General features: G+C 37.2%; 2 protein-coding genes across 2 annotated transcripts in view; both read right to left on the reverse strand.

The window, feature by feature from the left end:
• LOC137655570 (synaptotagmin-7-like) overlaps nt 1–3,593 on the reverse strand; it is a 72,212-nt gene extending 68,619 nt beyond the window's left edge. The window contains exon 1 of the mRNA XM_068389470.1: nt 3,420–3,593. Within this exon, the coding sequence (XP_068245571.1) occupies nt 3,420–3,593 (174 nt within the window). The remainder of the gene's footprint in view (nt 1–3,419) is intronic.
• A 4,201-nt stretch (nt 3,594–7,794) lies between these two features.
• LOC137655571 (protein pellino-like) lies at nt 7,795–48,729 on the reverse strand. The gene is made up of 8 exons (XM_068389472.1): nt 48,706–48,729; nt 48,335–48,448; nt 47,942–48,130; nt 45,343–45,441; nt 44,020–44,224; nt 43,658–43,668; nt 24,722–24,837; nt 7,795–19,364 (listed from the first exon to the last, which is right to left on the reverse strand). The coding sequence occupies exons 1-8, from the start codon at nt 48,727–48,729 to the stop codon at nt 19,238–19,240; spliced, it is 885 nt and encodes a 294-aa protein (XP_068245573.1). The 3' UTR covers nt 7,795–19,237.
• Nucleotides 48,730–54,580: the final 5,851 nt, after the last annotated feature.

A 54,580-nucleotide genomic window follows, 5' to 3' on the forward strand; every position in this document is an offset into this window, starting at 1 on the left:
GTGTGTGTGTGTGTGTGTGTGTGTGTGTCTGGGAGTAGCCTAATTGGCGAGCGTAGCTGATACTGCTAGTTGTCAAACTAATGTAAAGTGAGGCAATAGTTGTTTAATAAAGCAAAATCACTATAGCTTATATATTTGTCTCAAGGATTGTATGCATTTGTATTCAAATGAATGATATATGGGTATTTATACAGTATGTATATACCGGTTATAAGAAAGAATTAATTTTGTGTATTAGTAAAATTAAGACTGAATGTCGAGTTATCCAATGAAATGTATTTTTCGTCAACTAACCAATAACTTTCTAATACACACATCCCCTGAAACTCTCGGTTCTCAATGAAACTTTGTTTTCAATATAAATAATTTGCCCAAATTACACAGTTTCCACAACATCTAATCAACACCACCACATTTGCAGCTTTAAAAATGTGAAAAGGAATCTCTAAACAAATTTCTAACCAGATTAAATCAAAGTAAGCCTATGTGATTAAAGCAATTCTGCCATCTTTTAATAAAACATTTAGCAGACTTCACGACTATATGACATTTATATCAAACACCGGAAAAAAATCCATAGACAGGAGGTATTATTTCAACATTTAATTTGGATTATAAAATCTAGACCTACGGCTTTAGGCTTTGGTAATATCCCCATTCTATCTTATAGTATAAACTTCAATTATAGGTGATTACAGTGTCCCCAATTGGAACTCAAACCACAACAGCTACAGTTATACACCACCCTATTGTCGATTGAAAACTTAAAAGCCACATCTGGAAACAATTTCATTGATTGTGGGAATTACCACCACACGATAAAAATTCTATTTTTGGGAAATTCCTCTTATAAAATTTCTTCGCCAATGAAAAACCCTTAAAGAAATTCGATGGTTTACTATCACACCTGGAAACCTATAACACATATAACATATTCGAATCTTCAGTATTTTGAGAAATAGAACAACAGCGAGAATATTTAGAAACAAATAAACCTTGTAAAGTTTGTCCCTCCTTACCATTAAAGCCTTCATTGTTCACACAATCACAAGTTAAAAGACAATTCCTTCTTCCTCTTCTGTGTCTGGGACAGCAATGAATCTTCTTCTACTGTCTACACTGTCAGGGACTTCCCTTGACGGTTTCTAAAAGTTCCCTAAGTCAGAATTATTTTCTACAGGTATTCTCCAACAAAAATTGAGCCCGTAGCGAACTAAATACTGTACTATGTACTCCTGTATCTTCTGTGATTATGATATATTCTGTATTTACTTTTAATTATGGTATTTGTGAAACCACAAGCAGTAAATTTAGTTTTTTTTAAATGATGAACTCGTGTTCTGATTTAATTTTGTTCTCTGGAAGATATATTAATCAAATTATAATTGTAATGAATGTCATATCAAAGGAAAATAATAAAATATAATTAAGTCATTCCCATCCATTGTAAATCTTATTGAAGACTGAATTATTTACAAGTATTTCGATAGTGTTTTACAATTAACAGACGTATAGGAATTCCCCCACTTTATATCCCCAAAAACCTCTAAAAATCACAGATTTGGGGACAAATTCCAGAAAAATTGTCCCCCTGGTTAAGGAATTGCTTCAACCAATCAGAGACCTCCACCATTGTCTGAGTTCTATGGCCTTTTCATCAGCTAAAACTATACTATTTTGGTTAGCATAAATATTAAAGAATTCTTCAAATAGATTAATTCAATTATAATGGGAGTTTGGAAGATATTGGAGTGAAGATAATCTAATATTTAATGGATATATACGAGGGAAATGTATAAGCAAGTTACCCCTAGATAGCAGGGCTAAAGAAAACGAAAACGTTACAGCTTTTTTATTTAGAGAAAAAGTTTTTTATGGGAAACTAAAGTATATTTAACTACCACGAAAAACCATTTTTTTTCCTCGTTATAATATCATCTTAGCAAATTTATGAGTTAATACCTTTAGGAATATCATCTTCCATAAATTATACAATTTTAAGATATAAAGTTGGTAAGATTCACGTTAGAATAGTAAAACTATTACCATAAACTGAAAGTAGATAGTATCTTAAAATCTAGGATTTATAGTTCAGCTGTATACTTCCATATATATATATATTACATAACTACTGTATTTGTATTTCAATTATAGTCGGATTAGAATATCATTATTTTGGCACAGGCCTACTTTGCTATCATACTTTGTATCCCATCTACTTGGAAGTATTATGTTTGCTTAACTATGTTCACATATATTTACCTTTTAAATGAAGGGAGATGTTATGTAATTGCCCTTATAATAGTTTTGATGAATTAAAGAAGTAGATGAACAATATAACTATATCTTTTGTGATGTATTTGTTATTAAATTCACACTAGGTGAATGGGGGAGTTTTGAAATGAAGGAATTAAGTTTGGTTGAAGGTGTCTGAGGCATTTTATCTGAACACCAAATGGAACTGGGAATACATAACATTGTACATTAAAAAGGGATACCCTAAAACGCAGGACCAAGAGACGGGACGGACCGGGACCACCGGGACGAGCTAAAAGGCGGGGCTTGCTATATTAAACGGGACATGGCGGGAACCAATGGGACCATTGTCAATTTATTGTAATAGTCCTAATAAGGAATTATAGTAAACATTTTGAGTCTAATAAATTAGTTAAATTGTGTTTAAGCCATATGTATCTAATTAATTAATTTCTAAAATAGTTACTCAATTGTTATAAAGTGAAAGTACCTACTTGCAAGTATCTAGTAACTGATATTAAAAAGATATATTTTGAATCAACGTAATTGTGATTGACTTAAGTGTAAAAACTCAATGGTAATTACATATCATCAAAACGTACATCGGACATGTACAAAGTCATTAAAGGTAATGTATTAATTACAATTCCTTCTGGTAGAAGTGATATATATATCAGGTCCGGTGAAAATGTTGTTAAATTGTTATTGAAGAATTTCCCTGTGAAGAACCCATATGGAATACCTAGGTAAGTTTTTTATTTCATATGATAAACTATGATGAGATTATGTATTGTTGTGCTGTTTTAAGAAGGCAACCTTCTTATTTAATAATATTATATTTTGCCTGTTTAAAGGAAAATACTCAATATCTATATTTTATGTAAATTGAGATCACATTATGTTGTATCATCATATGGTTTGTCGTAATATAAAAAAAAGGCTCTGTGTAAATTGTAAAATGATTATATATTATATGAATGTAATAAAAGAAAGCAATAAAGAAAAATGAATCATTCTTTAGTGTCATTTTACCATCAATACAAGGCCATAGCAATCAGTATGTTGAACGTAATTACCTCACATTATAATAGACAATAGTGTTTGATACAAAATCTGCTATTTGAGCCTTTCATATATCTCGTACCGGTGGTCCCGGTCCATACCGTCCCTTGGTCCCGCTTTTTAGGGTGTCCCCTTTTCGTCTCTTTAGTGTTTTTAATGATAGCTTCGACTCCAAACACACTGAATTCATTCATGGGCACATCAAGGCCTTCCTCAGCTTCAGGTATATCAATCAAATGATTCCCTTCATATCTCCTATTCATGCGCATGTTCATTGTCCCTGTGTGTACATATACATATATACATTTACATATATGTATAAATGTATATAAACACATTCCATATGTAGTTGTATTTAAAACCCTATATATTTTCTTTTAAATAAAGCGGCAAGCTGTGCTTGGGGGCAATTCTTCAAACATGTAAGCTGGCCACAACTTTATCAAGCTGATCATTATAATGATAGGCTCCCTACATAACCTTTACTTATAAATATAAAATGAGTAATAATTGCACATTTAGGGGATGATCTCCAACCATCTACAAAGTTAATCATGATAAGAATGTATATACAATACCTGGGACTGTATACTGTGTAACTTAGGTCCAAGCATGTCTTAATGCAAGACGACTAAAGCTTCAACTATCAGGAAATGTGTAAACCATTCAGGACCTCCCTGTAACCAGGCAGAACTTATAAAATATTGACAATATAACAAAAAGTATTTTGCAAATCATTAAAATAGCTTCATATACTTTCGACCAGGATAAACATTTCCTCCAAGGAGAAAATCGATTGAACAAGTATTAAGGAAGTTTTATGTCTCAGTCAACTATATACACCAAGAGCAATGCACAGCTGGGTATAATTAGCCAAGGGAGCTTACTATTAAATTCTTTGATAGCCAGAAATATTAGACAAAATGTCCAGTCACTGTTCCAAGTTAACCTTTTTCATCGTTGACTATGTGAGGTCATGGGAAAGATAGAAAAATTCTGTATTGGTCGGCACTGCTTGATAATCCCTGCCCCTAGAAGGCTTAGCCAATGAGAATCCAGTTCCCTGTACATGCACTCTCTGGTGTACTGTTTGCAATTTGAATTGTGAAAGCCAGTTGTAAGTTAATTGTCTTAGAGAATAAAAGTATAAAACTAATCCCTCTTGGGTCTATCTAAACCATCCTTCAATGGGTCAAGACTATTACATTTTGTCGACAAGGATTTCAAAGTGATTGAAAAAAAAATATGATTTATTTTCAATAGTGAAATCATGGCATCATTAACACCATTTTTTGTTGGAAAAAGTATGTTTCAAAAATGGAAAATTTGTTTGTTGCACTAATATCAAGGCAAAAAAATGCAAAAAAAGCAGTTTTGTTGCACTATGCAAGCAACGAGCTTTCCGAAATATATGACTGCCTTATGACCATATACAATAGAGTGCAAGTGAATATACAATGTGTCCACTGATGGAAAAGACTATCATTGTTAAAGACTGATCTCCTTGATTTGATGGAGAGACATTAGAGAAAAGTGAAAAACGTGAAGAAAGTGGAATCGATTAAAAGCAGAGTACATGGGAAGAATACAAAACTGCAATGCACCTATATTATTACCTACTAAGAAAGAAAAAAGTGAAGGCTATAAGAGAAAGACCCGCGAAGCAGCAACAGACATAAATAAGTTATACTGTCTCCTAAAATGGTATAATTGGAAATGTAAATGAAAATAAAAGGCTACCAGAGGGGTAGTGACCAGGAATAAGCAAATAATTTTCTAGTATTCTTTAAAATCAAAGTAGAAAATATAGTTAGGTCATTTACAATTATTTAACCTCAAATTAGTGCTACACCAGATACACAGATAAAATTAACGACCTTTGATAATAAAACAACACGATGTCACCAGCATTGTCAAGAGCAAAGAAAACAATCTGTACGATTGATCTGACGCCAATATTTGAACTGGAGAAAAAAATTATTCTATATAGCTGATATGATTACGAGAATAGCATATACAAACATCTATAAGTGTAAGTTTCCTAAATCTGAGAAAATGGCTATAGTTACATCAGTTCTAAAAAGTGCTCCAGATTATCAGGAATTAAGCTATTATAAACCTATTTCGAATCTATCCTTTATTTCAAAAGTTCTAGAATATGTAATTATTGAACAAATAATTAGTCACTTAGAAGGAATAGAAGCTTTGCCAGACAGTCAGCCTGCTTACCAAAAATTATACTCTACGGAGACAGGTTTCTGTTCGGTTGTAAATGATATACTGGAAACGATGGATGAAAATAAATGTGGTATATCAATATTACTTGAGCTTAGTGCTACTTTCGATGCAGTTGAGCAATAACTGTTACTAAATTATCTACGGTCCATCAGCATTGAAGATCAAGCTTTTTAATACCTGAAAGATTACTTGATTGGCAAAAATTACTGTATACAAATTGGAACTCAGAGAGAGGGTTACCGCTCAAGGGAGTGTACTGGGCCCAATCTTATTCTGTATATAATATTGGTCTGTCAAAAATACTACAAAGGCATGGAGTGAAGTTTGAACTATTTGCAGATGATACAAAATTTTACTTCTCCGTGATATAAACACTACTGACACACTAAACCAAATTCTTGCCAGTGTTAGGGAATGGATGATAATCAAACGACTAAAATCAAATTAAAATAAAACCGACTATGGTGGTTGGATTATATAAGCAACATAATCGTAATAAATTAGCGGAACCTTGAGATCAGCAGATGCCTACTGAAAGTAAAACAGAAGTAATCATTGATTATTGAAATGCTTCCAAAATTTGAATATAGAATACAAACATGCTTTGATAAAACTCAATTAAAAACAATAATGTCTAATGAAATATGAAAGCTTAACAATGATCCAAATTTAATTTCTGTAAGAAAGCTTTAAAAATAAACTAACAGTATGCAAACAGGCACAGAAAAAGAGAAAGAACGTATTCGTATGCTAACTAATAATAATGGCTATTAACAAACTGTATGAAAACTATGATACAGTAGCGGAATCTTCAGATCAGCTGATCTCAACCAAAGGTAAACAAAAAAGTTAAAATGATTCCGAAATTGAAAATGCTTCCGAAATAGAAATGTATATTACAAAATGCTTCAATAGATCATATGATATCTTATGAAACAATAAAATGAAATAATGATATGCAGTAGGAAAATATTGATAAAATAGGACTTGGATGATTGCCGAATCATGACGCGGCATAAATCTACGAAAACTTCCCTACCAGTATACAGTATATAAAAACATTACAAATATGTTTAAATATATGTATATATATATAAAAACACATGGAAAAAAAAACAAAAGAAGTCACAGGCCAGTAAAAACAGCCAAAAGAAAAGTGATCAGAATACACGTGTGCGTGAAAGAGGGGTGGCCGGTTATCCTGGTTACCCTTCCTACCGCTATTTAGCGGAAGGATAGTTCCACCTCGCTTAAAAGTCTTATGGGTTGTTTCAGCTTTACCAAAAGGATAATACCTAATAAATAGTATTAGATTTGTTGGTGAAGAAACAAACTTGCTTTCTTTGCGTTGATGTAGATATAAATTGGTTTAATAAACATTATAGTTTTATAGACTTTCATCATTATACTTAACAACATTGTTTTATATTAATCTATGTTATAATCATTTTACTGTGCCAACAAAGTGGCATTACTTGGATAATATACATTAAATGAAAAAGCACATTCAAGAACTTTTTGGGAGGAATTTATAAGATTTGAAACATTACAGTAGTATTTAGTTACCTTGAAATTTTTATCTCCGGGACTAAATCAGTATGTGATATTCAAATCATTACTTCTTAAATACAACATGCTTTGCACATTATACACAGCATCTTTTTCCCTGTATAAAGAATCAGTGGGTAACAATCTCTTCCTTATAGCCCTCACTTTCCTGAAAACCAAAAATTCTTTTGACACCAATTTAGTTTTCTAACACTTCTAAAAACTAGTTAAAGGAGAAAAGTGAAAAGACAGGCAATTACTGAAACCTTTATTTATTACAGATTATTTACAGCTACTAGCTTGACTGGCCAGCCAGCCCCCCCGGGTACCCTCGACACTCGTTATGTAAGGCAATCATGCCAATATGCTAATAAACATATTAACCCCATCAATTTGTATGGGTGGAAACAGTTCAAGAAAGTAAATACCAACACAAAATAAGTCTACATAAAATGTAACAGAGAAAAAACACTGCTAATGCCCAATTTTAAACCTTAATCAAATTCTCCAGACCAGTCTGTATAGTACCTCGGCACCACATTTTTCAATGCCTTTTTGAGGATGTACTCTCGGATATAATACAGTACATAATTCCACTAACGATAATGATATAAAGCTTTCAAAGACAATTGACATAATGAATTAAAAAATTAAATTGATACAGTTTACACAATATGCACACAAGCACTAGTTGAGGAAGTACATTCAATTCAAATGTCACAAGCTTTATAAAATATGTTTCCCCTGCATATTTCTTTTGTTGCCAAGCAAAAAAAATTAAATTATTTGTACTTCCTCAGTCACATTTGAAGAAAGATTATTAAATGGTAAAAATTGTAAAATGTGTCAATACATAAATAATGCCACTATATATAATTTCCATTTTAAAAAAAACAAGGCAGGCTATTTACAATCTATTTTCCACAAATGAAAACATTGATAGAAAATGTCAACTTATCAATAAGCATGCAGTCTCCATATACAGTATAATCAAATAAATAAAACTTTGCAAAACAGAAGGCAAGCTCAATTTGAGCATATTGGATAAAGGGAGTCTTGAGGGAAATCATGGTTTTGAGAACAATAGAATTAAAAACAATCTGTTTAGCAGGCACAATTAAGACATTTCTTCAACAAACTTTATGCATAGATACTATAGTACCACCTTTAAACTTTGCCTTGTCACTTGCTTAGAAAAAAATGAACCCGACGAATAATAGTGAATTATCGAGCTCAAAATATGATGAAATCAAAATAATAAGAGGACGACCTTGTTTAATAACGGTTCTATTTTTTCTATATTTCCATCGTATTTTGAACTTTGCCAAATTATTTCAGTCTTCAAGTGATCTTTAATCATCATAAAAAAAAGTTTTGATTCAAATTTTATATACAAGTGAATTGTGCATCACTTTCATAGTCTTTGAAATTACATTGACTAGTATAGTAGGTTACAAGTCTACTAAAAAGTCCTAGGATTTCGAATACTTTCCAATTCCTTAACAAATGAAGGCAAAACTCAAATCTGTCTCATTCCTTTTCACGAATCAAGGAAACTTAATACTTTAGTTTTTGGTCTAGAAACCTTTTATTGATCTTGAGGCTTGTAGAGGAGCCGAGCCTAATGATAGCTTTTCTTTATTTTCATTATAGAGATGAGAGGTAGTTTTCCTTTCTATTTTTTATAGAGACAAAATTTCTATATTTCTGCTCCTAAGTTGACGGTTAAGTTCCCCAAGTTAGTAAGAGATTCTTTTAGCATTGTTGGAAAATTGGTAATGTTACTCTATTGGCTGAATATGATTGTGTAACTCTAATCCAGCCAATTACAACTAAAAATAATCCCTTGTTCTCGTTTGCAGTTTAGCTTTTGTAAGAGCCCTGGAGCTTGTGATTCCATTCTTACAATTTCTGATGCACAAAAATATCTATTTTTTTTTAATAAAGTTTGGATGCCTGGTCTTGACTTTAGTGCAACTTTTGACTGTTCAGCATGAGACTGTTGTTTTCAAACATAAACAAATGGGAGTCAATGGATAACTTCTAATTACAGTATTATCGATTTTTCAAATCGTACATTGAAAAAGTTTTTGATGGCAATCCTAGTAACTAATGATACATAATCTATGGCTTGTTGCTTATGCAGCTGATACTCATTTGCATCAATACATCGCCTGAACGTAGACTTGAGCTTGATGAATCTCAATGAATATCACACTAAAATTAGTTAATGGTGAACAATTATGTGGGGATAATGTTCATTAGCAATATTCCTTTTATCTAAATGGAGCTCATTTCAAGTTTTGAGGGATTATTGATTAAAAAATAAAACATTTAAGTGCCATATCCAGTCTGTCTCTTCTTCCATTTCATAAACACTGGTATATTGATGAAGACTTTTAAAAATTTCTGCAGGTCTGCCTATAATGTTAAACAAAAACTTACAGTCCAATAAATTCCTCACTCTGTTAACAGTTATTCAACTTGATTAGCTCGTAAGACAGGATATACAGTAAAATTTTTTCATTATGTAGACTGTCCTTTACATTATGATATGAATTCCAACAATACAAGGCTCAACAATATTACTGTACTGTGAAGCTTCACCCTGGCAGTGACCAAGTTGTGGTATCACTTTCCTAGTCAAATAAGTAGTGAAATTGCTGAAATTAACAAGTTAAAATTTGGTATAACTGCTTCTTGTTTGTTGACCAGGTTGACAAGTCTCATTTTCAAGGTATCTACTACTTATCCCTTTAAAACAAATGTCCTCTTCATTTTTTTATTCTATCTAATATAACTTATTTCCATACTGGTCTACTTTCTCTCTTGGCTCCCTGGACTTATGGCATTCCACTATTCAACTACGGTTGCAGTAGCAATAATTTAATATCATTAAGATCTCAGATAAAAGAAAAAAACAGCACTTAAAACAATATTCTGAGATTTTGTCTGAGCAGCAATATTCCTATGCTCTAAAATTTTGTACAAACCAGTTACAGGACACTGCTCCATGATTTTTTCAATAATCAATAAAGCTTCAAATTAATCTTAATGGGGCTGGTAAAAATTATTTAAAAAACAAACAACAGTGACAAGGCAAAGACAGCATGACTCAAAAATTATTTGGTTTGCTTGGTACCTATCATACTAGGGGAAAGCCTCATCACATCCTTGCAGTGCACAAAAAAACTTTTTATGGCATAATAATTTACTACTGTCCATCTGGGACAAAAAAAAAAAAAAAAAAATTAATAATCATTACAGTAAAATACTTCTTAGGTAAAATATTGGAAAAACTTAAGTATATGAATCTGTACATATAATTACAAAAACACACATATATAAACTCATAGTAGTATACGTAGATAAATACTAAAATGACTAACAGCCATATACTGAAAATTCAGTCAAATTTTCAGCTGACCCACAGAGGAATCACATAACCATCAAGTTATATGAGCTTTGCTTTACTGTACCTACTTTAATCTAAGGGCTCAAACAAGTAAAATGAGAGATGAACTTCATAAACAAAGGTTTGAATACATTTGCTCTCCAGGTAATAATGTTTACAGTACACATTTTACTCAGACTGCTGTTTGTTCTTTAGATATAGTTATGTAATCAGACATGAAACTAACATACATGGTACTGTCAAAACAAGCATTGAAGCTACTACTGCTTCACAAATGAATTAAGTGAAGAATCTTCACCTTATGATAAGCAGTGCTCCATTCAGGACATTAAAAAACAAATATAACAGAAGTTAGATCAATTAAAAGCAGAATAACCTTTGATTTGTTCTTGATCTTTATGGCTTTTTTTGTGGAGCTTGTAATGCTTGGGACTTGAAGAAGACAAAAATAAATTATTTAAGATATTAGATATGGAAACCTAGGCAGAAAACCAAAATGCATCAAAACGTCTTCCTTTTAGTCAAACAGATGACATATAGACCAAGGGAATACTCTCAAGTTTTAGAGAACTTTCTACATGATCTGAAGGTCAAGTTTAACACTTCTTTCTCTTCTAATCTTGATAAAACATCTGATAAAGCAATGCCAATGTAAAGTAAAGGTTATGTTTTCACATCCAATTGGGTCTATGTAAAATCTAATCTTGGGCCTATCAAAACAGATAAAATGAACTGTGATTTGGTCTGTATACAATCATACATGATCAAATACAGTATAGCTGGCTATACTGTGTATGTTTATTTGTGTGCATTTATATCAAATGTATGAAAACAAATTTCATAAGCATTTTGAATCATATCCTAGCTTTTAAAAGTAATGCAGTAGTTAAAAACTGACCACTCAAAGCTTAACAACTTAAACTAAATAACATAACCCATGTAGAAGTTGTAGATACCCGGGGGGGTTAAAGTGGGCTGGATATGGTCTGGGGTGAGACCGTGTACAGGCTTATTGAAACTTACGTTGCAAAATAAATAAACAAAATACTCCATTTGATTGCTCAACTATAAAAAAGGCAAAACAAAAGTAGAAAAAAAAAACTGCGTCCAGATATACGATCGAGACTGATAGGTAAGATTGTGTTTCTTTCACCATCAAAAAAGAAGTCATTATGACCATCACTAGAAATAGAAGACTGCTAACCAAAAATCAGGAAAACACTAATAAAAGATATAATGGATCTGAAAAGTTATGAGTTAAAACAAAATTAAACATAGTTATGCAGAAATAAATTGCACAAAATATGTTGTTGTCATTTGTAATGGAACCTGTAACTAATCAAATTGCTGCAAATTCATGCAAATGAAAAGCAACAATAAACATAGCTGTTCTAATAACATAACTCAATTAAAATAAGAGCAAAAAATATAGGGATGTTATGCAAGCCTTCAACAGTATTCGGCATTAATTACAGTACTGCACCCCAGGCCAAGACAAATGGTTACTTCTGGACCTATAAAAAGAATCACAGTCTGTTCAGGGGCTTAAACTATGTACAGAGGTGCTCGCGCGTGAGGGGGGCAAAATGACCACACACTGACTAGACCACTCGTTCGCACTCCACACACGATTGCAATGCTGGTGGTACATAGTTTAGATTTTCCCTACAGTTTTCAACATGTGTGGATTTGACCCAAGAGTAGCAGCAGCAGCAGTAACCTTTGCTATCGATAATGGTGCACCGCGAGCCACCGTAACCACACTCGCTCAGGGTAGGGGTAAACGGAGGAGGGTTTTAGAAGGGCAAGGCCATCTACCTCAGGGTAACATTGCTACCCATATTATAAGAATAAAAATTAAAGATGGCAATAGTAATAATAATAATGACAGTAATGATACCTATGAAATTCATATAAATACATCAACACAAAGAGGGTCTTTTATCTTATTACAAAGTTACATCAAAATGAATTTTTTTTTTACCAATTTTGATGGCTTATACTTGCTATATCTCAATGACCTTGACAATTTTAAAATCTATCTTGATACCCTAACACTGCCACAATAATGAATGCCAAAAACACCCAAAGCCTGTTTAAATTTGTGTTCTACAATCCTTCCCCTGCTATCTTTCAAAATATTAATTTGGAATCATTTATTCTGCTATTTCATTGTTTACTTGCACTAATGGTATTTACCTTGGGATCTTTCATGTTAGCCCACAATATAAAATATAACCTCATAAGAACATAACATGCAACAAAAGTTTTCCCTAATTCTTCAGTGCAGCATGTCTACATATATTTCATTTATACTATTCTATCTCTAAAACACATATATTTTTTTTTTTCAAAATTAAGACCAGTTCTTCCAAGACAAAGAATCTTGAAAAATAAGATCCAACAAATTACTTTAAGCTGTAAATACATTTCACAAGTCTGGCAGAGGCCAAATAAAATTTAGTCTACAGAAAAATAAAGTTGATAAAATATTTTGCTTTTTGAAATCAATGTACTGTATTCCACAATATGTACAAAAGTGCATCAAAACAAATCTTACTGAAGGATATAATGACAATTCCTACTTTATACTTCAGGAAACTAAGATTGCAAACAAGTACTGTACTGAAAAAAAAGTACAGTACAATTTTAAAACTCTAGTAAGGGTAGCTCAGTGTATCTGCTGAATGAAAAGTCAAAACGGCAGAGATCATTGTAACGAATTTGGAGCTGGAGAGGACTTCCACCACTCATGTTAGGTGGTGAATGAAAGCTTATGTTAAAAACAAATAGTATTATTAAAGACAAGCAAATAGTCATGCAAGAAAAATATGCATATCATTCACACAAATTCATACATTTAATAGTCATTTTCAAAAACTTACACCAGTATATTCAAACCATCTATTGAAAATATTCCAAAATTCTTTAAATTTTCAAGATCATAAAAGTTGGACACAATTCAAGAATTTAGGCATATGGAAGTGCTGGAACCTATGCAATTATTCAGTGCAGCGGTTCATCCAGGGAAAAATTTTATTTTCCTTCAGTTGCTGAATCATAGGAATTGCATCAGAATATGATCAGTGATTTTAAAATATTTTACAGTCTATTCCTTATTCATTACTTTCCATATAGTTTGCTTATTTTCTTATTACCTTTCCTCACTAGGCTATTTTTCCATGTTGGAGCCCTTGGGCTTATAGCATCTTGCTTTTCCAACTAGGGTTGTAGCTCCCACTTCTTGGTTTCTACTGGAACTTGCAGAGCAGTGACTAATACTTTTTGTCTTTACATTTCTTATCATTGGCAAGGAAGGGGGCAAAAACATCTCTTGCCATTTTCTTAAAATGTGTAATCTAGATGTTTTTTAACCCTGAATTCCTAAGAAAAGGTATCCAGTACAGATTAATAGTTTAATTCCCCCCAAAAATGCAACACACTGAGCTTTTGGAACTAAAGGCTGGAAACTATTAACATCCTAGTATTTTTAACTGTAGTGGAAACTTGAAATTTTACAAATACACTAAAACTAAAGGAGCACTGAGTAAAAAACAGACCTCCACCTTGACCTTTGACCTTAACATGTATTAATTGGCGTGAATTTTCATACACTCAAATATGAACCAAGTTTGAAGTCTCTGTGACAAGGATGTCCAAACTTATGGATGATTAGTTGATATGAAAGTTTTTCTCATCCATGACGTTGACCTTTAACCTTCCAAAATTTACTCATTTTAAGCTCTTAACGTAAGTTTAAAATCCCTGCAAGTTTCATTACTTTTCGATTAAATTTGTAGCTGTATAGTTGATGACCGGTATTTCACCTTTTGCTTGACCTTGACCTTTGGCCTTAACATGTAGTAATTGGCGTGGATTTTCATACAATCAAACATGAACCAAGTTTGAAGTCTCTATGACAAGGATGTCCAAACTTATGGATGATTACGTGATATGAACCTTTTTTCTCATCCATGACCTAGATCTTTGACCTTCCAAAATTTACTTATTTCAAGCTCTTTACACAAGTTTAAAATCCCTGCAAGTTTCATTAATTTATGATTAAAATTGTAGCTGTATGGTTGATGACTGGACTTTCACCTTTTGCTTGACCTTATCCATGGACTCAACCTTGACCTTTGACCTTAATGTGTAATATTTGGCGTGGATTTTCATACAATCAAATATGAACAAGTTTGAACTCTGTCACAACAATGTCCAAATTTATGGCTGATTATATGAATTGGACATTTTGCTTAACAATGACCTAGCCCTTTGACCTTTAGCTTCTGAAATTTAATTATTTCCAGCTTTTTACATAATTTTTAATCCCTGCAATTCTCATTAACCTACAATTAAAAGTGTGGTCAGGAAGATATTCACTAACAATCCCACACACAAACAGGAGGTAAAACATAACCTCCTTCCAACTTTGTTGGCAGAGGTAATAACAAAACCTTGTCTAATTTCCTTGGAACCATTAGTAAATAAAACAAGTTTATCCATTGAAAAAGCATAAAGTTGCAAGGTTTTTAGAATTAACCTCTCCTACAATAATAGTCTTCTTTGTGAAGGATTTCAGGTACCAAGAAGTTTCTGGTATGAAGACAGGTTGGATTTAAGGATGGTTAATTTTCGGATATTCCTGCCTCTGAAGAGAGCTATTGTCGACTTCATTTTTTCAATCCAATCTGAAAATGATTCTATGATATTGCCATAATAGCTTATTTTAAGGAGAGGTCACTAGGGTCTGTTAATTCTACACATATACTGCACTGCAGTCCTAAGACACATTCTCCCAATTTGGCTTTATGCGTAGATAAATATATTTAACAAGTCACACTTGACCTGGGTCCTACACACCAACATACAACCTCAATAACACCAGAAAAAAAGTGAAAAAATTTTGAGATAATTTTATCAATTTTAGGGCGTAGATGTGACATTACAAACTACAGCACACTGTATCTACCACATTGTATGAAACTTCCAACCCTTTCAAATGCAAGTTCAACATGAAAAGTTATTAAAATGACCATTTAAAATTATCAAAGCAATTACAGTACAACTTAAACAAGAAGCACTTTAAAAGATTCTACTGCATACGAAACAGAGAACAGTATTGTGAGGTAACATTTCAAGATCCAAGGCAATATGTCAATCACATCTTTGATGTATCCAGTAAAATACAATCAAAGAAAAAATTTAAATTCTCAATTTCATAGTTAAAGAAAAATCCCAATTTGCATGTTGTGGAAAACCAAAAGAAATCAAGGGTTTGATTGAATGGAGACATAAATCCATAATATTTTGATTATATGGTAAAAATCTAATTAATATTCCCTTACTGTGTTCATTAGTAGACAAAGTTACAGATACAGTATAGTACATTGAGATATATAACTTTTTATATTTACAAGAATGATTCTGAAAGGTTTTGATCCAAAATGTAGATCACTGCCATCAATAATATGATAGAAACATAGATCACTGCTCTTATAAAAAGTTTATTACAAGGGGGCTAAAATTAATGACTTTCAAATAAGGCTAAAATCATTAGCATTCTTATGCAGCAGTCATTGCAGTTCTTATACTGTTAAAAACATATCAGAAACTTGGTAATTATCCAAATTAATGATAATTTTGAAAATTATAATTTAAATTGCAAACCATGCATGACAATATGAGATGTGGCACATTATAAGCGTTACAACTTTAAACTGGCTGTCAAACATTGACTCCCTTTCATATCTCCATTACGTATATTTTTCCCTACCTCTTAACTGTAAATGAAACTGTTGAAGTGTAAGATGGCATAGTAATTAACCACAAGTACAACATAGTGTGTGAAGACATTCTGATGTAAGTGAAGAAAAAAGCATAACAATGTTTCCAAAGTCTACTTTTAACATCTTTAGGATACTGAAACAAGAGTAAAAAAAAAAAAAGTGAACCCCATTCAATAACAAATGATTCTTCCATGCTACGTTACAAAGGGAATATATATGCCGACAGTATTAAAGTTATCTACCTTATAATCATCAAACATGAATGCTTCTATAAGGATCAGGTACGTCTATCCAAAAGAAAAAAAATAAGTTGTTAGATAAGGCCTAACTTAGAACTAGCTGTCTATGTGAACCATTCCAAAAGTAGTAATTTAAAACAACAAGCATTGCCTAAATGTCATACTTGTGACTTTAGCAACCCCTGTCCATGTGTGTCTATCTCCTCTAGCTGATAAAATGTACCCCTTCAAGGAATAAGACTAAGCCTACAGCCTGCACTGTCACATTGCTTCCATGACAATCTTAAAAGATTCTCAAGAAACCACCAACCAATCTCATCTTACCGTTTTAATGCAAATCTGGTGCACCCTTTACTGTACTAGCTTGTGCGCACACACGCACACACACACACACACACTCAGTCCCCAGAACACGTACTGTACCTATTCATAGTTGCAGACCCTCTCTTAGAATAATGAAGATGTACAGGTGAGATAACATGTAAGTCATATATAGTACATATCATAGCAGTGACTACGTCTAAGTTCCACATCTGAGTACAAAAATAGCTCATCGATACAAAGGGACACCACTTTTAAAATGTACAGCCTAACTGGTCACTTCAACAAATACCCACAAATACTATTTATAATATTAATCATAATATCTTGAACCTCATGTTTCTTTACTATTTTGTGACTTGCTGACCCCTATCATCCCCAAAAATATCTAATCAGAAATAACAAACAGAATCTTTGGCAGACTCTTCGTACTACACATTGAAGGTTAACCTTGCTTATCATCAAGGACACTTCCATTGGAAATTCTCCCTTTTTTTCAGATGAAAACTGTTAAGTTATTTAAACTGCCATGAAGTAACAGTTTTGAATACAAATCTCTGCTGAAACGAATGTGAACACGTCTTACTGTCCATTTACCCATATACTGTATTCAGACTGCCCAATATCACTAGCTCTTACTCTGCACTTTGCGCTTGATAATCATGAAAATTCACCATTTGTATACAGCTTGGAAACTCTTATAGCGGAAAGTATTAAAATACTTTGATACATCTGCTACCATTTTACCAAAAGATATTGCTCATCAATTCAATATAAATACTGAAAAAACTTTCACATTTCCTTTATCACACTTATGAGATCTCTATACCTTGTGCATGTGCATGGGATGTATGAATGCATTGATATTCTGTAGATATACCTGCTTTTTTGCAATGCACACTCACAAACACACAACATTTCTGCTTGGTGAGCTTAATTAAAAAAAAAATATTACTAAGAAAAATTCACTGCCCATGACTTTCATACTATAAATCAACACTAAATACTAGTAGTATAGTTGATATATTTTCCCTTTAACTATATATAGCTGGTTAAAGCTTAACATCAGTCCTCTATATTAGGCACACACAAATTATTTCCAGTAGCAAACCCTTTACATTAAGCAACCATTTTTAGTGCATATCATACTAAACAATGCTTGGCAAACCACACACCCAACCTAGAATTTAGGCTGCAAACCTTTACACAGTAAACTGTTATGGTGCACAGGATGCATATATATGATTAATTCTTTGTTTTGAAAGCCAGGATATCAAACAGTTCATATATCGACATACACACTTTATGAAAGTTGCGAGGCAGTGCATGATAATCATTCAAAGAAAATTTAGCAGATGCAAACAGTAGAGCCTTATTTTTCTCTGTGAATGGCTAATTCTGCTGCACAGACTCTACCAGTAAGTATGCAGACAAATCAGAATACTATAAAGTCAGAGGCAGTTGTAGTGAATTTATTCATGGATAGGTAATGGTGATTTACACAGGATAAGTCATTATATAAGGAGGAACAAGATCTCGGAAGATTTTCCACTATTTCAATCATACACAATCCTATTTAGAATGAATACTAAAGTATGCCAAAGTTCCTCAATTATTTTCCAAAATGTTATTCACACACTTTCATTGACATACAAAGAAATGCAATAAGGAAAACTCCATTTTCTTTCAACTTCCTTTTGTACAAAATGTAAACACCAGGAGGTTTTTATGTGTTAATTACAATCTATGCCTGATGCATGATATGAAATGTCATCAATAATGTTCACCTTAATTTTAATAGTGGTTATGCACTACACTACCAACAAAACTAATAATGACCACTTGGTTTTACATTTGTTTTCTTCGTGGAAAAAGTACATCACTTGCTGCCTGAGACGAGATACTTCAATGAACAGCGAGGGGGACAGTAACAAACTCTGAATCATTCCTCCGAACACAGATCCGAGATTCATGCAGTGCAGCAGCGTGTGGGGTGAGTCAAAGAAGGCAAAAGGATCGTCGTATTCAACTCCTTTTTTGCGTTACTGCATCCCTCAGTCATTGTTAATTATTACTCAACAACCAAACGAATACACAATTACTGTATTTTCAATTTATTCCACCAAAGCTCAAGAGCTTAAACTTGCAATTTCAATCAGCTTGCTAGAGTAAAATTTAACATTGAATATAATCTAGTTGCATAAAACACCTGTTAAACAATATACAGTAGATGTACGACTGGTAACTTCAATTTGTAATAAATACTATATTTCATTAAACTGTAGAGTGCAAATAAAACTGTGGGTTGGTGATATGATTCCAGAGGCTGCCCCACACACATAATGCTACGATATATAAAGGGAGGGAATTTAATCGCAGTTGTCTTGAAATATAAGTCGGACAAACCCTGGGTCCCCCTCTAACGGAGAGGCGCAGAACGGACAGGCTGCATGGAACCCATTTGTTCCATGGGGAATAGGCACAGCAGCCCAGTACCTGTAGCACAAAGATTCAGTTAAAATATAAATGGCACAAAATCCAACATCTAGGGTTTATAAAAATAATATTACAAGGCATACTATAATGTAATTTTTGGAATAAAAATGAACAAAGATACAGTAAGCAATAAGAAAAACAAAAATTTATAACAGAGTACAGTTAACCCTTTGAATTCAATAACACATTCTACATCTGGGGATTTCTAATACCTTCATCCCAATAAGTCGTACTGTATGTAATTTCCGTTATTTTTCCTCTTTATTACTGGCATGTATATATGGAAATTTAATTTATGTCAATGGAAGGGAATTTTATTCAGCCATACAATAGAAAATACTGTATTCACATGCATTGTTTGAATAGCCTTTTTTGCTACAATGAGGTTAGATAAGATTAACCCCAATATTACTTGGTGTTTAATTGACAAATTTATGAGTGGGGTTGGGATTGAAATGGTAAAGCTAAAACTAAATCAAATATAACATGTATTCATAGAACCAATACAAAATGTATTTTTAAATATAATTATGTGTTTCTTAAGATACAAACTCTGATTTTACTGATGCCTTATTTCTACCCTTGAATGCCCGAGTAGATAAATCATTGGCCTCACTACAGCACAACATTTCACTTTACAGAAGAAATTCTGGCCAAAGGGGACCCAATTAAAGAATTCAGTATAAACCTATGCTTTAGCATTGATTGAAATAAACTGCATATTATAACATCTTAATACTTTTGACTTCAGTGTAGCATTTTCAAACTCCAATGAGTCCCATAACACAAAAAGGTTTTCTGCTTCAAGGAATTCATTATAAGGAAACGAGGGAAATAACATTAGAAAAATGTCATAACTATTCACTGCTATTAACAAACTTGGAAAACAATAAACCATACAGTACTGTAATATGAATGTAGGATCTACTCATCAGATGCTTCTGGTTTCTAACCTTGTAAGAAATAAAATCTGACAAAGTAACTCTCAAACTTGAAAATTTAAGGTATATATCCTTCAGATAAGAGTAGTTTTAATTAATTTTTCTATCCTAAAATCATTTGCACTTGAAGCTTATCTAAGCAAATATTCAAGAGAATACAGTAGGTGTGGCATCATCTATCAAAAGGCAGCAAAAAGTATAATAGTCCAAATAGAGAGGCATTACTGTCATGGCACAGTTCTTCATTTTGCTCAGTCTGGAGGATGATCTTACTGGAATTAGTAAGGACTAGCAAGGTCAAGTGCCTTAGTTGGATAGGCACTGCACATCACAAGGAACTGGATATCCATCGATACATCAAAACAATGACTCCTCTATAGATTTAGTCAGCTTAGGAAAAGAGAAAATGACAGAACGGACTCACAGTCCTGCGTGTGGCGGGGTGCTAAGAAGCTCCCTAAATACTAAAGAAAAATTGAGAATTGGTATTTGGAATGTTAGAACCATGAATCTGATTGGTAAGTTACAGCAAGTGAAGAATGAATTTATGAAATAATAGGATATCTTGACCCTAAGTGAAATATGTTGTAAGGGGATTGGTATGGAAATATCAGACCAAGGGAATATATACAGCATATCTATTCAGGAAGATCAGATGGAGTTGGAAGAGAAGGGGAAGGAATGATGATGATACCAAGAGCAGAAAAGGTAGTAACAGAGTGGCGAGCTGTAAATAGTAGATTTTTACTAGCAAAGTTTATATCAAAGCAGTGCAATACGAGTGTTACAGCTTGCTATGTATAAAAACATGATTCCTCTGAAGAAAGGAAAGATAAATACTATGAAGAACTGCAAAGTGTAATAGATGAGATCCCAGAGAGGGATATGAAAATTGTGATTGGTGACCTCAATGCTAAAGTTGGAAGGAATAATCAAGGTATAGAAAATGTGACGGGTGATGAGGGTCTTAGCAAAGTTGCAAATGAAAATGGAACACATTTTATAAGGTTTTGTTCAACAAACAATCTTGTTATTAGAGGTACTCTTTTTCCAGCACAAGGACATTAACAAATATACATGGACTTCACCATGTGGCAATTACAAAAATCAAATAAGAACACATGTCCACTAATAAAGAGAAAAGGAGGCCTCTGAGAAATGTAAGAAGCTAGAGGGGCAAACGCTGCTCATTGTCACTCTGAAATTAAAACAAAGCACCAAAATGCAATGTAGATAGAATACAGTACCCAAGTTTGATACATCTTAGTTTCTAGAAGATGAACACTGAGAAACTTTTGCAACTGAAAGTGTCTTAAGAGACTTTAAGAGATGAAGAGCAGACACTTAAAGAATGGTGTGATATTAAGAACATGTATCAGTCAGTTGGTAGTGAAGTTGGGACATAGTTACAAGGAGAAAGCCATGGATACAAATGATACTTGAGAAAAGGAAACAAAGAAACTGATTATTGAAAGTTTTTGAGGAATTAATGAAAATTACAAGCTAGAGTATGGTAAGTATTCCAGTACTGACAGTGAGGTCAAAAGAAAAGCCAGGAATGACTAGAGAGAATATTTAGATAGGAGAGCAGATGAGGATGACAAAGCTATGAATTAAGGAAGTGGATATGGTGTAAGCATTGCTCATAGAATTGGGGCAAAGAAGAATAAGCATATACCCATCAAAATGAGAGATGGGTCTATTTTAACAACAGAAGATGAAGAAAGGCAACATTGGATGGAACACTTTAGTGAGGTCTCGAACAAGAAATATGAAGGGAATAATTTGATTGACACACCTGAAGCTTAGAAAGACCTTGGCATGCTCATGAATGAATTCAATGTGTTTGAATTCGAAGCTACCATTAAAAAACTCAAGGGATGGAAGGCCCCAGGGCACCAACCACCCGTTGAGGTACTACCGCTAGAGAGTTATTGGGTCCTTTGACTGGCCAGACAGTACTACATTGGATACTTCTCTCTGGTTATGGCTCACTTTCCATCTGCCTACACATACACCTAATAGTCTGGCCTATACTTTACATATTCTCCTCTGTCCTCATAAACCTAACACTACTAAGATTACAAAAACCATTCTTCCTCGCTCACAGGGGTTAACTACTGCAATGTAATTGTTCAGTGACTACTTTCCTCTTGGTAAGGGTAGAAGAGACTCTCTAGCTACAGTAAGCAGCTCTTCTAGGAGGACACTCAAAAATCAAACCATTGTTCTCTGGTCTTGGATAGTGCCATAGCCTCTGTACCATGGTCTTTCACTGTCTTGGGGTAGAGTTCTCTTGCTCAAGGGTACACTCGGGCACACTATTTTATCTTATTTCTCTACCTTTTTTTTTTTAAGTTATTTAAATTTCGTTATTGTTCTTAAAATATTCTATATTAATTGTTAATTACTTTTCTTGTAGTATCCTTATTTCCTTTCCTCACTTGGCTATTTTCCCTGCTGGAGCCCTCAGGCTTATAGCATTCTCCTTTTCCAACTAGGGTTGTAGCTTAACAAGTAATAATAATAGTAATAATATGATGGAATAACTGCTGTGATGATATTGCCTGAAAATGAAGCGACTACTGTACCAGAATACTTACAAGATTATTTTGTAATATGTGGCGTGAAGAGGCAAAACCTGATGAATGGGAGCTGGGAGTGTTGGTGAAAATGGCAAAAAAAGATCTGACCAATTATAATAATTACAGAGGCCTCACACTTGTGTCAGTTGTCATGAAAATATATAGTATACTTATTCTAAAGAGACTAGAGAGATAGATTGATGAAAAGCTGAGATGAACAAGCAGGATTTAGAAAAGGTAGAAGTTGCATTGACCTAATTTTCATTTGAAGACATGTTGTACAATAATGTGCAGATTATAGAAATCCACTTTTGATGGCCCTTGTGGACTAGGAAAAAGCCTTTGATAATGTGCACCATCCAATTTTGTGGACAGTCTTGAATTATTAGGGAGTTCCTCTTAAATATGTAAATTAGATAAAGTCTGTTCATGAGCATAACAAGTGCAAAGTTGATGATAGTGGAATCCTATCAAATTAACTTCCAGTGAACAGTGGAGTACTCCAAGGGAGTATGTTGTCACCTATGTTGTTTATCATCCTCATGATTTTTGTAATGCATAGAAAAGTTGGGGATGGTAGAGAAGGATTGGAATGAATTGGAAATAGGAAATTAACGACCTAGAGTATGGTGATGATGCTGTCCTTATAAGCAGAACACCACAGAATTTGCAATACTTGCTAACTAGAATGCATAAAATATCACATGAGGTTGGGCTCAACATGAATAGAAGAAAGAAACAAATGATGAGAACGGAATATGAAATGGAAGAGGAAATATTATTTGAAAGAGAATGGATTAATGAGGTAGAATCATTTAAATATTTAGGAACTATGATCTCATACTGGGTCTTTAGAATTGGAGTTTAATGAAAGATTGAAAAAAGCAAATCAAACAATGGCTATACAGTATTAAGTAAAATTTGGAAATCAAATCGCCTGAAATTAAATATAAAAATCAGGCTATACAATACAGTATATGAATTCAGTGAGATCGAGGTTACTGTATGAACATGAGTCATGGTATGACAATGAAACAATATCCAACAGATTTTGTAAATTTGGAAACAAAGCCCTCAAAAGAATATTGAGAGTTAAATGGCAGGACAGGATTAGAAATGAAACTATAAGAGATTACTCGAGTAACTTATATGGAAGAGATCATGGCGAGTGGTAGATGGAGATTAGTTCACCATATGTTTAACAGGGCTACACATAGGACTAGAAAAGTTGGAAGACCCAGGACTACAAGGATGAGGACTATTAAGCATGAAGTAGGATAGGATGAATTGAGAAGCATTGATTTCAAAGCTCAAGATAGAGACGATTGGCGAAATCTAACCGAGGCCCTTTGCACCAATAGGCATAGGAGATGGTGGTGATGATGAGATTGGGTCATGATTTACTGTGTATCCCAAAATACCAGTGGGTCAAATAAGTGATGAACGTAAAGACGAGATAAAATTTTTATAATGAGGCATTCTCTGAAAATAAGACTACCACAAGCTAAATGTGTTGAAGATTATTTCATTTATCACATAAAAAATTCATTATTCCATAAAGCCTAACAATTTCTACAGATGAAATTTTTCAATTACAGGACAAATTCCAGACACAAATAGGCAATCCCCACACGTGCAACAATTCAAGTCAAAAAGTCTCATTTTACATTAATGATACTGGTTCAACACTTTGACAGCAAGTATTAAAAAAAAACACCAAAAGTTACCCTTGCAATTAGTACTTTTGTAGCCATAAAAATATTTAAAAACTTGAAATAAAGTCAAGTGGTTATTACCAAAAGGACAGTGTACGGAATACTATTGTACTTACCTCACTGTTTTTTCGGAGGCCATGTGTCCGCAAGGATTAAAGCAGAAAGTTGGATAGCCACTGTCAACATAGAATGCAGGTTCGATACCCATGCACAGTTTGACTACCGGCCCAACCTGAAGGAAATATTTCGTATTGATAATGGTGATGAAGAATTCAATTTACAATGACAAAGCAACTTTACATTTTGTGAATTAATTACATTTGTGTAAACATCAAAGTCTACAATTGTGTAATAAAAAATTAAAATGATTAACCACTACGAAGGATTTTTAACTTGACGAAGGTAAAACTCAGTACTTATTCGACTGACCCAAAATGGCTTCTTAGAAATTAACACAAATATAGTTTAACTAACAGATAATACCACTGCAAAATTTTTTAAACTGGGAAAGAGGAAATGATGAAAACTAGAAGACATTTAGGCATTCACACAAAATACTATCTTATGTTGTTAATAACGTACTGCAGCTCATTAGTTTAACACAAATTGAATCATGAGTGGTAACTTAAATTTAACCCCCAGGGACAGACAGAACAAAACCCCAAGTTTTTTCTTATTTTAGTACTGACGACCAATTTTCTGAAAATTTTCTTAAAAAAAGAATGTTAAACATCATTCAAAAGGAATATACAGTATGCCGTATAATTTCCACACCCAATGTATTATTATGTGAAAATAACCCATTATTAGTTTTATCACAAAACAAATCTTGACATTTATTCATCATAGACTTCAGCTGTCATGTAAGTACAAAATCCCACAACTAGATATTCTCATCCCATTGCATATTCCTACATATACACCAAACAGACATGACTGATTAACAATGGGTAAAAATACATAAAATGTCCAAAAGAATGAAACGTCGTTGTCCAGGTGTCAATGAAAATTCATTCGGGGGTTTTCTGTCATACGTGGAAGTGTATCCACACTCGTTGTGTATCTCATGTCGGGGTCAAGATTGTGTACATAAGGACAACTGTCCCCGAGTGCATTAAGTAGCCTGATTGGCAATGGACTCTAGTAGCTACGAGGAAGAAGGCCAGGAAGGAATGCTCTCCTTCGAAGAGGAGTAGAGGTTCCAGGAAGCCTTCTAGGGCTTTGACTACAAGGAGCCCCTCTACAGTATTCCAACTGTATCCCCTGCCCCATCCAAGGGAAATGTTGCTTCCCCTTCACAAGAAGGAGGACCCTCGTCGTTGCAGCCATCGGCCTCCCAAAAGCCGTCCGTGAAAGTTTTTTTCCGCTGTTTGGACCCATTTGTAGGATTCATTGGGACTCCATTTGCCGACGTTTTGGCTGTATGTAACATCTTGCTCACTGCTTCCTGGCAAAAGCCCCTTCCCTTGCAGCCTCTACCAGCCCCCTCCACCTCGATGCTCTCAGGGTCAGCGGCAGGACATGTGGCCACTCCACCTCCCTCGCGGGTTCCCTTGTTGAACTACATGGGTGCGCCAGCTATCTCGGGACCTGCCTCACTAGACCTAGAGAGGGCACCTGTCATTTCGGATTTGCTGGGACATGAAGGGAGGCCAGCCTCTGTTGCCACCAATGCTCAAAGAGGACTTCTCGAGCTCCCCAGAATGGCGGCCGAGGTACTGTTTGGGTACCTTCCTTAACTCCTTTAGGTCGCCTCCTGCTGAAGCAGCGCCGGCCCAGAGGTCAGGGGACCTTGCTTCTCGAAGTAACAGGAAGAGACACACGTCCAGATCCTCCTCTCTCGAGGTCGTCTCCCCTCCAGGATTTATTTTTAATATGAGTACCATCTTCTACTATGTAGGACTTGTTTACTTTTAATTTTTCTCTATGCTTCTCTCTGGCTATTTCTTTGTCTCTTCATTTTTTGACCATAATTACCAAACACTACACATGGTTGATTACAGTATAATCATTTGGCTTAATGCCAACAAGCCTTATGTACGATATATAAATTATTGCAGTTCATAAGTTCTTCACAGATATTAATTCCTGAAGCATTGCCATTCCACCAATCACAAGACATTTAGGAGATCTAGATTTATAATCACCCATAATACCATTTGGAGAAACTTCATAATGGTGAGTATTGAGATTTGCTAGATGTTTCAGGAAATGTATCACATCACTCTTGTTTACTATTGGATGAACTGCATCAGCATAAAGTTAATGATGGAACTAACGTTTCCCTATAATTTCTTTGAGATCAACTTCATATGGGGATGAATGAGAAATAAAGTCTAGAAAATAAAGATTTAGTTGCCTCAGTGTCATAATCTCATTGCCAACATTTTGTTAGATGTCTCTTACTACTGAAGTCCAGTGTGCAGCATAATCTTGGTCGTCTTGTTCCACAGGTTCCCCTTACCATTGAAAAGCTTATCCACAAACTTTTTGAAAGCTTCAATATTAAGAATACTTTCTGTATATTGGAAGCAATAACCTCTTTTGATATCAGCTTGAACATAGATCCACTTGTAGTGTCTTCTACAGCGTTGAATGATCCAAAAAGGTTGCAGTACACAACAACAATCTTGAACTTCATGATTGATTCCTCCTGAGAAACCACCTTTGCTTCTGTAAGGCAATGGTGTTGTGGAACTTTGGTACTAGAAGTAGAAAGGAGGTCTTCAGTCTCTTCTGCTATTAGGACCAGTGGCAAGGGGCTGTCAAAACAGAATTTGAACAACGTTGTGACAAAAGATGCAATTCCAGGGATAACTCCATCGCCCTTAGTTTTCTTGTTCAGGTGTTCTATATCTTGACCTATACCAGGGCATGTCAATGGAATTGAATTCTAAGAGTTAACAGTAAAGTTACCCTCAAACCTTGCCAATGCTATGTATTCAGAGATATTCTGTGCATAGTCTAATCTGATGTATGCAAAGAAGTAGAGTAGCCAATTACCTCAAGACCTAATTCATGTACATACAGTACGTCCCCAAACATACATAGGGTCTCATATTTATCATCAAAGTATTTCACCTGCTTCTCAAGATTAACAGATGCTAAAGTTACGAAGAATGTCTGGAGAGCCAGTTGGATGTCTTTCTGATTTCTGTATACTTGTGCAAGCTCCTTAACACTTGACTTGAATGTCAAACTACTCGAGTTTCTTCTAAGAAAGTTTTAAACCACAGATCAAAGAGGACTGGAAGACTTATTTCATCGGTTTCAATTGGTCTGTTGTGGTGTTTTCCGTTGATGATCTGATTGACAGTAATACTACTACTGTATAGAGATCAGCCTCCTCCCATGCTTCATCAAGTCCACTTCATTCAAATAGCAAATAACACATAGTGCAGTGTGAAAAGCTCCAGGACAAAAGATCCATTTGTCTTTGTTATTTTGGGTTGAGGTACTCTAGCTTCAGGACCTTTTTATAAAGGTTCACGACATATCTTTATTGCATAAACATACTTTGTAATATTTAAAGTATTTCACTCTTAAAATGTATGTTGTATCAATAAAATTAAGTTTATATGCAGATCGATACAAGATTTACAGCAAATTATGTGCGGCAATTTTGAATTATAGCAAATTACGAGCAGCCATCTTGAATTTAAAAATGCGTACCTTAAAATCCACAAACATATTTTTTTTTATTTGAGATATGCAAAGAAGAGATTAAGAATAGTTTCTATTCTATCAATTTTTTTAACATCTTATGTTTGCTCATCCACTAGTACAGCGAAACCTTTAAGTACGAAAGTTTCGTTATACGAAAAACTCATCTAACGAAACAAAAAAATATTTTTTTGCCGTGTATTACGGAAAAATACTCGGGATACAAAAGGAAATTCACACAGCTACTATTGTCCTGCTCTCCTATTGATCCACATCTTTCCCATCATGCCTCTACCATTTCGTTTTGGCCTTCACTATTGTTCAGATTGAATTCAGGATGGCGATTTCGATTTCATACTTATAGTTTTTGTGTTGTTTTATCTAACCAGTAATTCTATACCCATGGGTCCCAAGAATGTTGTTGATGTTCAGGGAAAGAAGAGGATGCTTTCTATAGAGACAAAGCTGGAGATAATCAAGAAGTATGAGGCTGCCACAAGGTTGAGTGTGATTGCTAAGGAATAAGGCCAAAATCCATCGACGATAGGCACTATCCTTAGTCAGATTGATGCCATCGAAGCAGCAACACTTTCTAAGGGCATAACTGTTCTTTCTAGTATGAGGAGCCATGCCCATGACGAGATGGCAAGACTACTTCTCCTCTGGATTAAGGCCAAGGAAATTGCAGGAGACACAATCACCACAAGGCCAGCGCCATTTCTATGATTATGAGGTGCCGGTGATGGGAGATGAGAATGAGAGAGAGATTACAAGAAAGGAAGTGAGGAGAGCACTAGATGAAACGAGAGTAGGAAAAGCATCTGGTATGGATGGTGTGAGAGCTGAGATGTTGAAGGAAAGGGGTGTGACTGTACTTGAATGGTTGGTGAGATTGTTTAATGTGTGTTTTGTGTTGTCAATGGTACTAGTAAATTGGGTTTGTGCTTGAATTGTACCACTATATAAGGGTAAGGTAAGGGAGATGTACATGAGTTTTGTAATTCAAGGAGTATTAGTTTGTTTAGTGTAGTTGGAAAAGTGTATGGTAGAGTACTGATTAATAGGATTAAGGATAAAACAGAGAATACAATATTAAAAGTACAGGGTGGTTTTAGAAGAGGTAGTTGTATGAATCAGAATTTTACAGTTAGGCAGGTATGCGAGAAATATTTAGCAAAAGGTAAGGCGGTGTATGTTGCGTTTATGGATCTGGAGAAAGCGTATGATAGAGTTGATAGGGAAGCAATGTGGAATGTGATGAGGTTATATGAGTTGGTGGAAGGTTGTTGCAAGCAGTGAAAAGTTTCTACAAAGGTAGTAAAGCATGTGTTAGAATAGGAAATGAAGTGAGCGATTGGTTTCCGGTGAGAGTGAGGCTGAGACAGGGATGTGTGATGTCGCCGTAGTTGTTTAACTTGTATGTTGATGGAGTGGTGGAGAGGTAAATGCTCGAGTGCTTGGACGAGGATTGAAACTGGTAGACGAGAATTACCATGAATGGGAGGTAAATCAGTTGTTGTTTGCGGATGATACTGTACTGGTTGCAGACGCGGAAGAGAAGCTTGGTCGATTAGTGACAGAATTTGGAAGGGTGTGTGACAGAAGGAAGTTAAGAGTTAATGTGGGTAAGAGTAAGGTTATGAGATGTAAGAGAAGGGAAGGTGGTGCGAGGTTGAATGTCACATTGAATGGAGAGTTACTTGAGGAGGTGGATCAGATTAAGTACTTGGGGTATGTTGTAGCAGCAAATGGTGGAGTCGAAGCAGATGTACGTCAGAGAGTGAATGAAGGATGCTAAGTGTTGGGGGCAGTTAAGGGAGTAGTAAAAAATAGAGGGTTGGGCATGAATGTAAAGAGTTCTGTATGAGAAAGTGATTGTACCAACTGTGATGTATGGATCGGAGTTGTGGGGAATGAAAGTGATGGAGAGAGAGAAATTGAATGTGTTTGAGATCAAGTGTCTAAGGAGTATGGCTGGCGTATCTCGAGTAGATAGGTTTAGGAACGAAGTAGTGAGGGTGAGAACAAGTATAAGAAATGAGTTAGCAGCTAGAGTGGATATGAATGTGTTGAGGTGGTTTGGCCATGTTGAAAGAATGGAAAATGGCTCTCTGCTAAAGAAGGTGATGAATGCAAGAGATGATGGAAGAAGTATAAGAGGAAGGCCAAGGTTTGGGTGGATGGATGGAGTGAAGAAAGCTCTGGGTGATAGGAGGATAGATGCGAGAGAGCGTGCTAGAAATAGGAATGAATGGCGATCGATTGTGACGCAGTTCCGGTAGGCCTTGCTGCTTCCTCCGGTGCCTTGGATGACCGCGGAGGTAGCAGCGGTAGGGGATTCAGCGTTATGAAGCTTCATCTGTGTTGGATAACGGGGAGGGTGGGCTGTGGCACCCAAGTAGTACCAGCCGGACTTGGTTGAGTCCCTTGTCAGGCTGGGAGGAACGTAGAGAGGAGAGGTCCCCTTTTTTGTTTTATTTGTTTGATGTCTGCTACCCCCAAAAATTGGGGGAAGTGCCTTAGTATATGTATGCATGTATGTATTATTTTTCATTTATTATAGCAATAAGTTTTAATATCTACTTCCTTTACAGGTATTGACGGTTAGGTTAAGTATATTGAATGACTCATATGTATTTGGCTCTATTTCGTTCTGGTTTTACCTCTATCATAAAATTTAATGAGGTGTTTTCATAGGGCTTGGAACGAATTAGGCGATTTACATGTAAAATGAGACTCGTTATACGAAAAAATAATGTTACGAAAGACAATCCAGGATGAAATAATTTTGTATCCTAGGATATCAATGTATCATCATCATAACACAAACTACAACAATAGCTGGAAAAGCAGATTCCTACAAGTCAAAAAAAGGAAAAGGCAATAATTAAAGTATAATAATATGCAAACTTTAAAAAATATTAATAGCAATGAATAAATTAACTAAGAGATTTGGCCCTTTAAACCTAGTACTAGAACCCAAGAAGCCTTTCAGAATTTTATTTGTAATAATGAATGAATGAAGGAAACTAAAAATATGATTATACAGTAATATGAAAATTAAATGAAGCATACCAATGTAAGTATGATAGTGCAACTCTTGTACATATATTGCCACAGCAAAATTTACCTAAGATAAAATCAAAGTTAACACTTAAAAAATTGTAGGCTAAACATGAGGAAATACTGTACCCAAAAATAAAATTAAAACATTTTTTTTAAAATCTCATAAGAGTCAACATATACAATAAATTATGAAACAATATCTATGCCAAGCTACTCAACAAAAAAGTATTTGCACGACGTTTGAACTTCCTCACATTTCACCAATCCAACAGGACAGTGTTCCATAATTTGATCACAACAAGAATAAAAATCTAAGGATACTGCTATGTAATGAACTTCAAATTACAATAATAAAAAAGAATAAAAACACTGCCAATTTCCACTTAAAGCAAAATGGGTGTATCAACTATTTTAATGAACTTTTCTATTTTATTTTATCTTTAAGGTCTCTGGTCACAATTTCTATCTACATTATATTGTATTTTTTTTTTTTTAAGGCAAAAATTGAATAAGAATAAAACCATTCTAGGTAAGCCAAGGAATCATTGCATTAGAACAGTTGAAGCTCGATGGATGCACTACCAGGAGTTCTAGGTATACATAAATTGCCTTTTATCACTTTTCATGTAGTCTGGATGGGAAGCTGCAATATTGATCACCAGAAGGAGGGAAATAATACCTATAGGTTTGTATAAGAAAAAAGAATTAGAGTATTTTTTTTTTTTTATCGGAACCCAATCATGATAATTGCAACTTAGGTTGGATCAAGATCTGTGTGATCCAGGAGAGTACTTGGGAAGACGGGTCAGAACCTTTTTAGTGTGAAATAGTCACTGTTATAAGCGTAAGCTGAATTGGCAAAGTATGCCCCATATATGGGAGACAAATGTCTCCATATATGTGAGACAGGAATACTAATAACCCTGGAAGTCTTCACCTCTAAAATTCCATATTTGAAATAGTTAAGAGAAGAGAGAATCAAAAGAGGTAAAGGATTCCTTTTGACCATTCCTTAAATGAAAATTTGGCTAATTACTACTGGTGGTTTCAAGGAAAGTGTGCATCCACTTAAATGACTCAAGTAAAATCTTGTATAAAACATACTACTACCACCCAAGTAATAGGACCAAAAGACTTTGCCCCTCTCTCACAGACTTGAGAATGACTATCCAGTATCAATATGAGACCATGAACTTTTAGCTGTTTCTTAGATCAATCCATGAAATTATAATAATAGGCAACTGATACTTCAAGAACTTCTGGTTCTCCTAGGGTAATAAAAGACTCCTTTTTCTCAGACTCTTTCTACCTCGAGAATGGTTGCTGGCCGGTTCGAACTTGTGCTTGGGGACTAAGCCCATCGAACCTTGAGGCTCTGATTGACCCTAGCAGCTCCAGACTGGGCCTTTAATGAGCTTGTTAGGCTCATGTCTGATAGTGGCCTCAGACAAGACATGCCTACAGCAACGACGTCTGGCCGCAAAGAAGTCGTAGGAATCAGACAGTAAGGTTTGAAGTAATGACTTCGTCAAGACCTTAAAAGGTGGTTCTTCTTCATACATTAAAGAGGTCTTTTCTGCCATTGTAGCCGAGTTGATAGGTCTACTCAGGCGCATACAGGCTTCGAGCTCGAGGCATATCAGGGATTCCGGAAGCCTGGGTAGCCACTCACTGAACTGAATGGAAGCACAGTCAGCGCTTAATTTACCCGATGTGAAGGTCGCCGGGGCGTTAGTCCAGCAATCGTGATCCCCCAGGGACAGGAGGGAGGTCGGATGCGTTTCCTTCAGCTGCGGTAACGGCTTGTCCTCGTTTATTGCCTGCTGAGCAAGGTCCGATATCTTAGTGACACACGGAGTAGGGGTTTACTCCTCCACTAGAAACATCGTGTACGGGCTCTTGTGAGGTGTTAACGTAGTGTTAACACACTCCCACTCGTTTAAGGGCCGGACCCAGGTGGACTGAGCCTGCCCCTTTGGGTACATTTTGATTTCTTTGGGGACCTTGTCAAACCTTACGAGTGTCTCGTCGGTAAGGCATGCGAAACCAGAGAGAGGGAACTGTAGACCCGGCGGGTAGAATTCAAAATCTTCTACAGTCCGGGTGCCAAACCCTTCGATGGTTAACATACCATCTTTGAAGGGAGAGCGCAAGGACGCCTTCCACGGATTGCTTTCGACGAATTCCGGGAGCTTAGAGGCATCCGGGATGATATATTGTGCTGTTGAGGTAGCCCATAACAAATGAGACCCTGTATGAGGCTATCTGGTTTAGCACTCTCTCTTCCCCCTAATGGGCAATAATTTCATTCAATTGTCAAGTTAACAGAGGCACCAGGAATCTTTCATCATATAATTCGTGGTGACTCGGTATGTGACACGAGGTTTGAGCCAGTGAGCTACAGGGGTCCGTAAATTATATATATATGTATATATATGGATAAATATCAACACAACATCGTGTTCAAATAGAAATAAATTTCTACCTCATCCCTGGGATCGGTCGCTGGCCTCCTCTAATGAAAGGTCAGGTTGAAACTAACCATGCCACGAGAGGCCATGCATCAATCTTGAAAGGGCTGCCGGATCGAAGGGAGCCTCCGGGGTCGTAGGTTTCAGGCCGGGCTTCGCTCTCGACCCAAGAGAAGTCTTAACTGGTTTGGTGATTTGGAAGACCTGTGAGTCTTTGGTAGGGGCTGGCAGGTAGCTTTAACTTTAGGGACAACGGGACGTGGCCCGACATCAGCCACGTGCTTCCTTGAAAACCCTAAAAGGAAGAGACACAGGGTCTCTTTGCCCTGACACTCCAGGCAAACCCGCCAACCCAGATCTAAAGAGTCGCCAAGGTAGAAGTCATGGAAGACTGCGAGCTCCGAAAGAGGGTATATCGTTACTAATGAACAAGGTAACTCCGTTGGGAATGTAAAATAAATAGATCGAGAATAAATGTTTAAATCGATCAATCACAAAGGAAATAAAATGAAAATCCCAAAATAATATATCCGAAGTTATAATTATAGATAGTAACGACAGGGGCACCTACAGTGTCCCATAGTAGGGTAGTAACCCAAAAAGATCCGGGTGTTCCGAATTCTTAAAATAGACCGGTATGAAACCGGGACAAAAGGCTATGAACAAAATTTCGGACCGGTATAATAACCGGGGAGAAAACTTTTCATAAATTAACTGACATTGTCAAAATAATTCCATAAAAGGTGAAGATTATCAATGAAATAATATTGTCATAGCGCGAAATATACTATCCCGTCGGTACTGGGGAAGTATAGAATAACATAAAGATACATAAGTATCCCATAGCAGGTCAGTAACCTAAAGAGATCCGGATGCTCCGAATTCTTGAATTAGACCAATATGAAATCGGGACAAAAGACTATGAACAAAATTTCAGATCGGTACAGTAACCGGGGAAAAACTTATCATAAATTAACTGACTTTGTTAAAACAATTCCATAATAAGTTAAGATTATCAATGAAAAAATATTGTCATAGCGAGAAATATACTATCCCGTTGCTACTTGGGAAGTATAGAATAAAATAAAGATACGTGAGTGTCCCATAATAGGTTAGTAACCTAAAAGGATCCGGGTGTTCCGGGTTCTTAAAGTAGACCGATATGAAACCGGGACAAAAGGCTATGAACAAAATTACGAACCGGTATAGTAACCGGGGAAAAAATTATAAAAATTAACAGACATTGTTGAAACAATTCCGTAATAAGTTAAGATTATCAATGAAATAATATTGTCATAGCGAGGAATATACCATCCCGTCATTACCAGGGAGGTATAAAATAAAAAGGGATGAAAAAGGATGCAAAAAACAGTGATGAATAATTATAATCATAACTAGTTCCGGGGCCCCCGGGGCCGGGGAACAGGGTTGGTAAAGTAAACTTAAAGTAAACTTAAAGTAACTTAAAGTAAACTTAAAGTAACCTAAGATACATCCTTAAAATACATAAATAGAAAACTCCAGTTATGATCTAAAACTAATGTCTGTAATTGAATAGGGCTCCCGGAGGGAGGAAATTAATCAAAACTGTGTCAGTGTCAACAGATCTTGTATTTAAGAGCCCGGAGGCTCCGATGTCTGATGACGGGAGGGTACCACGGGAGAGCGCGGGGGGAGCCAATGGAACCCCCACTACCCAACCGGAGGTACCGGGACGAAGGTAATGATTCATGTAGAATATAATATAATGATATGGGATATTAATAAGTCCTATGCGGACGATAATAGCAGGAGGTACCGTAGGTGGGAACACTCCTAATATAAGTGCTCATTCTTACAACCATAGCTAAAAGCAAAAGTTACACCAAGGTGCAGTTATACCGAGCTAAAAGCAAAGGTTACACCAAGGTGCAGTTATACCGACTAATCACGTGTGATAGTCCCCGGTGGTCCCGGCCCTCCCCCTCCCCCGACCGATGGCCAATCGGGGCGACGGGAGGGGGGGAGACGAAACCGCCCGGTGTGAATGAATGAGACTAAGTCACACCCCGTGGGTACACTCAGTCCTCAATATGTCGGAACGTTGAGGGAAGACTGAGGAACAAGCATACTTGACCCGTATGTCATAACCAACAACCATCGAGTGAGAGGAAGGGTATACACTGGAGGAGGGGGGGATGGAATAGCCTCCCCAACCTGTGGGGGGGGGGGAATGATACCGGGGAATCACCAGTGCGTAGTGGTAGACAGGTCTACCAACTGGAGATCCCCTCAACATGACATGAAAATCCCAAAAATATGATCATAACGGAGTAAAGCAATAAATATAATATCAATGCACAAATACATAAACATAATTAATGAATTAAAAGCGAAATCACGTAAGTAAGGTTAGGCATTCAGAAATAATATGGCGAGAGAGGGACTCGGGCGAGTGGTAGGGGAGGAAGCATGACGCCATCAGCAGATGGAAAGCAGGGGTACCAACCTAGTTACTGAAGCGGTAGATCGAACAGTAAAAACAACGCGAGAGTCCCACTCGAACCAAATGTAAAACTAGGTGGAGCGTGATAAAACTAAAAGGTTTAATAATAATAAGTGAGATGGTCGTCTTCCTAGAACTAGCGAAACAATCTCAATGGTGACGCAATCCACCAACATGCACGAATGCAGGCATACCAACATAACCTACTCCTTGATGAAACGCTAACACTGATATCATAGGATAACATAAAATTAATGCTAGATGAAAGCAAAAAGACGGTGTACTATATAAATGTAAGGAAAAAACTCCTAAAAGTTCGAACAAATATTAATGACGGACGAACTAACAAGAAAAAGGGCAGAGCCGAACCATGAACGGTAAGAACGGGGACGCCGTTCATATATAAACACTTCTCAATTAATAAAAACAGAGGTTACACTGCTCAATCTCGCTAAAACTCATGGATAAAGTACTTAACTTCGATGGGGTATCTAGGGAATCGGCCATCGATTATAAAATAATGATAAATCCAAGGGTAAACACGAGAAAAAACATGTTGGACTTAATAACAACAAGTGCTATAAAGGAGTGACGTCACTGGCGTGGGTTGGGTTAGTGGTAGTAGTGTTGATCGGCACCTCGCTGTGGCGGGGATTTTGAAGAGGAGATATCTAAATAGTGCGAGACCTCTGGTTGTGAATTATCACGCCCCAGTATTTTATACCGACACCTTATATAGGTGAGCGAGCTGGGTTCAACCTGGCATTCCTATGCTTTTTTTCTCTGGTAATATATAGCAGTTATATTCCTTAGAAATAGTGCTCTAGGAGTATTTCACTGGGCGGCACAGCTCGGAGCCCAGAAATAGATTTTTCCTTCGTCAAAATCCCTTTTCTCACCCAAGATAGTAGTATTTTTCATGAGTGACAGGAGTAAAGCACTTTGTACTGTATAACAATACCTACTGTCTGGAATTTTAGGTCTTTACCAGGAGATAATCTACTAACAGCAAACCTCTGAAAATTTAAGCTACTGTATCTACCAGAGAGCATGAATGTCACTACCCCAGTTTGAATATGCAAACCACAGGAGAAAAAGCTCTTGAGTGTAAAGTCCAACAGCAACATTGCCTGTAAAAGTCCAAATATAGGCTTCGTGTTAAAACTTAATATCTGTATTTGCTAAAGATTCCTGGTGCGTGTTCTGAAGGACCACAAGAACATAGGATGAATGGATTTACCAAATTAACGTCCCTCGCATTGCACAAAACAAATGGTTCTTTTCTTCAATATGACCTTATTTTTATAAACCTTCCCTGATGTTTATGTTGCTGCTTTTCTAGAAATTTGGTTTATTGATAACTACACACAAAAGTTTTAAAATTTTTCCATCTTTCCTTTCAATAGAAAAATGACTAGTAAAGTAATGAAACACCAGTGGTTAGTTTTAGTAGAGTAATGTAATGAGAGACTAGTAGTTAATGGTAAGAAACGAAGCAGTGATGTGCCAGGAGCTCTTTGTTATTTCAATCTTACTGTTGCATCTGTTGAGAAAACTGTAAGTTCTCCAGGCTCCAAATTGTAATATGTTTTAATGAATTTCAAGATAGCTTTCTCTGGATTTGTTATCTATTATGGGAACAGTACTGTGATAGAAAAAAAAAACTTGCAAGAAGTGCATATGGCTCTATGTTCTTTCCATGGAAGTGTTTTCAAGCTTGAAGCACAAATGAAACTTGCTTTTACTTCAGAGGGAAATCCAGAAGCCTAGGCTAGGTGTTTAAAGTGGGGATAATGATGATAATGACATGCAAGTACCATTCTTTAATACAGCATTTAATCAAACAAGTTTTGATGGTGATGAACCCCAAAAGCTCCTTATTTATTAGCTCCCTTTGTTTATCTCAGTAGCCCTGCAAAAGTTTTAAAGGCAGTAATTCTGATCATTCCTTCCCCATTGCTAACATTAACCTACTTTCTCAAGGTAAGTCTGGTGGTATCAAAGTTTCTTTTAGTAATGTTTCTATATGTTCACTGTGCAATACAAAGTCAACATCCTGTAAAAGAACCTCTAATTCTTTATTCACTTCAGACCCTTCTGTTGCTTCACCTGTTCACTTCTGCAATCTAAGTTGCTCTTTTAAACAACTTCACTATTTTGGGGCTTGTGGTAGATATATAAAAATTGATCAAAGCAGATGCTCTGGTGGATACCAGAACTCAAGATGCTTTTGGGTGTTTTTCTAGGAATACCAATCTTTCTGTCTTCAAAAAACCAGCTTCAATCTTGGGAGTTACTTTCATGCATTGGAAGTCAGGATTGCCATCAAGTAGACATTCCAGATGAGTTGTCAACTGGACTTCAAGATCTTATGAGAGAATCTTACAATTATCCTTCAGGGAGAATTTCAGTATAAGATTCTACCATTCCCATCAAAATTGGAAAAACCTTCTTGATCCGTGGTTGCTGTTGTAGTCAAAGAAGGTTACTAGATTCCTCTAACTTCAAATCATCCTTTGTCCAAGAAGCTAGTTCTGTATCTGAGTTATCTTACAAATACAATAAAAGCTCAGACTTTCAACAAGAAACGGTGAACCCCCCAGAGAAATTTGTGAAACGAGGTGTTAAACCCTGGTCTGGGTGTTTTACAACAAGTTATTCCTAGTCCCCAAAGCTTCAGAGGGTTGGAGGACAATTCTAGTTGTCTTGACCCTCATAAGCTTTATCTTCACACAGTTTGAGAAGAATAAGCATTCCTCCCTAGTTTTTTCTTGGATACTGAATACTTTATCACTTCCAAACAAATGGTCACTATATCATTATAGCTAGAAATTTGGAAATGGTAGGGTTGCCCGTTTATAGGTATGTTTACAATGTCAGTGAACAAAAATAGTGAGCTTTGTTCACCCGTTCTGGATTCTTTAGCATGGAAGGTCAATGCCCAGTTGCAAAAATGGTCACATCTAGATCTTGTACAAGTTCCCTTCGCTTACCAAGATCCAGCATGTGTTTAACAAGTTCTGAATCTCTGCAAAAAGCAGGAACACTCTAATAGCCCAGTTTTGGCCACAAAGGGGAAGGGGCACGTATCTGTGGCCTCTGTTGTAATAGGGTCTTATCAGACAATCAATTTCAAAGATGATTCATCCAAACTCAACCACAATACATCTAACCACATAAGAGACTATCCAAGTATTCTCATTAGCAATGAGATTTTGCACCCTCTTGATTGCCTTTTATAGATCATTATTCTGTATCAGACACTGGAATTTATATTTAGAGTGGTACTAGTCTAAGAATGTATCAATAACTAAAACTAACAAGAATAATATTTTGAGTGGTACTAATCTAAGTATGTATCAATTGTTATATCTTTAAGGTTCAATTTTTATTTTTCTTAAATTCAATTTCAGCCATTAAGGGATATAGATCAATACTTAATTCTGTACTGAGAATGTATATCTGAATAGATATACCCATTTAGGGCACTAAATATATACTTAGGGCTCTTAGCCCTAGTATCAAAAGGCATCCAGTAATCATATCCATTTCTTTAATTTGGATGTAGTTATATAGTATTTAAAAGGTTCAACTTTTCAATAGTTTGAAAATATTTCACTTATATTTTTAGACTTTGTGGCTGAAACTTTTCGATTGACATTGGCTTCAGCTAAATACACAATATCCTAGAAGACATATATTTTAAGGTAGGCTTCAGGGAGCATTAGATGATTTTGTCTGTCTTCCTTCAGAAAAAGAAAGAAAAAAAAAGAAGGTTAAAACTAAGAGTCTATTGCAAGCCTTTCATCAGAAAATAGATTTCTTTGTTAAGTATTATTAGGAAACTCACAAGAAATAGGATCCAAATCCAATAAAAGCCTTGAAAGTCAAGGTTCATATTAGAAGTTCTGCAATAATATCAATTTTTGCAGTAAACATTCTTTGGAAAGTTTTAGTTGCAGGTCACTGGCATACCAAATTGTCATTTGCTAAACAATATCCTGAAGAGTCCTGGTTTACTTATTAAGATTATATGACTCTAGGTCCAATAGTGGCTGCTGTCAATGAGGTCTATAAACTATTTTGGGTTCAGGAAATTGATAATTTTCTCATCCTACAAATATCCCTAGAAAAACAATCTTGAGTCCTATAACTCAACATGTATTTTGAGATGGCTCTTTTAAAGGTTTAAAGGCCGCTCATGAATGACAGAGGAAAGGGACAGTGACATTGCCATATCAAGCAGGACAATGCCCTAAGGATTGACCATATCACATATGATCAGTGCCCAAGGCCCTCTAAACCCAAGCTAGGACCAAGGAGGTCCAGGCAATGGCTGCTAATGATTCAGCAGATAGAACTATAGGCTCCCCCAAACCCCCATCCTTAGCTCACAGGGATGAGGAGGTTGCAGCAACCAAAGGAACTAACGAGTTCGAAAGGGACTCGAACCCAAGTCTGCCAATCACCAGGCCACCACACCCCTAATAATCAAAGCCAGTCAAGTCTAGAATTATCTCTTTCCTTAACTGGTGTCTGACTTCCATCAGTGTGTGGGAGTTGGCAATGTGAACATCAAGGAAAATTCGCAGAAATAAACAATCTTAATCAAATTTTCCATGTACATACTCACCTGATGTTAACATATATACCCTCCTTTTGCTTCTTGTCACCCGTTGAGATCCTATTGCTAGATTTATTGGATCCTTTGACTGACCACACACAGTAATACATTGGATCTTTCTCTTTGGTTACGGGTCATTTTTCTTTCCCTACACATACAACGAATAGTCTGCCCTATTCTTTACACGTTCTCGTCATTCCTCATACACATAACACTGAAATTACCAAACAATTCTTCTTTGCTCAAAGGGCTAATTACTGTACTGTAATTGTTCAGAGGCTACTTTCCTCTTGGTAAAGGTAGAAGAGACTCTTTAGCTATGGTAAACAGCTCTTCTAGAAGGGCATTCCAAAATCAAACCATAGTTCTCTAAGTCTTGGGTAGTGCCATAGCCTCTGTACCATGGTCTTCCACTGTCTTGGGTTAGAGTTTTCTTGCTTGAGGGTATACTCAAGCACACTATTCTTTCTTATTTTTCTATCTTCCTCTGTTTTTTTTAAATGGTGTGTTGGGCAAGCTTAATAGAAGGGTCATGGATGCCTGGTGGTTTATCAAGATGTTGTCTTTTCCTCATGCATTTCTTCTTCTCAAAACCATCTTTACTGTCCTCCCTTCAGTTGAAACGGCTATCTTGGAGGATATTTAGCCCTGCACGATTTAATGGTTGCCCCATGTTGATCAGTTTTTCCAACTTTTTCTACAGTCTATGAGTTTGATCAATCACTTTATTTACATTTCTGTAAATATTGTTTTTGTTGACCTTGTTAATTTAGTTTTTAAATATGATGTATCTTTTTCATTATCATTAATTCTTATGCTGTCTGGAGACATTGAGCCAAATCCAGGACCAGTACGTCCTAGATTTCGTCAATGTCGTCTACAGTTTTGTGATATTCGTGGTCTTCGTGCAAATATTCAAGACCTTACAGTTGCGTCCAGACAATATGATATTCTTTTGCACTCAGAAACTTTGTTTTCTAATATGAGGCACTCACCTGAACTCCTTATAGCTGGTTTTAAGAAGCCAATGATTTTGAAATGGGATGCCATTACTTGAGCCCGGGGAATGGCAGTGTATATTAGGACGAAGTCCCCTGCTTCTCATAAATCCAGCTATGAATGTGGATGTCATGGGATTCAGGTAATAAAAGCTTGTGGCAGGCATAACAACTTCTATTTCTGTTCGATATACCGGAATTCTGACATGGATGATTCTATCTTTGATTGCCTTCTTACCATTATAGCTAAGATACATGATGATGATGGAAAGTCCTCTTTTGTCTTTGTTGGTGATTTCCATGTTCACCATAGGGAGTAGTTAAATTCTGCTTCTCCCACCAACTGCCATGGCTTAATAGCTTTAGACTTTGCCTCTGAATCAGGCTGTGAGCACATCGTAAGTGAAGCTACTCACAGGTCTGGTAACTGCTTAAACCTCATATACAAAGACTACCCTGGTGTTATAACAAGTAAGGTTGATGCTTCAGTTGGGACATCTGATCATGCCTTGATTTCATTAGTAATGAGACTGAGCAACCAGTCCCAGATGTATTATACTCGTGTAAGAGTTATATGAAATTTCACGCAGACTGGAATTGGATTTTGAGTGATCTTTTGGCACTATTGGTCACAATTGTATAATAGTGCTGATCTATTGACCCTTTGAATGAGAATCTAGTCAACATAATTAATAGGCATATCCCTTTTAGTGTGCTAAGGTACCGAGTGAAGGTCAATCCATGGTTTAATGATGCTTGTAGATGTGCTTATTTGGGGAAGGAGGCAGCCTATCATCTTTGGAAGGGTGACAGATCAGATTTGACTTGGAATAACTACACTCAAGTTTAGAGCTTTTGCTCAGAGTTTATGCTTCAACTAAAAAAGAATACAATTTAATCATAAAAAAAACCTTTCTGGTACAACCCATGAACATGTGTTGGACTACACTTAAATCTGCATTTAGTCAGGCTTTCTCCATCATGAGGCTCAATACTACACAGTATTCTAGAAGTTTTATTCCAGCTGTGACCAAGTTGTGGAGTGATCTTCCTAATCGGGTAGCTGAATTGGTAGAACTTCAAAAGTTCAAACTTTCAGCAAATGTTTTTATGTTGAACAGGCTGACATAGATTTTTTTTATAGCTAATACATGAAATATCAGGCTTAGTGTTGTTAATGTTTTTAAAATATTTTATTTTAATTGTTCATTATTTCTCATATCGTTTAATTCCTTATTTCCTTTGCTCACTGGGCTATTTTTCCTTTTTGGAGCCCTTGTGCATAATTATAGTATCTTGCTTTTCCAAATAGGGTTATAGCCTAGCTGATAATAATACAGTAATAATAATAATAATAACTGCTGGTGGCTCATTACTTAACCAGAGGCATATGTCTATTGAAATTAAAGATAGGAAGTTTTTAATTTTACGGTTAATGTCAACAAACAGCTTCTAGAGAAGAAGCAATATGAACATCAGGTGAAAATGACAATAACAAATTCTACTGTTAAAATTTCTCATGCTTCTACACAAAAGTTTACTCAACATGCATTATCTTTGAAAATTGTTTGCTAGAACACACTAAAATAAACCTAAAGGACAAACAACAGCTTTTTATACTGTGATTATTGGATGCTTTTTCTCTTAAAGACGACAAGATACATACTGTATTGTTAGAATGTATACACCCGAATAAAGAAGATCCAATAGAGAATATGCACCGTAACCATAGTACTGTTCCTTACCTTTATGCAACCTAAATGTAATATTTGATGGTAACCAGAACTTGGTACAATAGATACTGTACCTCCACAGGTGGAAATTAGGACGTCATACTTTACCTTCTCAATCAACCGAGTTAGCAGGGAGCAAATACAAAAATTACCTAGGAATGCACACCAGAGGATTATACCCATTTCATATAAACGGAAGTACATTACCAAATGAAGCACTAATTTCCCATTCACTAAATGCAACCACTAACACTTCAATGCCCAGAATATTCACGAGGAAATAAGTATTTTTTTCCTATGCTGTACTAATCTCCATTTTTTCTATATTTTTACTGATTTTCACTTTTCACCTTAATTCTTTTACCTTAAGACACATGGGCAAGTGTGAGAGTTTGAGTCCTTTTCGTGGCCCCACTCATGTAAGCCTTGCACATGGCCACAATTGAGGTACACAACAGGTTGCTTTTCTGTGGCAGTCAACGTAGCCTTACGGGGAATTACAAGTGTGTTCAAGCCAACAGGACACTGCGGTCGACCAGCATTCAACTCGTCCACCATTTGCTCAAGGTGTCGCTTGGTCTGAAATGGAATTTTAATGGAGATTTATATTAATACTTTGGAATTTTCAAATAAACATTTAAAATACAGTCTAATTCAAATATCTTCAATGTTTCCTGTACATTCAGGAAACCTGAATATTGCATCAAAAGTCAAGGGACTTTTGATGGTCTTAATTTGCCACATTTCTATGCAAAACACCACAGCATGAGCATAATTCCTTAAAAAGAAATAATTCATTACATCGTTGAATAACAATGCTTTAGGACCACACAAATTTTCCTCATGCAAGGCATCCCTTTGATATCATAAGCTGTATATAAAAAATATCAAAGTTTTGATTAAAAAAAAATTTGAAAAATTGACAAACTTTAAATCATATTCCAGCTTCAAAAATAGTAAATTTCCTGACATCTGCATTTTTGTCCATTTAAGGGTTCTGGGTTAAAAGAAGGTTGACATAACTGCATCAGTCAATCAGGTAGAGCATCAAGCATCTAATGCACACAATACTTTCTCCTGTTGTCTGACCAACTTGATTACAGGAATATTTTCAAGGGATAGTGTCTCACTCCCTGCTATCTTAACGCATTTCCTACATGAAAATTACTAATGCTCAAATCCAGATTAAGCCCATAACTATTTCTGGACCATTTATGGCTACGTTAACTTCCTTTATCAGTGAGTTTTTACCAAATATACTCAAAACAAGAAAATTATGGTGTCAACTCAGCTATAGAGCTTCAATACAAACGAACTCCAGAAAACTATACAAAGGTATACTTGAACACTAATTACATCAATGAGCTTTTAACTTAATAATATTTCAATTTAACATTTAAATAATCTACATTGCAGGATTCCGGCAGCAAATTAGCCTACTTGTATCCGAATCCCTACAACCAAAATAAAAATTTATGAGCTCCAATATAGACAATGGTCAAACACCACAATAAAGTGTCCAAAACATTCTATTCCAAGACAACTACTGTATGTAAAAAAAAAATCTGGGAAAAATTTCATTTAGCTCCATTATATTTTAGCTCTCTTAAAAATTGAAGATAATGGAGGGGCCATATTGAACTAGAGATATTTCCTACTACCAGATGCAAACGCACAAAAAAAACTATCAAACTTACCGGAGATTTTCCAAGCCCCTCAGCCGATCTCCATAATAACGTGGCGCCGCACAAGTCAATCAACGTTCCGTCTTTCAATATGTGAGTTTCATCCTCAATCTGCTCAATACACAAATGAATATAAATTAGCAAGCCATTTCTGAAGTTACTGGGCTTTTGCATAGTGCTCTTACTAACTAAGTATTACAATATAGGTAATTTACAGAAGTAACAAAATTATTCATGATATAGCACTTGCCACTGTTTTTGTGAATAGATTTTTACTTATGGGTTTCATCACCAATTTGCTTAACACATTCAATTGCAAATGACATCACCAACATTCCTCACTATAACAGGTAGTATCTACACATACAAAACAAGATCATTTCTTTATGATTTAGTTTAAAATAAAGTATTGCTGTCACGTGGGGTAGATAAATATCCAGGGGTTATGCACATTAATAGAAAGATCAACAGGACAATAGTAAAATTACCGCGCTGCATTTCGCTCTTGAAAAGAACAGCGATATAAATCTAGTTTCTTCTACTTGTTTCAAGTTCACAATTCCTCTATGATGCACAAATATTCTATTTCAACATTCACATCAGTTACATGTTATATATCTAAAAGATTAACACTATACTGTACAAACATATTTTTGGGACAGAGGCTCTGTGGAGTTCAATGGCTTTTCAAGTTACAGTACTGAAAATTATTTGCTTTTACAGCACAGTATATGAAAATTTGTCATTTCTAATTATAAACACAGTATTGCCAATAGTTCTGCCATAATAGCAAAAAAGGCTAAATACCGAGAACTGCCTTGTTCCATTCTGAAACTATGCAAAAAATTATCCTCCAGGATATTAAAAGACCAAATCATGAATTTTAAGCGTGAAGCTTTCATGTTTAACTTTCTCCATAAAGATACCTGTTCAAAGTGCTTTATTAAAGGTTAGCTATGAGCAATAATGGCAAGGAAGAGGTTACTGCAGATGCATATAAAAGCCATAGATACTGCATACACATTGTGCTGCTCAGTAACCAGGCCTTTTCTCCCCCAATATGAGCAATTAATAGAATTGGCAAATCAACAGAAGAAACAGTACATATATTCCCAAATGCCTAGTCCCTAGTTTAAAAGGACAGTAAGATCAATTTGGCAGTGAAAATCTAGTGAGCAAGACATGTGACGAGGGTTTAAACATGGGGACCACCACAGTGAAAAGTTACCAACAATACCACTGAACCATCACTGTTTGTTTTTCTTTTTTTCATAAAAAATGGATATCACCATTATAATAAGAGTTGCTTGCTTTACAGAAAGTTGTCATCCCCATTCAGTTGAGAGGTCATATACAGTAGTCACAATAAGTCTTATTTCTTTTAATCTTAAACTGAAAGGATCATTGATGCTTTTATGCTGCCAATATGGTTTCAAATGCACCATTCACCTACACAGTACATAGAACAGAATGTCCATAACATAAAGATTTATCTCTGAATATATTCAGTGGTTATTTTCTTCCTACCACTTTTTCTTTGTTTCAGTATACAGTATATACTGTCACATATCAATTTTATTCAATAGAAGCATAGTCTACGACAATGGCCTTTTACGGTTGTAGTGGACAAATGTCTACTCAGAAAGAAGAGAACTCTAGGTAAAATGGTAGTCTGATTAGATTATTAGGCTGTATTGAACCATAAAATTTCTTATCTTCAAAGGTACCAACAACTATTAGATAAACACAACACTCCAATACTGGATTCCACTTGATAATAGATGATTTTTTTTTTTAAGGATATTCAGGCAAATTAAAATGGTCCGACACAGTACTGTAGTACCTTCAACACCCAGGGCATTCAAGCAAATACACTAGATCAGTAGATGGGTGAGACTGGGCTCCCTTGGAGACACCAAAACACGAGTCTGGGGACTGAACCGTGCAAGGACCGCCAGCTATCCAGTGGGTGGCATAAGTGAGGCTAGAGTACCATTTAGGGAAGCATATCTAGAAGTACTATACATGTATATGACAAGTTTTGTGTATAGTATTAAGTTCAAGATAAATTACCTGCTTACAAGGTAGTAGATTGGCCAGGGCACCAGCCACCCATCGAGATACTACCGCTAGTGTTATTGGGTCCTTTGACTAGCCAGACAGTACTACATTTGATTCTTCTCTCTGGTTACAGTTTATTTTCCCTTTGCCTGCACATGCACCAGATAGTCTGGCCTATTCTTTACATATTCTCCTCTGTCCTCATACACATGACAACACTGAGATTACCTACATTTGTTTCCTGCTCAAGGGGTACTACTGCATTGTAATTGTTCAGTGGCTACTTTTCTCTTGGTTAGGGTATAATAGACTCTTTAGGTATGGTAAGCAGCTCTTCTAGAAGGACACTCCAAAATCAAACCAATGTTCTCTGGTCCTAGGTCTTAGTTTACTATGGTCTTCCACTGTCTTGGAGTAGAGTTCTCTTGCTTGAGGGTATACTTCAGCACAATATTCTATCTTATTTCTCTTCCTTTTGTTTTTTTTAAAGGTACTGTTTATGTAAATTTGTCTAAAATCCTACACAAATTAGACGCTTCTATACATTTACCTGTATACCCCTCTGCGGTGCCGACCGAGATTCTCTTAAGGCGTAAACCCCACCACCTACAGATACTTCTCTCCATATGCCAGGTGTTGCTTCACCTCCACAGAATTGATTTGGAGGATGCATTATTAACACGCCATTCGTCGTTAACCCGTCAATTTCACCATTATTCTGCCACTTGGTTGCTTTCTCCTAGAAAAGTGAAAAACATTTAGGAAAGTTATCAAATTTCAACTTCACTCAATTAGTGTATGAATAGCATTTCTCGGATTTTGTTTTTACATTTTATTGGTTTTCTAAGAGTCCACAGTATTAAGAACATATACAGTAAGAGTAATGATACATTTCTGTTACAGTCAATCAAAAAACAAGGAAAACCATTATCATGATACTCACACCAAGAAAAATATTTCTTGACGAATCGAAACCAGCGGCATAAACCTGAGTGACACGCGTTGTTCGGTGAGCAATTATCCGACACGCAAATCTACTAATTGTACTCTGTGTTACCTGAAAAGACATAATAGCTCAGCTTTAGTAATTTGATTAAATCATACACTATTACATACGATACCTTTATGATGGAACTTTAATCATTCATGCAGAAATGCAATCAGTACTGTAGTGTTACAACTTTATTTCAAATATATGAACACAACTTCCAATCATAAAATAGACCTTTCTGCCTTGAATTTAATTCTGTAAACATAGTATGCCTAAATGATTCCAATGCCAACTAATAACTCTGAACTATGTACTGTATTCACCTTCATTTCACCATGTTTGTCCATGACAACGAACAGACGTTTTTCCCTCCGTGGTTTCGGGCGTATCTACCCAAGATCGCCCCACCCACACAAAGACGAGAGAGCCCATTTACTTCTCGTCTGCGGAAGAGGTTTCTCGTAAGAAACCTTGGACCAAGGTCTCGCAGCTTATTAAGTGCAAGTCGGTCCCTTCCGCGCAAGTCCAACGGCCCAGGTGTAGCCACTGGGTCAGTTCGGACTCGCTGCAGTCCTCCGACGACTGCACACCTCCCAAGAGAGGCAAAGTGGTACCGCAACAGGCAGTAACTCCGTCTGTTGCCGCACCCGCTGTTTTAGACCCTCAGTCTCAACGGACAGTAGCTCCGTCTGTTGCCGCTTTTGTAGACCCTAAGTGGTCTTTACTGCAGTCTATGCAGACTCAGTTAGCTGCGGTTATGCAGGAGTTTCGTGCGGAGAAGGTTGACACTGCTCCCGTTAGCCTACAACCTGCCACGGTTGTGCGCCCAGCTCACGCTGAGGCTGCCTGCTCCCACACTCCGGCTGCGGAGAAGGTTGACGCTGCACCTGTTAACCTACAACCTGCCACGGTTGTGTGCCCAGCAGACGCTGAGGCTGCCTGCTCCCACACTCCGGCTGTGAGAGCTCCTCCACCCATGCGCAGTCGACCCTGCCAGACGCATGCTGACTCCCACAGACGCACGGAGCACTCCGTTGCCGTGCGTGAGCTACCACAACAACAGGAGGGTGGAGCTAGGCTGCCGTGTTTTGACGCGGTGCGTCAGCCTCCGCAACCCACGGTGGTCTCCGCTATCCTTCCACAGTCGGGTGTAGACTCTTTGCGCACCCACTCAGCTTTGGTTGTTGCCAGTTCTCAGACTGACCAACAGTGGCATGATGTTGGGTCCAGTGCAGCCACGCTTGCACCCGTGCTGCCGGACTCAGCTGTCCAGCCTACTCCGTTGCCTCTTCCTCCTCAACATTCAGACGATGGTATCTCTGATGATGATGAAGCTGCACATCTTGATGACCAACACTCCGACATCGAAGAACCCAAGACCACGCCTCCCTCCTTAGACTTTAGGAAAGTGCTTGCGCTCTTTAAGGATTTATATCCAGACCAGTTTGTGTCTGCAGCACCACGCTCACCTCCCTCTGAGTTCGCTTTAGGCATGCAGTCAGCAGCTCCTGCCTTTACGAAGCTCGTACTCGCTCGCTCGTCCAAGAGAGCCTTAAGGGTACTGGGGGAGTGGTTGCAGTCCAAGAAGCAATTGGGAAAGACATCCTTCATGTTTCCCCCGGTCAAGCTTGCTTCCAGATCTAGCGTCTGGTATGCCACGGGAGAAGTTCTCGGCTTGGGAGTTCCTGCCTCTGCCCAGGGCGACTTCTCAAGTCTGGTAGACTCTCCCCGCAGGCCGGCTATGAGACGCTCCAAGATTTGCTGGACCCCTTCGGACATGGACCATCTTATGAAGGGAGTTTTCCGCGCTTTCGAGGTCTTTAACTTCCTGGACTGGTGTTTGGGAGCATTGAGCAGGAAGACCTCCCCTTCTGATAAGGAGACTTCCATGCTCATCATGTCCTGCATGGACAAAGCCATTAGGGATGGGTCTAGTGAGCTTGCGGCTTCTTTCGTGTCTGGGGTACTCAAGAAGCGAGATCACCTTTGCTCCTTCTTGTCAGCTGGAGTCACCCCATGTCAAAAGTCGGAGCTGATGTTTGCTCCACTCTCGAAGTGTCTCTTCCCTGAAGATTTGATCAAGGAGATTGCTGCCTCCTTGATCCAGAAAGACACCCATGACCTGGTGGCGTCATCCGCACGCAAAGTCACCCCTTTGCCCTCCGTACCTAGACCTAGGATGGACACACCAGCGTCAAGGTTCATTCCGCCCTTTCGTGGCAGAGCCTCCAGCAGAGGAGGTGCTCGTGCCGGAAGTCAACGTGGGAGTAAGAAGAAGGGTTCCAAGTCCTCCAGAGGCAGAGTCTGACTGCCACCTTCTTCAGACAGCAGTGGGAGCCAGGCTCAAGAACTACTGGCAGGCCTGGGAGAACAGGGGCGCAGACGCACAGTCTGTGAAGTTACTCAGGGAGGGGTACAAGATTCCATTCTTGCGCAAGCCCCCTCTAGCAACGACTCCCATCAACCTCTCTCCCAGGTACAGAGAGGAGGAAAAGAGGCTAGCTTTACAGCAAGAGGTGTCTCTCTTACTACAAAAGGGAGCGGTAGTCATAGTCCGGGACCATCAATCCCCGGGCTTCTACAACCGCCTCTTCTTAGTGCCGAAGAAGACAGGAGGGTGGAGACCGGTGCTAGACGTCAGTTCTCTGAATGTCTTTGTCACAAAGCAGACGTTCACTATGGAGACGACAAAGTCGGTTCTAGCATCGGTCAGGAAGGAAGACTGGATGGTCTCGTTAGACCTAAAGGACGCGTACTTTCACGTCCCCATCCACCCAGATTCCCAACCTTTTCTAAGGTTCGTTTTCGGGAAGGTCGTATACCAGTTCCAAGCCCTGTGCTTTGGCCTAAGCACGGCACCTCTAGTTTTTACCAAACTGATGAGGAATATTGCCAAATTCCTGCATTTAGCAAACATCAGAGCCTCCCTCTATTTGGACGACTGGCTTTTAAGAGCTGCGTCAAGTCGTCGCTGTCTGGAGAATCTACAGTGGACTCTAGATCTGACCAAGGAATTGGGTCTCCTGGTCAATATAGAAAAGTCCCAACTCGTCCCATCCCAAACTATAGTTTACCTAGGAATGGAGATTCAGAGTCAAGCTTTTCGGGCTTTTCCGTCGGCCCCCCAGAATCAGTCAAGCCCAGGAATGCATCCAGTCCATGCTGAAGAAGGACCGGTGTTCGGTCAGACAGTGGATGAGTCTGATAGGGACACTTTCATCACTGGACCAGTTCATCGCGTTAGGGAGACTCCACCTTCGCCCCCTTCAGTTTCACTTAGCTGCTCACTGGAGAAAGGACAAGACGCTAGAAGCGGTCTCAGTTCCTATTTCCGAGAAGATGAAGTCATCACTGACTTGGTGGAAGAACAACATTCTCCTCAGGGAGGGTCTGCCCCTGGCTGTTCAGACCCCCGACCACCTTCTCTTCTCGGACGCATCGGACACGGGCTGGGGTGCGACGTTGGACGGTCGGGAATGCTCGGGCACGTGGAATGTGGGTTCAAAGCGAGTTACACATCAACTGCAAGGAGCTACTGGCAGTTCATCTGGCCTTGAGAAGCTTCAAGTCCCTCCTTCTAGGCAAGGTGGTGGAGGTGAACTCCGACAACACCACAGCACTGGCGTACATCTCCAAGCAAGGAGGGACTCATTCGTTGAAGTTGTACGAGATCGCAAGGGACCTCCTCACCTGGTCAAGAGATCGAAACATATCCCTTGTAACGAGGTTCATTCAAGGCGACATGAATGTCATGGCAGACCGCCTCAGCCGGAAGGGTCAAATCATCCCAACAGAGTGGACCCTTCACAAGAATGTATGCAACAAACTATGGGCATTGTGGGGCCAACCCACCATAGATCTGTTCGCAACCTCGATGACCAAGAGGCTCCCAAATTATTGTTCACCGATTCCGGACCCAGCAGCAGTTCACATAGATGCCTTTCTTCTGGATTGGTCCCATCTAGACCTTTATGCGTTCCCCCCGTTCAAGATTGTCAACAGAGTACTGCAGAAGTTCGCCTCTCACGAAGGGACACGGTTGACGTTGGTTGCTCCCCTCTGGCCCGCGAGAGAATGGTTCACCGAGGTACTGCAATGGCTAATAGACGTTCCCAGGACACTTCCCCTAAGAGTGGACCTTCTGCATCAGCCGCATGTAAAGAAGGTACACCCAAGCCTCCACGCTCTTCGTCTGACTGCCTTCAGACTATCGAAAGACTCTCGAGAGCTAGAGGCTTTTCGAAGGAGGCAGACAGAGCGATTGCTAGAGCTAGGAGGACATCCACTCTCAAAGTCTACCAGTCGAAGTGGGAAGTCTTCCGAAGTTGGTGCAAGTCCAAATCAGTATCCTCAACCAGTACCTCTGTAACTCAGATAGCTGATTTCCTGTTATACCTAAGGAAGGAAAGATCCCTTTCAGCCCCCACGATCAAGGGTTACAGAAGCATGTTGGCAGCAGTCTTCCGTCACAGAGGCTTAGATCTGTCAAACAACAAAGATCTACAGGACCTCCTTAAGTCTTTTGAGACCACGAAGGAGCGTCGGTTGGCCACACCAGGTTGGAACTTAGACGTGGTACTAAGATTCCTTATGTCAGCAAGGTTCGAGCCACTTCAATCAGCCTCTTTTAAAGATCTCACTTTGAAAACTCTTTTCCTCGTCTGCTTAGCAACAGCTAAAAGAGTCAGTGAGATACACGCCTTCAGCAGGAACATTGGATTTACATCTGAAACGGCTACATGTTCCTTACAGCTTGGTTTTTTAGCCAAAAACGAACTTCCTTCTCGTCCTTGGCCCAAATCGTTCGAAATTCCAAGCCTTGCTAGTTTGGTTGGAAATGAACAAGAAAGAGTACTATGCCCAGTAAGAGCTCTTAAGTACTATTTGAAACGGACTAATCCATTACGTGGACAATCAGAAGCTTTATGGTGTGCCATTAAGAAACCTTCTTTACCAATGTCGAAGAATGCAGTTTCTTATTATATCAGGCTTTTAATTCGAGAAGCTCATTCCCATCTGAATGAGGAGGACCATGCTTTGCTGAAGGTAAGGACACATGAAGTTAGAGCTGTCGCAACTTCAGTGGCCTTCAAACAAAACAGATCTCTGCAGAGTGTAATGGATGCAACCTATTGGAGAAGCAAGTCAGTGTTCGCATCATTTTACCTTAAAGATGTCCAGTCTCTTTACGAGAACTGCTACACCCTGGGACCATTCGTAGCAGCGAGTGCAGTAGTGGGTGAGGGCTCAGCCACTACATTCCCATAATCCCATAACCTTTTTTAATCTTTCTCTTGAAATGCTTTTTATTGTTGTTTTTGGGTTGTCCGGAAGGCTAAGAAGCCTTTCGCATCCTGGTTGATTTGGCGGGTGGTCAAATTCTTTCTTGAGAAGCGCCTAGATTAGAGGTTGTGATGAGGTCCTTTAGTATGGGTTGCAGCCCTTCATACTTCAGCTCCTAGGAGTCGCTCAGCATCCTGTGAGGATCGCGAGGCTCAGTAAGGAAGACGTACTTAAAAAAGGCAGAGTAATTGTTCAAGTCGACTTCCTTACCAGGTACTTATTAATTTTATGTTTGTTATTTTGAATAACTGCTAAAATGAAATGCTAAAATGAAATACGGAATACTTAGCTCTTAAGGTTAACATATATGCTGGTCTCTACCCACCCCCCTGGGTGTGAATCAGCTATATGATCATCGGGTAAGTTTAATATTGAAAAATGTTATTTTCATTAGTAAAATAAATTTTTGAATATACTTACCCGATGATCATAAATTAAAGGACCCACCCTTCCTCCCCAATAGAGACCCAGTGGACCGAGGATAAAATTGGTTCTGTGTTGACATAGAGTACTTGAGTACCTACTCGACAGATGGCGCTGTTGATGTACACCCCCACCTGTATAGCGATCGCTGGCGTATTCCGCCCGTAGGTTTTTTCTGTCGGGCAGCAGAGCTGACAGCTATATGATCATCGGGTAAGTATATTCAAAAATTTATTTTACTAATGAAAATAACATTTTTAGTAGATTGTCCTCTTTTTATCTTCAGAGGACACATATACTCCAGAACAAACCTTTAAAAGATATACTTGATGAAAATTGTAATACCATGCACTTGAAAACATTTATACCAAGTATTGAATTATACCACAAGCTTTAATTAATTTTATTAATTTATTTTTTTAATCCTTTTAA

This window comes from Palaemon carinicauda, chromosome 16, assembly GCF_036898095.1.
Source record: "Palaemon carinicauda isolate YSFRI2023 chromosome 16, ASM3689809v2, whole genome shotgun sequence".
Classification (NCBI taxonomy): domain Eukaryota; kingdom Metazoa; phylum Arthropoda; class Malacostraca; order Decapoda; family Palaemonidae; genus Palaemon; species Palaemon carinicauda.

Excerpts from the sequence above, each read along its gene's own strand:
- LOC137655571 (XM_068389472.1), bottom strand. The coding sequence starts at position 48,729 with ATGGACAAACATGGTGAAATGAAG. Across the intron at positions 48,449-48,705 it reads ACAAACATGGTGAAATGAAG|GTAACACAGAGTACAATTAG; the intron begins GTGAATACAGTA and ends ATGTCTTTTCAG. Across the intron at positions 45,442-47,941 it reads CACCGCAGAGGGGTATACAG|ATTGAGGATGAAACTCACAT; the intron begins GTAAATGTATAG and ends TGTATTGAGCAG.